Raw genomic sequence first — 72,089 nt, forward strand, 5'->3', positions numbered from 1 at the left:
CACATACATAAAACACAAGTGTGTTTGTTCATACACACACACACACAACACCTATATGTTGCACACACTATATATTATATATATATAATTGCATATGATTAACCACATAAGACTCAAAACTAATAGATGGTCTCAGTTTCCTGATAATGCTATAGTTTATGGTGGGATTCTGTTGTGATGGATTAGGTGGAAACATTGTTGAAGATTTTAGCATGTTCTGCCATACTTGCTAGTTTATCTCCAATGTTGGCTAAGGAGGATTGAGAAGACCTTTGACTTTATTTATCCATACATTTCAATGAAATCTGGAGGAAGTCAGCTTTGAGGACCCTTCTCTGCCCTTTCTTCCTGTGTCCATGCATGTGGAAATTGATCTCTGGATGCCAGTAGTATTTGAGCTGGACAGACATAAAGCAACACTATGGAGAAGGCCTCACCTAGTGATGACACAGCTTGAAAATCCTGATGCTTCAGGTTGGTGCCAGCTCACCAGCTCTCAGAGAGCAGTTCATGAATGTGAAAGGCAACCTGAGTTAGTAAGACCTGACTTTACGTTTTCCTGTCTGCAGATTGACCTGGCTCACTGCTGAGCTCTCCTCTGGTCCCAGTCCTCAAGGTTAAGTCAGGTACAACCAGGTGGCCTATATCCTTCCACTATCCTGGCTTTTTCCCTAGAATAATCTACCCCTGAAATACCAGCCTAAGAAATCTTCCTATTTAGGTACAAACTTTTGCTGGCTTTTGCATACTAGTGGTATAAAATAATCAGGAAAAATTGCTTGAACAAATAAAATTAATGATAGCTAGAGATAGTGTGGGAGAGCAATACTAGCTCATATGATTACCAACTAGAATTTCACCCATTAAGGATATGCAGTAAGTTTAACACCCACATGCTTTGGGGCAGCCTTTGCTATACACCAACTAAGTAAAGTTCTGTCTCATAACATGCATCAGCTACAAGCTATATCTTAGACTGCTTGTTTCAGTGTATTTAACTGTTCTAAACTATTTATTCATTAGCGTAGTTTAAGATTAAAAATTTCCTGAGCCAGAGATGAAGGGAGCACTAGCACCAGCAGCTAGCTGAGATCTCCAGTTGGTGAAATGATGTATTTTTGGTGCAAGGATATGAGAGAAGGGGGGGGGAAAAAAGGCAATTGTACATGTTGGTTCTGATTTAAGTCTTACTTAACATATGTAAGTATATTGACTTATACACACAGGAATACTCCCAGTTCACAGTGATGTAACCAAAACCAGAATCAGGCTTGATTAGTCTGACAGGCTTTGATGAATAGAAAGAGCAAAAGTTGTCCTGCAGAAGGAGCAAGGTTAGCAGAAAGTCAGGTTTTGTGTTCTTGTTTGCATCTGCCTGGAGTGGGTACTACTACCTTTAGCTGAAACATATGGGGAAGTCTGAATTCATACAACTGACAGTGTAAAAATGCAAAGCAGATGAGACTTGGGCTTGTGCTAAATTTTGTGCTGCCATTGCTTCTCTAATGGAGCTGCCCTGTTTTACACTAACATGAGGAAGAACAAGTCCTGCTGCCAGCCTAGCAGCCCTTTCCTCTTTTTCTCTGAAAGAACTGCTACCCTTTGAAGAATATCTTTGCATAATTTTCCATAGTTAAAAAGCTGAAACTAAAGAAAATGTACACATTATTTTTAGAAACAAGCTCTCAACCAAATTATGTTCCTGGTGCTATCAGAAGATACTTATTTAAGTACAGAAGGATATCATAGTTTACACAGCTGAAGAGACATGTTAGTATTCAAATACATCTGAGATAAAATGGTAGCCTGAATTTCTAAGATAAACCCATAGACTTACTGCAGTGAAGTTATGGAACAAAAACATTGGATTGTGTCAGAGGTGCTCTGGTGCCCTAAAACTGGAGCACTAAAAATACTTGTTTTTTTAATGCCACTGAAAATGTGTAATATCTCAGAAAATGTATGATAATTAAAGTAATTTATTTCAATAATAATAGTTTAATATTTATTACACCTGTTGGCTATTCAGGGATAAAAAATCAACAGGAAACATTTTTTCCATTCTTTCTTTTAGCTTTTCTTTCATTTTCTTGATTATAATTAATTCAACTTTCTCTTTTTACTGTTCTCATACATTTATTTCTCCAGTTGGAAAATAGCCTGTTTTTTCCAGCTTCCCACCTTCTTTTCCTTTTATTCCCTTTCCTCCTGCCCCTTCCACCCTTTTAAAAGATTTTTATTTTTATAGGAACATAAATAATAATACTACTTGCCATTTATATTGCAGTTTGCACATTCAAGGTACTGCACTGACATTACAAATTGAGTAAGGACTTTCAAGAACCTTCTGATTCAGCACTATTTATCACAGAGGAAATGGAGAATTAAAGCCCCTTTCCTATCACCTCAGTTGCAGGGCAGTAAAGCCCTTCCCAGAATGGTCCCACCTTATCCCTGTCTGATAAATTGCTGTCAGAAATCAGAGCTGTACTTCACAACACTGGAGAGCTCCTGTTGCCAGTGATATATAGATGAATTTGTAGTTCTACACAGTCCTGTTAAACTTTCCTCCTATATGAAAGCTGTATTCATAAAGAAGAAGGAGGTCAAATACAGGATGCTATATTTTGTTAAGCAGACAATATAGAACAGAGAATATAAAATAAGAAAGTACTAGCAAAATTTATAGGAAGGTATTGCAAATTTATGGGGGTGAGGGATAAAAGGCTGTTTCCATTTCTTTTTTCTCCAGTTATTCTAGTTGCATAAAGACATTTTTTAGTCTATGTGTCTCTGCACTCTCCAAAATAATATTGAAAGAAGATAATTTTTAAAAAAAGCACCAAGAGTGTTAGAAAAACTGGGCTGCCCTGCTATTCCTGTTTATTTCCTCCTTTAAAACCTGTTTAGAGCCTCTACAGATTATATATGGCACAGGTCTGTCCATTTGTTCATATTAAATCCCACCCCCAAAATGGTGTGATCTCTTCCTTCCACTGGAAGTAATACATCACTTTACTTGTGTCACCTTTACATTACATTTAAATTTTACGTAGGTGCTTTCAAAGTAGGAAGAATTTTTAATACCTAATCCCAGAACAACTGGCAGCAAATGACTCATTTTATTTCAGTACTACATCTTCTGCAGCTTCACACTCATTATCACCTAGGCATGAGCTTGTTAGAAAAGAAATCCCTGAAGATTTCTGCCACATCTTACCATCAGCAATGTTGCTCCAATGGCCAAACAGAAAACCATGGGTCCAGTGAGGTCTGTCTCATCCATAATGCTGGCATCCGCAGGCTTCATTGGATTTAGAACTGTTAATGTTTTCTGCCATATATGCTCAAAATTGATTCCAAGTTCTGCAACAGGAAATTTCAGGATTTTGTTAATTGCTCACAAGAAAACAACACTTTTACAAAAAACCCGTTAGATAACACAAAACTACAAACAAATGCTTCAGTAAAGATAATATTGTAGGATGATATACTCTATAGTAGGAACATAATGTCTCTGCTATATACTCAATATATTTGAGAGTCAGCTTCCATTCTAAATTGAAATATTAATTCATAAAATCAAATTTTAGGCAGAGAAGCAAAAAATGGTCTCAGCATTTTTGAGCTAATGTAGCTAATGTTTGTTTTTCCTATATTTAAAACACACATCTCTAATGCCGCACTAAGTTAGATGATGAAAAGCACATTAATTAACAATAACTGCAGAATTTAAGATACTCTACAACACTGAGGACAGAGATATATGCTTTAATTCTGGAAAATCTGACAAGAAATGTGTCTTTATCCTGAACTGCCAAAAGCATTTTGAAATTACATTTGTCCCTTCACGGCAAGTTTGTACTACTTTATACAGTGCCTTATAAGCTTGGGGTTTTCTGGTGTTTTTGTTTTTGCTTGTTTGTTTGTTTGTTTGTTTGTTTTGGGGGGGGGATATTTACATTTTAAAAATAATTAGTGAGACCCATGGAAATAGAACAAAATTCTGTCCCATTAAAGGTGATGGGAATCCTGCCATTAAATTTGCTGGGGCAAAACTTCATCTTATAACTTCTGGAGGAACACTTCAGCTTGCATGAGTAATCATCTTCCCTGACATTCTCCAATAGGGGAAAAGTTAGGTTCAGATTTGCTGCCAGAATGACTGAGAATGACAATGTGTTAGATCTGTTTGGAAAGCCAAGTCTTTATCTTGTTCCACCTTTTCCATCATCTTGAGCTCAGCCAAAACGTTGTATATATAAAGCTATTCTGCATTAAAATGTGTATTTTTGGTCCAATTTACGTGGTGCACAGATAGGAATATCTCTGAAGCCTTGTGGAGCACAAGCAGTTGTATTACATCCTTCTCCCAGGGTGAACCACACAGGGAGTTAAATGGTTGGAGGTCTTAGAGGTAGAGATCTAGCAGTTATCTATATCAAACAGAATGATCTTGCTGGCTTTAAGGCAGTACTAGTCCCTTCTGAGTAGCAAAACTCCAGCTGCCTTCCAGTATGCCAAACTAGCAGGATGAATATGCTGGTTTTACATTATACTGAAATATTTACAGAAATATTTTAGGGTCCACACCCCCCCTCCCCCAAATCTAGCACAAGTGTTTTGCTAGCGACAAAAGCAGCCGCTGACATTAGAATCGTCAATCATCATAAAGAATGGCATTGCTCATATAGCTAAATGATCAACTAATTGAAACTGAAAGCAGCTTTTCCAATTCCTTTCCCACTGAAACAAACGTCTTAGCACCTTCAAATTGCTAAATCTGTTCCTAGATATGCAAAAAAAAAAAATATATGATTATCCACCTTTATTAATTATAGATTTTTCAGTATGCATGCAGGATAAACACAAGCATGGGAAACAATTTTGGAAATGTGAATGCAAACCTATCGTTCTGCTGTCATCTAGCGGTGGTACCGCACGCCTGCCCAGCGCCCCAAGGCGCGATGAGCCCATGGCGAGCTCCGGGGGGAAAACGCAGGTTTGGGGGCCAGGAGCTTTGGCTGCAGCTCACACGGCCAAGCTTGCCCAGCTCTGCTGCAGTTTCTCCAGTGAGTTCCGCAAGCTGGCAAAGAAAAGTCGGAGGCACCCCTAGGAATCACGCGTGTCTGTGGGATTAGTTTTACCTTCTAGCAAAGGAGTTTCCTCGTCAAATCCGTCGACATACCCGAGCTGAGCAGCAGCGTCGGGACCGCAGGCAGGCTGCAGAATGTGCCCCGTGTAGCTCTGAGGGGACGGCTGCACGTCTGACGGGACTAAAGCTGCAGGATGCTTTTCTGTCGGGCTCCTGGGACAAGAGGCAAAGCACAGCCAAACTCATAATTACAACGAGAAACATCTTAGAGCTGCTCACCACGTGCCGCCCGCACTTGGCCTGTTTTCGGTTTGGGGAAGGTGGAGATTTTCTGGGTACAATCCCCGCTGTGGGTTGTGTAGTGCTGAGCTGCCTTTGCCCTCCGCCACTGCAGCTCCCTCCTTGCCAGCCCACCAGAGCCCCGCAGCCCGCACCCGCTTCCACATTCAGCCACTTGTGACTTCTTTTTTTTTTTTTTTTTTTTTTTTTTTTTTTTTTTCCCCAGCAACCTGGTAAAAGCTCGTCAGATATGTCCATACTCCTAATGAAAGAAACACACATTTAGAGGTTTGGTTTTTTTCCTTGAATCTCAGAAGTATCCTAAAGAATTTCCTGCAATATTCATCCTAAGTTTCATATTAATAACATGAAGCTCAGTAAGTCCCGTCATGTGAACAACCTGTAACACATATAACTAGTAAAAGTAGCACAAAATCCAATCATTTAAAAAGAAAAATTCACTTCTAGGCATTGTGCCTTTCTGAAAGTCTAGATGATGTCTTGCACTTCTTTCCTGCTCCTTCAAGCCCCAAGGTCAGCCCCAGAAGCAGCATCTGTTGAAGAGGGAAGCTGAAACAACACCTGTACTTACTTTCTGCTTTCACAAAGGTTTTTGTCTGAGCCATAGCTGTTGCAAACTTCTTCCTGGTCCTCTATGGTATAATTAGACTGGTAAAAGTCGAAGTGAAACTGCTCAAAATTTGACATTCTGGTTGAAAAAATGATTGTAAATATCAATATATAGCCATTACAACAAGCAAAATCTACGTTTTGAATTGTCCCAAACTTAAATAGCAAACTGTAAGCCACAAATTTAAGAGAATCTTTTTGTAGAAGCTCATGATAATTTGGAAGTGACAAAATAAGACCATTTACTTTCTTTAGCTGTAACTAGAGCAGTTAATTGCCTGTTACTGTCAATTACAATATATTAATTTTAAAGTGGTATATAAGACTTCCTTTCTTGTTACTGTTACAATAAAATTGCAATTTTGAAAGAGATACATATCTATAAAGTAAACTATTGTTTTAAATAGATCATCTTCCTACTTTCAACAAAAAACATTGTAACCATATCTCAAAGTTTAGAAATTAAGGTTTTAGGAAGTATTTTGGATTTCAAAAACAATTGCTATTTACAGCTATTTATGTTTTGCAATATTGCATATGACTCTCATAAAACAATAGAAAAAAATCCAGATTTGTTCACAGAATCTGTGATTTCTGTTCAAGGACACAGCTGGCACATCAGTGGTAGCAGAGAAACATTCTCACTGTCTAGCAACGTATGACAGGTAAAAGACAGCATACAGGGTGATTGAATTGGATTGATGATTGGGTGATTCCTTGGTGAAAGAAAACATGTTAAAGCTTCTCTTTCCTTTCTGCTGCATTTGTTTCACCTCTTGGTTAGCACTTAGGCAGTTAAACCCTTAAAACCCACTGAGAAGTTACATAACCTGGCTGATAACCATAGCCACATCAAATTTACTTAGGTTTTCATGTGAGATATTAATCTCTCCTAACATTGCCCATTTTTTTCACTTTCGTCCTAATTTCCAACTTTCCAAATGCCACTGGCAAAACATGCTTTGGACCTCACAGTTATTCTTAGAGTTATCTCAATATTTATCAAGCACACTCTGCTTATGGGAAAGATCTTTGCAAATCTCCTTGTAAGATAGAAGTGATAAAGATTAGTATTTCATCAGGGACCTTGAAATGCTGCATATTAGAGTTTCTGATTTTTTCCATTATCAGACTAATCTTTGGGGACTTATTTCCTTGTTTTACCTAGAGTTCAGAGTAGAAATTACTCTTATATTATTTTCTTAACTGCTGATCAATTGCGCAGGTTTTCCAAATTTAGAGGAGAAATAATTTTTACATTTTAAATATGAATTAATAACAATTAATTTTACCAAGCAATTTGCTGTGGCTTTATTTGGAATTGCACACCACTTAGGCATTCATTCAATGAAGATTTCATATGGAGCATGTTTGAAGAAACTTTAGTTGGTAGCTCTACCTCAATAGTTCAGTTCCAGTGACTTTGCTGTCACTATATAGAATGAAATAATAGCTTAACCAGGTATGGTTAACTCTGTATAACAGAGTTCAGAAAATATAAATTTATTTTCCAAAATAATTCAGAGTTAAGGTTACTTACTTTTAAAGGCATTTGATGAAAACTCCAGTCTGTTGAATTTACATGCTGGAGGACACCTAAAATATCCTCTTGCTTCAACAGGGATGAGCTTAGTGCTATTTATAAGACTCTAAATTTGATATATGAACAGATGCACATGAAGGAAAAAAACCCTCACAACCTGTCAATATGAGGGCTAGCATTTAACAAGAGCTAACAACAATGGCAGAGAAGGGTAGGAACCTTTGAGGGAAAAACGAACAAATATTGTTCCATATATTACAACTCGATCTGGATTCCTCCTTAAGTTTGTGAAGAACATGGTGGAACCCTCATTAGCTGAGCTGCTAAGACACTAAAAAGTTTTAGCAATGTGTAATATCACCTGCTAAATTGGTGAGGGCGTGTTCCCAGCACCCAGAGCTCTAGAAGAGCTGTGGGATGCTCCCTGGGAACCCCGCAGCAGAGGGAGGGAGGGAGGCTGGGGTCCCTGCTGGGCCAAGTCCCTCTGCTGGCTCTGCAGGCACATCCCTCTGCTCCATTGCTCCTCCAGGAGCTCTCCTCCGTTCGCAAAACTGTCTCTTGAAGTGCAATATCCACCATGCCAAGATCGGGGCAAGGAACCTCTGTTCCATTGTAGGAACTTTTCCACTAGGAAACGGCAGAACAGTATGGATTTTAAAATAGATTTTAAACTTCAAAGATGACTTTTCAATTTACACCTGCTTTTGTTTGACATACTTAACTAGCCACAACAAAAGCTGCTTTTTTCACTTCTTTATTTATTGGATAGTTTCCCGGTAAGCACTTGGGCTGTTAAATTTAAGGAATGGGACATTAAATTATATGTATTATCAGGCAATAAATCTATGTCTCAGGTGCATATTCGATCCTGTGATGTTGAAGGCCAAATAATTCCATTTCATTAGCAGAACCATGATGCACTGTTAGCACATGACTTACAATGCTATAGAAGAGTTATTACATAGGTGTATTTTAAAATAACTTAAAATGATGTTTACCAAGTTTTTGGCTCAGTATGTCCAAGAAACAGTTCAGAAGTAAGGAATGGTGAGAAGAAGAAAAATGTAACATTTGATTCTGCAAATTAAGGGTAATCTAACTACAGTATTTATCACTGCTATTGTTAAGTTTCCCTCATGTTCTGCTATTTCTAGAGTAACAGTTCATGCTGCTACATCCACAAGGTGAAGTTTCATTTTCAACTCTTAGCAAACTGCTAATCTCTATAATATCTAATCATCTCACTTTAGATAATATTGCTTGTTTATACTGAGTCAGTGGAGCAATGATACAGGATTAACTTCTGTCCCTCAGGAGCATAGTTCAAAAATTTCTTTTAGGAACAGAAAAATCCTGATTTGCTAGGGTTTTGCTGGTTTATTTAAGCTGTAAAACTGATTTGATTATTTTGCTACTTTCTGCTAGAAATACAAATATATATACATCTATACAAAAACTGGGAATAATTATCAGACAAAAAACTTCAGAGAAGGAATTTAAATGGAAAATAATTACAATGAATAGCTGTGGAACATGGTCAAATAATACTTTAAAAACTTTTTAATATACCACATTTAGACAAGAAAACTACCTGTAAATTAAAAAAAAAGAAAAAGTGGAATTTAAAATGGAACCACGTATATTTGTCTCCTTATATAAAACAATTATATACCTTATGATACGTATTACACATAAATTATACACTTACATTACGTTAATATCCCTGTGTATATATACATATAAATGGACACATAAAATACAAAAATGGAAAATAATATCTTTAGAAAATGAGAAGTAGATGATCAAAAAATAAAAAGAAGGCAAGTTTAGGTAGTTGATAGGAAAGCAACTCAGAGAAATAAAGACTTCCCAAGTGCATGAAAAGCAGACAAAATCATACTGCCATGCTTCTATCACATGTAAAAATAAAACTATCAATAAAACAAAAATACAGAAGCATTTAATTAGAAATGCTAAAATCACCATTTTAAAATTCTGCATCTAAAAGTTTTAGAAGAAATGATTAAAGGCTTCCTATTTTTTGAGTATCAAAACAACAGGGAAGTTTGGGAAGACCAAAACTAAGTAAACATGCTATCTTGTAAAAGGCTAAATAAGACGCCTTGAGTAATTATTGGCCTGTCCCCATGAGATTGATCCTAGCAAATTATGGGCCCAAATAATAACTAACTGCATTGATGAATCCAATCAACGTGGGCTTTTGGAAACTAGCTCATTTCAAAGTAATTTATTTCCTAACGAGATTTGTATCTGGGAAAGGTAACCACCGACGACCCATATTTATACAAGGCCTTTTACTTTATTTAGGTTCAATAGATATATAACCATCTCTGCTTAGTGTGACACCCATTATACTGATTAAATCGGTGCTATCTGATGTGTCTCAAACGTAATTGTGAAAGGGGAGGATTTCCACTGATGCTTTTCAGGAGAGAAGCTTTGCAAAGACCGTCTAGCTGACACTAGAGGTATGTCACAGGTACCTGATGTTCAGTCCATCACTGAGAGACCACACTAGACAAGGCTGTCGCAGATGCACTAACATAAAGGAAAAATAAAATATTGCATTTGAAGGCTTTAGAACAGAGTTTGAATATAACTTTACTTTCCTTGAATGGCAGGTACAGAGGATGCTAATAATCTATGGGGAAGACAGTTTGGATGAGGTCTAATCCTTGAAGATGAAAATGGGAATTGAAGCTGGGGCATACAAAAAAGATTAATAAAATTAATGAAAAATGTGAGAATTTCTACAAGAAATTCAAATTTTTTTCTTAAGGTAACTCCTAGGTTTTTGTTCACCTACTTTTTCCCATCTTTCCTGAAAAGGCAAATAGATAATAGATGAGTCAAAAAGGGAAATGTCATCAGTTTTTATAAGATTACATTTTCATTTCGAGGTTTTTTGGTTTTTTTTTAATGGGATGATACTTCAAGTTTTTTAAACTTTCAGGTGAGCATTTTTTGAAAAAAAAATTAAATGAGATTAAATGGGAAAAAATAGAAAAGACTATAGAACTCTGTCTTTAGACTCAGCTTTGTAACCCCACATTTATTACTCAAAGTAAACTGATGAGTATGGCGAATCCATTATAATAATTAGCCAATTATTCTATAGTTTTTTGAAATGTAAAAATTGATCTTATTAAGGATTAATTCAGCAAGCCTTAGGCATAATTACATTTACAGGCTCCATTAATAATTTTGTAAGTGGACATTATTAAAATGTGCTCCTAAAGAAGAAAGGAAAATTTAATTGCAAAGAAATAAACCATTAACTATGAAATAGGGGTTTTTATCAAATTAATTATATGCATTATAGAAAGTGGCTGCTAAGTGAATTTTATGTCTCAGACACATCTATTGCAAGAGATGAATTCTTTGCTGTAATCAGTCTTCAGAGGGTGGATAAGATGCAAACAAGTCTGCTAGACTTGAACAAACAAGTGAGAAGTTACAGGTATTCATACACGCATGAATAATTGTACCTATTGATATCCATTACAAATCAAACACACAATTCTCCTGCTAGTCATTATTAGGAAAAGACAGTGAGACAGAGGGCATCATTATATCTGTGTGCATCTGTGACTCACTGACAAGTCAAATATTGCAAGCAGTTCTAGCTGTGCTCCCTCATAAAGTATTTGGGAGGATGCTGAGAAAAGAGCAAGGGAGTTGTGTGTGGAACAGGCCCCATATAAAAACAACCAGGTCAGGTCCTCGGGCTGGAGAAGCAATGATTAATAGGGTTTTATGAAACTGTGTGACAGGGACTGATGGGTACGGAAAATATGTTGCCCCTTTCTTCTGTAAGACTAATAAAATTCACAAGGTGTTCAAAACTACGGAAAAAAAGGGTACATGGGTGACTGGTGGAAATCCATGCCAAAGGAAGTTATGTATGTTAAATATCTATATAGATCTGGAAAAGTCCATGAAAGTTAAAACAACCAAGAATTACTGAGTGCATAAAAACAGTATGTAGCTCAAGAAGCCAATGAACAAGAGTTAGTAGAAGACTAGAAAAATATTCATGGGAAGAATTCATGATCATCCTTGTGTATTCAATCATTTTCACTGTTAAACAGGCAGTTCCTGTTTTGACTTATATGACCATTCAAATCCTTTATGTTTGTGAAGCAGGAAAGCAACACAAAATATTACAGATTCAAACCTAAGAAAAGGGAAGAAACTCACTGCATAAGACCATAACATCCTTAATTCTACATGGGCTGGATTTGTTCACTTCCAGCAGTTACCAAAACACTGCTTTGTATGACTTCAGTGATACCTTTCCTTCCACTCAACTTTTACTTTTGATTGGAGTTCTTGTTCTCCTGCCTCTACTGTGAGTTATCTGCCTTCTAACTTTAGATTCATAGTATGTATCTTCTCCTTCCAGGCTTTTTTTCTGTCAGAAGCACAAAAAAAAAAAAACCAACAAAAAAAACCCAACCAACCAATGAAGAAAACCAGAAAAAAAACCCAAACAAAAAAATCCCCTTCAGATGAAGCATTTTTGATGTCTGAAGCACATATAATAGCTGGTTCTCAGGTTCTTTGGTGTCTGATAAGCATGAGTAATGTTTTCATATTTTGTTCAGTGTAGGTATTAACACAACCTCTTACCTCCTTGTAGTTGCCTATTTTAATGAAATTTGTAGAAACCTTATTAGCATTAAGAGCTCTCCCTCTATGTTCGATATATTCAAAATTGCCCAACAAATTCAAAATTGTTGTGGAGAGTGCCAAAACAGGTAGATAAGGAACATGGTGTAGCAATACTTTGTCCTTAAGTAATAAAGGTTTGTATGCAATTGAAAAGATAGCAATAAATAAATAAATAAATAAATAAATCCTAATTTATTTAGTTTGTATGTAATAGAAAAGATAGCAATAAACTTTATTTATTTTTCTTTTTTTTGTCATCTTATATTCTTTCTGTTGTGCCACTCTGATGCAAATTCTTTCAAATCTCCCTTTTCTTGTGGAGAATCAAAATATAGAGGCATATAAAGAACAGTATGTATTTACACTGCAAGAGAATTCCATTTGAAAAAAAAAATTACAATTAAGGATCTAGAATAGAAAACTTATTTCTTGAGGTACACTTGTTTGAAGTGCATCTAATTATATTGGTTTATCCCTGCATTAAATAATTTTTCAGGAATACTGAACCAATAGTCAATGTACAGAAAATTAAATTTAATTTTGTTATTGTTGTAGGGCTTTTGCTCAATTGAATGTGAAGGGTTTTATGCAGGTATCAATACTGGTACACAACTGAAAATGGAGTTTAGGCAATCTTATTAACTATTTAATTAAACAATCCCAATAAAGTTATTCAACATTTCAGAGATGCGACGCATGTCTGCTTCTCATGGATCTCTTGAAGTTACAAAACTGCAACACTGTATCCTACAAAAGCATAAGTATTATTCCAAAACTGAACTGGTAACAGGAGATATGGCAACATTTAAGAAAAAAATTTCTTCTCTGTGGAGGTTACAAAGCTCCTGAGGGCAACTGTAATTATTTCTTTAGAATAGTCAGATACAGACTGTGTAAGATATAAAGGTTTCTAAAGCGCAGCTACAGCACTTCTTGTCAATAACCTATGAATCACAAATCGCCCAAAGGGAATGTTAACTCCATAAAGTGAGTTTTACTGTTTTGGAAAAACACATAAATGAATTTGGCATACTTGAAGGGCTTCTCAGGCAAAATTTCAGCTTCTTGTCTGTGCCCAGAGTAATTATGTACATAGCACTATAACCCAGCTTGGAGCCAGATGGAGAGCAGAAAAAAGACGATGGTGATTTGGAAAATCTACAGTACACCTGTGGATATATTTGCTACTTTATATGATTTTACCTATGTAGTGGTCTCATAGGATAGAAATTTTAAGCTAAGAGAAATTCATTGATTAAAAGCCTTTGTTGCAGGTTTCTATTTTGCTCCGACAGAAGGGGAGGAAAGGGAAGATGAAATAAGTCCAAATCTTGGAAATAAACCTAAATCACCAGAGAAACATTTACTATTAATTAAACTGGGCATTCTGATGAGTTTCTATCTGGCTGAACATATTTTCACCTTGCCCAGACATCAGACAGATGCCACACATATCCCACAGGCTACTAATAGGAAGGAAGGGGATAGAGGCACAGGGGCTATTCCCTTGAGCAGCCAAATCTGTTGTTTTAGGTGGGACCTTCCTGGGCCCAGCCCAATTTGAATAGGAGAATGATATATGAGCCACATTGGTTTAGAAGCCAATTCCACACACTCTTGGAATGCTGGATGCCAAAATGGAGAGGCAGGAATCAGTGAACCCAGGATTCATCCCAGCCAAGGTCATCCAGGGTGCAGGCTTGTTATGACACAGAGTGTACACTCACTTGTAATCCAAGCGACGGATTAGTGCCACAGTCCACACTGTGATTAAAGACCTTATATAAAGACTTTGCTGCTTACAAATTTGCAAAGTCTTAAGTGTCTGGGATGAGACTCCCCATATGTTTTATTTTCAAGGTGAACTAAATTCAGTGGAAAAAAAAAATGCACAGTGTTTTCTGAAAATCATTTTAGAAATAACTAAAAACTATGGCTTATAAAATTAAAAGTATTTGATCAAGAATGAAAACGAATGAACAGTATAATTCAAATTATATTTGTATGTAGGATCTCATCCCTAATGTTTTCAGACTTCACAGTAGCATTTCCTTAGCCCAGGTTTTATGTATTCTTACTCTGTATCACAGTAGCCATTGTGAGACACAGCTACAGAAACAGGAAGAAATTTACTGGCTAAAAGCCAACAGCAGGCATTCCACCAACACTGAGCCAAAGAAATTTTTTTTCCTCTCAACATAGAAAAGATTGTCAGTGGAAGAAAAACAAAGGGTAAATACAATAACTACAGAGAAATATGAGAGTCAAAATTCCAAAAGGTGAATTGTTTCTGAAAATGATTATTAAAATGATTGGTCTCTACTGTTACCTTTATTTTGTTAAAGATAAATAAAGAGAAATAAATTTAATTAAAGATAAATAAGGAGGAAAAAAAAAACCAGCTCTGCTGAAATAACTAAGAAAAAAAAGTTGATAAGATTTACTAAACTGCTTGCTGCATTCCAGTTTACTCCTTTTAAAACTCCTTTCTGAAAGATAAAAAAGACTCTCATATATTGTACTATTAATCAATTCTTATTTATTGATACAGAATGAAGAAATACCCAGAAATACATACTGTAATTTTCAAATGGCAACATTAACTTATTGGGTTGGACAAGTTAAAGAATATAGATACTGCTAGCTCACAGGAAACTTACACAGGCCAAAAAGTTAAGCACAGTGGTTCACAAGGTGTGTATCCTTCTATTGTCATTGAAAATAAAAAGCAGGAATACAATTGTTATTCTCAAGATAATGTGTTTTGAAAATCAAATCCTCAAAGCTGTCCTTTTAGAATACCTTTAATAAGTATGTCCAATATGAAAAATCCTTTCTCTTCTGCTCAGAAATATTTTCTTTACTTGCAACTCTTTTCAGGCAATAACCATCAAAAAGGTTTTAATTGTCCCTTCTCTACAGCTGGATGGATCTAACTTTCTAACACAGTCAACTTAATGAGAGAGAAAAGCAATTAAAATTGGGATTAATGACCTTGGCTTGATTATGTCTGGAGGGAACTGAATCACAGCAAGCTATGTGGATTGTGTCCCTCCAAACATGGTTCACATTCCTAAATGAACTCTGTCGTCATCCTCAGGACTGTCCCGGTCATTGGGACCTCATTTTTAAAAAACTAAGTACTAAATTATCTTTTCTGTTTCCAAAACGAAGCTCTTAAGAAGAGATGTCAAGCCAATGGAATTAAAGAAGATATAACGAATGTCAAGAAAAATGATGAAAAGGATGGAGGCTGGAATTCTTCATGCTGTAAAAAAGGAAAGGAGAGGCATGATTGAGGGCAAGAGGAATGCACTAGAGGCCTTGGCCAAGCCTGTGTGTTCCCAGTAAGTAGCACCTCCTGCTTTGGCTGCTGAAGGAAAAGTACTGTTCTGGGCAAAGCATTCATCTCACCCAGAAAGGCCTTTCTTGTGTTCTTACTGTTTTCAGCTACAGTTGTAAGTTATCCTAAAGTATAAATTAAATCAATGGGAAGATAGAGGTGACTCAGGTCTGATGACTTTTGTAAGGTCTTTTTCTATTATACATATGAAAAAATTGAAGTGAGGCCATTTTTTATGGATAATGAAATTAGCCACATTAAGATGTATATACAATCTTTGATTTTTTTTTTTTTTTAACTTTAAGAAAGGCTGGTGCTCCCATCAATCTCCCTCCTCCTGCTACCTCTGTACAATACATTGCAAAATATGCATTGGGCTGCCAGAAGTGACCAGTGCTTCCTTGAGAGAAAAACCTAGCAGCTCCCAGTGCACTAAAGTGCTGAGAAGTATGATATGGTTGTGATGGCAGCTGGGATGGTGGCAAGTTGATGATGAAACATGACTTTTGCCCTGTTCAAGCCCATCAGGTATGGGTTCTGCATGAGCAACTACTTGCTAAGTACACAGGCCATGCAGTCACAGGTTGGCTAGCTTTCCTTTTTCTAGGAAGCTAGAAAGCTTTTAACATTTTCTTTATGTGTTTTGTCTATTTTGTAAATGTCTTTTAACATTTTGGAAAGTTTATTTTCTAAATATCTTGGGTTTATTGTTCCTATTCTCTGGAGTTCCTATATTTAGTCAGAAACTTCTTGAAGCTGGCTGCACCAAACAAAACACTGGTTTTAAGAAAATGTTATTTCTTTGCTAGGCTGTTATGGGGAAATACTGACTCCCTGAGACACCCATATGGAGGGAACAACTGCAGTTCCCACAAATATTCCCAGTTAGTGCAATCGTTTTATAACTACTGAATGCAAAGAAAGAGTTAACCTCAGGTAGAAGATGGGCAGGAGAATGGAATGGATCCAACCATAGAAGAGGAAAGACCCGAGGGTGGGGGAAAAGAGGGATATGAGATTATGCCATAGCATGCCACACAAGACATTTTGTTACAAAGTCAGGGAACACACAGAATGAGGACAGACAGCAGATATCTGCCTTGGGAGGAAGCCAAGTGGACTAGATAGTGCAGCAGACAGCAACTGACTTATTTACAGCACCAACAAAGGGCACACCTATTTTCTTGAAGAGCTTAGAAGCAGGATTTGCTCAGACTTCAAACAAATCGGGCCAAAAGTACTAGGTCTTAAAGAAAACAAAAAGATGACAAATGCTCAACAGAGGGCGGAGTTGTTCAGAAATTATCTTTTGAAGGTGGAGCTGGACCAGGGCCACTTCACAGGATTGCTGTTGATATAAACTCTAAATACACAAGCTCATGGAAACGGAGTAAATTCCCCACCTGTTTTCAAACCTGAGCTTTGGAATCACTGCTTTTGTTAATGTAGCTGCAGTTTCCTATACAAAGATTGTCAAAAAACCTTGCTGAAGTTGAAAGTAAGCCGCATTCTTTGTTTTTTAATTCTGTATTCATCAGGTCAAGTAGTCTGTGAAAAGGAAAAGACAACTTTCTAACTTGACATAACTTTCTCCATTATTTCAACCTTTTTTGTTTTTTAAGGGGCATTACAAATTAAATAATTAGCACTAATGTTTTTCTGACTATCAAAGTGAGTGATTAGTAGGTTTTCCTCTTCTTGCTGTTAGGTCTGTCCTTCTCTAAGGTGAACTGCCTCTCTTCCATGACACCTCAAGGACAAGTAATAATGCAAATGAGCTATCTTCTCCATAGACTCTCACCCTTATTCTTTTAGTGCCATGGGAGAAGAACTTGAGGAATAGGTAAAATGGATTGATCAACACATCACTGAGCAGACCTCTGGCATCCTGAAAATGCATCTCCAGGCCTTGTATATAACAAGGCATGCAGCATATTACAGTTTAGCTGCAAACTTTATTCTCACTGAAGCAGAGGTAATTAAAATCACCACATGTACAGAGGCACTTGCAATTTTATATCAAAGGCAAATTTGGGACACACATATCCCACACCCCTCCCCACTCCAGATTTAGTATGAAGTAAGACAAAAATGTGGAAATAATTATCACTTTGATGCTGCAGGTGCTGTGTGGCTCAAAACATCTACAACTAATAGGTACTCATTCTCATATACTGCTGGTACCTGAAAGATATTGCTGCTTCACTGACTTATCCTCTCTGTCTGACTGAAGCTGTATTTTCTAACAAAAGCCTTTATTTATCTTTTCATACATACAGCACTGTTTTGATTGTTTGCTTAACTAATTTTTGCTTTCTAATTATCACTGAATCACTTGATTCCCAGGCATCTATTGCGATAATATAGATGTAAAATAGGTTTCATACAAAGAACTGAATTTTAGCTCACACTGACCTAAGTTTGTTGAAAGTCCCCATGAAAAAGCAGAATCAGAACCACTAATCTGGGAAAATTCAGATCCACTGTAAGTAGTCTAAAAAGGTAGTACACTTCCTCCACCTTGGTAGGCAATAAGTAAAATATGTGAACCATGAAAAAGATAGAGAGCAATTTTTTAATGTTTATGAGCCCCATTCTTGGAAGTTTAAGCAGTACATTTATTAAATGGTTAAAAAACCACTTGTGATAGACCAAGGCACATTTTAATGTTCTACGAATCAGGTATTAATGCACAGAAAATCAATCTTTTATAGTAACGAGCCAATCTCTTGCCTTTCAAGCTCTGTTTACTCATGCCTGATTACAGAATGCCTCTTGCAATATTCCTATTAAATATTAAATCAGATAAATAATGGCTGTACTATAGAAAAAGTACAACATTAACTGAAACAGAACATATTTAACAAAGGGAAAGGTTCTATATTAAATAAGCAACAAAACTTTGGACATATAGTATCATATAGAAGGAAGAAAATACAAGGTAAATACAATATTCAATTAATTGTTTTGTCATTTACCTAGTTCAGACCTCCTAATCCAAAAAATGCCACACATGCCTGCTAGGATTTTTAACTGGATTTCTTTCACTCTATCTGCAGGTTATGTAACTGATGGCCTTACAACTTAAAATTTAAAAAAACAAGAAAAAAAACCCCAAGATGTAGAGACGATGTTTTCATGAGGCATTTTAAGATGTTCTTGAAAAGGACTTTACGGACCTTCATCTGCTTACACTATCAGAAGACAGAACTACAAAGTTAATCAAACTATATCTTCTTCAGCATGGCTCAATTACTAGTGGTCCACATGGTGAATCTGGGTTCATTATTTCTGTCAATACCACTTATGTTTTGCTGGAAGAAAAAGGAAATGGCTTTTGTGGAAACAAAAAGCATTCTTATACCTTTCTGGAAAGCATGGGGAAATGCACAAATGCCGAGTAGCATTCTACAACTGGGATTCTTTGGAGAATGGCTAAGGCTGGGTTGCCTTGACATGGAAATTCCATAAATATGATTTGTTTTTGAGAGAATAAGACAACTGTTAACATTTGAAACAAAGCAACTTGCAGGGTGCTATGCTTTTAGCACCTCTTGAAAACCAAAGAACAATAGTATGGGCCTAGGATACAGAGCTCCAACTGCAATCCAGAACACTGGCAATAACCAGGGCCCAAAGAGCCTCAGGGCACTCAGCAAAGACAGAGGCCACACCGATTCAACAAACCATTAATCTTAGAAGGGAAGAAGATCTATAAGAAAAAAAAATATACAAGAAATGAAGGAAGGTGTAAGGTGTCAATAGTTACTCTGTATAAGGAGATGAGAACTACAGATTCCTGGTAAGAGAGCTCTTTAGGGAATTTAAAGATGATCCGTTGCTGACTGCAATATTGTCAGGAAACAAAATCAATCCCTCAGGAGAAAAAAACCTCCAATCATATTTATGTATAAGGTGACTCAATTTTTAGAAGAAAAAAATAATATTTATTGTAGAGAACACTTCTTTTTTTGTCAAAATCCCATCCAGCAATCTTTATCTATGTATGTCACACAACAAGGAGGGTTAAATTTGTTACATTCTAATAGCAATACCAGGATACATTGTGCAGTTTGATTTTAAAATAGCTGTATCCAGATAATTTGCCTACAAAGCTTTTAATACTGCTGCCTGACAAGCTCTTTGAACCCTTAACATGGCTTTCCAGCAACTCCTGAAACACTGTCAGTTTAAGAACAGTCACACAGAGGAACTGTGTTTCAGTTTTCAAAGAGGGCAATTATAGACCTGCCACCTAGATGCCAATCATGGACAAAATAATGGAATGGATGCTACAGGACTATAATCAAGAATTAAAGAAGGATGACATAATTAATGACAGTCAACTTGGATTTGTGAAAAATATTCTGCATCAAGATAATTTGATTTCTTGTTTAAAATAAGGTTACAAGTTAATTTGACAGTGGTGGTAAATAACACTCTCAATATAAAATATGTAGATTTCTATTTTGGATGTAATCTTAATAACATGCTAATTTTTATTATAAAATTGCAACAAAGCTTTTAAACTGAACATCAAATAGATTGGTGTACTTGCTAGGTCTCAAAGGGTTGGTGAGAGGAAATGATCATCATGTACTTGTGTCTAATGGAAGTCTTGGAGAGCTTTTCCTTACTTATATATACATATATGCTTATATATTAAGCATTTTAACAATTCTGTTTATTATTTCTAGGAAAGTAATTTCTAATACAAAGATTGAGGATTATTTAGATATTGAGAAGCATAAATCACTGATACAAAGCAATCTGCATTTTATTGTAGGGTAGGCATTATCAAACCTGCCATTTGTGATGGGGCCGAATGTAGTTATCCATCTAGGTACAAAGAAAGTGTTTTCTCCTTCTATGGCAGCAGCATTAGCTTCAGAAATTTTGTGGCAACACAGTTACTCTTGAACACATAAATAATTCAATAATGAGAAAGGGAAAGGTAAGCTGCTAGCTTTTTCTCATTAAAAATCATTAATGCAGAACAATGCAAATGTGATAGGAAAATGGATTAACCAGGAAATAAAGGAAAACTATAAAAGAAATGTAATTCCTTCAATAAAAACCTTAGGGAACTTAGTCTGACTTACAAAGAAGACCTTTAGGCGGGGGCTACTAATCAGGTAAGAACTTATAGAAGAGGGAATCTTTTGGATGGTCTTTTCAGTCCTGGCAACAGGATGCTGAGTAATTCAGAATAGATATAATTCCAAATTTTTAATGATCTAAAACCAGGCGGCTGTTAGAGTAATCGTCCAATGTAAAGCATTCTGCATCACTAACAGCCTTCTAAATCAAGACTCTAGTTTTTATTAGTTATTGTATTGTAGTGCAAAGAAGAATTAAATCCAGAAAGTACTAGAAACTCCTATTAAATGCAGGTGAAACATGAAGGATTTTTTTTCCTTCTGTCTAGATACATATGATGCTTTTATGAACATTTTGAAATATTTGGAATGAACTTTGGATTTCAATTTACTCCATTAACTTCATGTTTTTCTGTTCAGAATGCTATAATATATTCCTTATGAGGTATCCTCTAAGATTCAGAACATTCTCAATAAAACCAGCTGGATAATAGAAGGGTGAAAATACATTTTAAAATGCTACATTTCTATGAAAACACCATTTCATTAGAAAGAAAAAAAAATCAATTTTTCTCAACACAGAGTTTGTTAATGTAATGTAATCATAGCACAGTTTGGGTTGGAAGGGACCTTTAAAGGTCATCTACTCCAACCCTCCTACAATGAGCAGTGACTCCTTCAACTAGACTTGGTTTCTAAGAGCCTTGTTGAACCTGATGTTGAATGTTTCCAAGGATGGAAAATCTACCATCTCTCTGGCTGATCTGGTCCAGTGTTTCACCACCCTCACTGTTAAAAACTTCTAACCCACATTAGCACTCTTTGAATTTAACATTATTACTCTGATAAAAAGAAGTTTGTCTTCCATCTTTGTTTAAGACCTGTCAGAGACTGAAATATTATTGTTTATGACTTAAACGTTTTCATGAAAGACTTTTGGCTAATATAGCAGAACTGTGTTACAAAAGCTGCATAGATGACCACCACACCCTGAACGGGGCTCTGAGAGGCCCTACACCATTTTTGCTGATGAAGAAAAGATAAAATAATAACTCAGGATGGGAACATTCACAAAGCACAAGCTTAACACCTTCAGGGAGGAGATGACAACCCCAGGGCTATCAGCTGCCAAGCTTGCAGACCCTCACACCAAAGGGTGGGAGAAGAGAGGCTTTGGGTGTGTGAGAAGCTTCTGGTGAGAGGCAGTGAATGTCCATCCTCCGATGTGTGGACCAGCCCAGCTAGGGGGCCTTCACCGGGGAAAAACTTATCCACAGCAGAGGGGGTGACATGGACCATCAAATGGCCCCCCAAAGGGGTCCCCAGACCCTGCACCAGTGCACCAAAGATGATGCAATAGACCCTCAGTGTTGCAAGGGACAGTGTAAAACTGGCCTCCTGCAAAGGGGGCGCCTGGGTGCTCCCACCTGGCCCAAAGTGTGCACTAATCCCAGGAATTCCATACTCATCGGTGTGTGGCAATGTGTGGCAGCGTGGCATGGTGTGGCAGCGTGGCATGGTGTGGTGTAGCCATGGTGTGGGACCCTCAGCACCACCAACAGCAGATGGAAGGAAGCAATGAGACATCGCTGGGACCCTCGGATGGATGATATGCTTCCACCTAACCCCTGTTATTCTCCCCCTGTCCCCCATTCCCCAAGCACACCTCTTTTTCTATTTCTTTCTTTCTTCTCACTTTCTTTCTCTTTGCCTTTTGTGCTATTAAATAAAATGTCTACATACTTTGGCACCAACATCTAACCTTGTTTGGTTTTAATTTCATTTTTGGGTACATTTTTAACCTTCTAAGTGCTTTCTGGTTTATACACAGAGATTTAGCTTTCTTTGTTTTTCTGGGTTTAAATTGGATTGTAACAAGACCCCATTCAAGTACTGAAAGACCACACTGAGGTGTCCCCTAAGCCTCCTTTTCTCCAGGCTGAACAACCCCAGCTCACTCAGCCTTTCCTCACAGGAGAAGTGCTCCAACCCTCTGATCATTTTCATGGCCATTCTTTGGACCCCTCTTCAGCAGCTCCATGTCCTTCCTGTGCTGGGACCCCAGAGCTGGATGCAGCCCTGCAGTGGGGTCTCACCAGAGCAGAGCAGAGGGACAGAATCCCCTCCCTCCCTGCTGCCCACGGTGCTCTGGGTGCAGCCCAGCACACGTTTGGCTTTCAGGGCTGTGAGTGCTCATGGCTGGGTCATGTCCAGCCTCTCACCCATCAGCACCCCTGAATCCTTCTCGGCAGGGCTGCTCTCAAACTGCTCATCCTCAATCTCGTATCAGCAGGGATGAACCTGTTAAATATGTTCAAATTGTTTTGTAAACATAAATCAAGCTAATAGGAACCCATCCAATATTCATTAAGCCTTCTAAGAAAATTTAAAATAGGCAACTTTCCATTCCATGCAAAGCTCTGTATACCAAGAATATAATACAGGGATAAGAAGGGGAAGAAACTTTCTTAATCGCTATTTATTAAAACTACATTAAAATTACGAGCTCAAGGAAATAAACAGAATATAATTCTAAAATATTGCCTTTTTGGTAAGTAGAATATAGAAGACAAATGTCTTAAATGAAAAAAGTTTCCAATATAAAGAGAAATAGCAATTATTCTGTTATGTATTTCACTATATACTGTTCTTCCTGTGTGGGCTGTGGCCTAGAAACATGCAGTTTGTCATTATTGATAGAAACAATGAAGATGCACTATTTTCTTTTTATTAGACAGACATCAGTGATGTCAGATGCTTTCTTTCACAAACTAAAACACTGCAATTTCACTCAGTTTCTGCTGTGACTTTTGAAGATTAGACAGGAAGATGCTAACTACCTTTTCTGCTTTATTTTTTTAAGGCAAGAAGTATGTATGTGTCTCCTACTTTTGTCAGCTTGGCTACAACAGAAATATTTGGCCATCGGCACAATGAAGTGCCAAGAAATAAAGGATTAAACTGCATTTTCAAGCACAATTGGAGAATAACTTAATATATTGCAGAAACCTGACCAGTCAGTGTCAAGGAACAGCTCCAAAATGGCAAGGTGTCCTGAGAGGCAAAATATTAACTCCATTACACTGCTGCCCCATCATTACTTTGGTTAAGAAAGGTGTAGAGCAGAGACAAGGGCAAGTGTGGATATTGCACAGGATACTTTTTGATGTTAAAAAAAGGAAGAAAAGAAGAAAAGAAAGGAAGAAAAGGAAGGAAGAAAGGAAAAAAGGAAAAGGATTTGCTAGACTTTTTCCTCCCAAGAACAACAAGGGCCTGTCGAACTCAAAAACCCTGAGGAAAACTGGGTGACTACTCCAGTTAAAACACAGGCAGACCAGGTTAGTTAATTAAGGTGTCTGTTCAGGCACCTCACTGCCACATAGACATTTATTTAGAATACAAATGTTAGTGATTTGTGTGTCACCACTGTGTTTAGTTTGAGATTTCAGGTTTTTTTCAGGGTAAACTTTGTCCTTTTAATTCAGATCATTACTGTGCAATATCAAGTCTTTGAATTTGGCTTAGGATAATGTATTTTACAGATGAGGAAATTTCTGCCAACGTTGTCTTTTAGGTAGTGATTCCCTTTTAGCATCTGCTGGCAGCAGTGCTTCCCAGTGACAAGAAAGACTTTTGTCACAGCTATTTCATCTGCACAGTAAGTACTTGTGGAGAATAGAAATCTGTTCTGTTAGAGAAATCCTCACCAATGAAATAAAGAAATAATCCTTTTTTTTTCTTGTACATCTATTGAATGTTGCTTTGTTATTTCTGCATTTCCACAATCTCACAGCGCTACCAAAGATTGCTGCCAAATGAGGTGCACTGATGATTGAGTAGAAAGTGGTGCAGCGTCTGCTGTGTTTCACAGATACCACTGATTATGGATCTGCTTGTCCTTCTGCATGCATATATATATATTACAATATGAAATCCTAGTTTCATTTTATCAGCTCATACTTCGCTATCAGGGAAATGCTTCTTTACCTTTTATATTATTCATTGTACTAGGGTGTGCTATTTCACCCTGTGTGACTGTCACAGAAGTTTAGCAGATGACTCTGATCTGCGACTGGGTAAATGCTTAATTTGCAGTCTTTTCACTTTATGGGAAAACACAATTCCTGTTAAAACTCAGGCTATGAAACCATGTCAATTAGGGAGCACATTTGTTTCTACTGAACACAACTGCTAGGAAATAACATGTAACACTGACTGGTTTGCATTTATGGCAATCACATAAATTTTGTCTTCAACTTAAATGAGTATTGATATATTTAACAACTGAATTCAAGTGTAGTTGAAACAAGATACTTGGGAATTAAACAAGAAATTCATGCTTGTATTTTGTTTTCACATTTTCAGTCATGAATCTGTAAATAACTGAATTTACCATTTATATATCTGGCTTCAGTATTAGTAAATGCAGTTAGTGACAAGTACATTTAATTTATCCTCATTACAACAAATGGCTTTTGAAGTTCAGGAAATGTGTTCATCCATCCATATTTTGACATGTAAATGATCACTTGAAAAATAATGTTTCTTGCTTCTGGCTTGCTGTCCCATAAATACTTTAATATTTATTATTCTGCTGAACTGTACATATTTCCATAATATTTCAGTGAATGTGTTTCATTGCATATAGAGCTCAAAATTAAGATCAAAAATCTTAATACTTGATTCATATATTAATCTGAGCTGAAAAGTGAAAAAAGATGACTGTAATTTTTAATGTGCTCTATCCTGGCTTATGATGGACCTCCAATGTGAAATTCTAGTTAATATATTTTGTTCATATGATTAGGACTCATGCTTGAAATGCAGTTTTATTCCAGTTTATCTCCATTTTTCTCAGAACTCTAAAATACATGGACCGCAAATAGCATTACATTAAGGACTGCTGTCTCTCTGCATGGACCAGCAGTTACTACACAGGTGTAGACATGGAGTGCAAGTACAGCCTATTTAATTTGAATTATACTTTTTCAGTTAGTTTTGAGACTATGTGATTTTGCATGTCCCTACACATCCTGGTGGTGTAAATTTGTGGTTTAGCTACCCCTGCTGCTGTTCTTCTGGAGTTGCTGAAATCTGCCATCTATACAAATTGTTCAGTGCAAGAGGGTGCTCTCTCTTTAATACAGTATGTAAAGCATATTAGTTTAATTTCTGCTAATAGAGCACTTTCATAAATTTCTTGATATTCACGTACCTTAGAGCAGTGAAAGCCATTATCCCTTTAGAAATGACAGGATTGCTATGTATATGTGTTCTCTGCTATTGTACACAGGTAAGTCAATACCTACAGCGGATCAGATTTAATCTGTGTGTTGCAGGGACAATGTGCTTCTCCAAATACAGCTGCTATACTCATACGCCTGCTCTGGATCACTGCTTTGGTTTCTCGGTTCCTGTTGCATTCATTCACCATTCAAGGACGTGCTTCTCCTTCCCTATACATTTTCATGAAATTGGCAAAGGATTGTGTTTGAGCATTACTACCCAAATTCCATGGGATCAGCCCAGCAGGGAACTATGTTAGCAAATTCATTACTGCACAATCCCAAGTCATTTTACACAGAACTCATGCTGTCTGCACTACCTATCACTTTTATGCAGCTTTTTGAGACCAAATCCTTCTAACTTAAAAAGGAGTATGAAATTCATACTGATATCCCGAAATTAAACCTCCTTTAAATGACTTTGCCCTCAAAATTTACAGTCTTGCATTATTTGGCATATATCTAGGTTTTGAATTTGATTAAATATTTGCAGCTTCCTTAGCTAAGTGGTCAGCTGGCATTTCTGAAATATTTTACATAGCTACAGCTGAAATCTTAATTAAATTGAACAGAAGAGAAAGGAGGAGCCAATATATGTAAACAAAGCAGTGATCCTTGCCTGCATGTCTTCCTACGTCTTTGAAACTTTAATGCAAAAATCTCAAGGAAAAACAGAGGAACACTAAAAAACGTTAACCTAGCAAAGATACAAGCTACGAAAAATATCTGGCAAATCCGCAAAGGCTGCGATGGAGAGGAAAACGTATCTGAGAATACGACAACATTGGTCTGCTTCCAGAATGGAACAGAGCTCAGCCTTGGCGGCCGCAGCCGTGCAGTAACCCCGTCTGTCAAAGGGCGGCGCGGCAGCAGCGCCCCCGCTCCCAGCGCCGCCCCGGCCCCGCTTCCGCCCCGCCCGCCCCTTCCGGGGCGCCGTGCGGGCCTGAGGGCTGAGCGGGGCCGGGCCGGGCCGAGCCGAGCCGAGCCGAGCCGAGCCGAGCCGAGCTGAGCTGAGCTAAGCTAAGCTGCTGCCAGCGCCATGGCCCTCGCCGGCCGGGCGGCGCTGCGCTGGGGGACACGGCTGCCGAGCCCCTGTCCTGCCGCTGTCCCGCTCTGCAGCCCGGCCTGGCTGCCCGCGGCCAGGTGCGAGCGGCCCTGCAGCTCCCGCGGCAAGGTGAGTGGAGCGGAGTGAGGGAGTGAGTGAGGGAGTGAGTGAGGGAGTGAGGGAGTGAGTGAGGAGTGAGTGAGTGCACGTGTCCCGCTGCCCGAGGCCGGCCTGGGCCCCGCGGTCTCTGCAGGCAGCCCAGGCTGGCGGCCGGGTGTGAGAGGGACACGCTACTCCTTGGGAGGATTGCCTTGCGAAGGTGTAGGGCTTGACATGTTTCAGTGATCTCAGTTCTAGGGGGAGGTTAACAAAGCTAGGGGAGAGGCATGTACTGCTGGTAGGGGACACAGAGAATGCAGAATTCACGGGCCTGAAGGATATTTGACAAAACTCCCAGGATAAGGAAGGAACTAACAAAGCCAACTCGGCAAGTGTGCTGAGATGGGCTCTGCAGAAAGGTGATTCTGGCAGGCGGAGATCACAATCACAGACCCAAGAACTCACCGACTCAAGAGAAAGAGACCGTGTTGGCTAACTAGCATAAGAAGCAAGGGAATCTTTTAACCAATAGAATATCAATTAATAAGACAACTATGTAACTTCTGGGCAGTGAGCATTAATGCCTTTGTTTGCTAAAATGTATAAATACTATGAACTCTTGATAGAGTGCTGGTTTTGTGGGTTTTCCAGCCAGTGCCCCTTTCTGCTCAGGACAATAAAAAAATAAATCAAGTACATTGACTTTGTGTGTGGATTGGCCTCTTGCACACTGTGTGAAAGCATCTGTGTTGGTACAACACTCTTCCTGGCGTAGGAGTTTGCTGCTGCCCGGACCTTGTGTCCCTGTGACAAAAGCAGATCCTGCTTTTCCAAGCTGAGACACCTATGAGGGATTGGCAGAAAATGCTGATGAATGCTGTATAATGATGCTAGCAAAGAACACCAGGCTCACTAGTTCCCTGCTGGCCCAGAGCTGTGTCCAGAGCCCGAATTAGAGAGATCTGTGTGTTGTTAACACTGGTGGCCAGAGTTTTTCAGCAGTGTTGCCAGTTGCTCTAAGGGGTCTCCAGGTTCCTGAAGCTCAAAGCAAGGAAGCCACTTTCATTCAAAGTGTATTATTACTAGGAATGAGCATGAATAACAAAAACAAAAGTTAGTGTTGGACCTTTCTATGTCAGGCTAGTTTTCTGCATTTTAAAAAAAAATTTGCCAAGTGTTAACTATAGATTCTTTTCTACAGTCTGCTTGCTGCTTATGCTAAGATCACTGCCACCTGAGTCTCTTAGGTAATGGCTCTGTATTCATATCATACTGGTGAAGAATTATGTCCTTAACAGCCTCCTGAATTCAGTTTTCTTAATCCTTAAGCTTAGTAGTTTCACAAACGTGAAACTGTAAAAGTTTTCCAGCTCCCTGTTTCTATAAGAACATAGTACGTTTCAGACACTTTCCAGCATACTTCATGATTTTTTAAAGAAAAAAAAAAGTACCTCTGTGTGACTAAAGTGAAATACTGGGATTTTAAACAATGGTGACAATGTAAGTTTTTGTATCTCTGTTCAACTTGTGCTTGTTGAAGAGAAAAAATAATTAAAATAATTAATTTATTATTTTAAAGAGGTAATATTGTATGTAGAGACTGTAACGATGATTTATGGAAAGAAATTCCTGTTTTTCAGGAAAAATTAGATATGTCGACATATCCTGTTGAAAGCATTAGAAACTTCAGTATTATAGCTCATGTAGATCATGGCAAGAGTACACTAGCAGACAGATTGCTGGAAATTACAGGTAAGCATTCTCATTTTATACTACCTTTTCATGACATGGAGGGTTGCATGTTAAGTTTCTGTACCTTTGATTATTGCTAGAATTTCTAATATTTTTGCTCTTCTAGTATTGCTTGTGCTTGTAGGCTCTCAGTTGTGTAGTGTTACAGATACATGGACTTTGTGGTTGAGATCTGCCTACATGTAGGCGTAAGGGTGCGTAATTCATTTAAAGAAGTACATATTTTGGGAAGAGACTGAAAAGTTTACTTCCTTGTTCAGGATGTCACTCTTGTCATTCCAATTTATGATGTTTACTGCCAGTGGTTGAGGTGGACAGAAGGGGTGGGACTGTCATGATCTGGGAGTTTTGGACTCTCATTTTAGGATGAATGAAACAAAACCAGGGAGGGAAGCTTTCGATCAGTTGCTTTTTATGATTACTTCCCATGTTTCACTGTGAGCACTTTTGTTTGATGCCTGTGATAGAATGGGGCTTTGAATTCAGGTCTGTCACTCTATATTAATGCTTATCTTGCACTTGAGATTGGTCTTAGAACTGTGGGCCACTCCTCTCCAGTGATAGGAGGTGAAGTTTCCTTAAATATCGAAATTACTTGCAACTGAATGGAATGTTTGCTGGTTCTTAATCTCTTAGATGATGTTTTCTATCCTGCTTATTCAGGATAGTATTTTGTGTAACTTTATTGTGTAGACTTTATTTGACAAATGTAAAGAGTTGATGCACAGTTTTGTTTTTGATTGACAAATGTTAGTTTGGCTTAATTGTATGGAAAAGCTTCATTTGCTCTTGGTTAATGGCATTTTCAAGATTTATGTAGTAATAATTAGGTAATAAAGCTTTTTTTTTTTTCCCCTTATTTTTAGGAACAATTTCTAAAACTGACCGTAACAAACAAGTGCTGGATAAACTTCAAGTGGAACGTGAAAGAGGAATTACAGTAAAAGCCCAATCTGCATCTCTCTTTTACAATCATGAAGGAATAAACTACCTCTTAAATCTTATTGACACGCCTGTAAGTTAAATATAAACAATGTTGAAATCACACAAATCTAAATGTCTGTATAGTTAAAAGTAGGAGGTTTATGACTTCTTGTATTTATTCAGTTCCTCTTTTATAAGAATGTGAATGTATATACAGATGAAAACAACATAGTACAGAAATCTTTGCAAAGATACCTGAAATTATAAGAATTTGTTTTCTCCATAGGGCCACGTAGATTTCAGCTATGAAGTATCGCGGTCATTGTCTGCCTGTCAAGGGGTCATACTTGTAGTGGATGCAAATGAGGTGTAGTACTTAATTCTTGTTTTCTGTTTAGTATTTCAGGAGTTCCTTAAGCTAGAGGGAAAACAGGTTGTGGGTTTTTTTAGTTTTTCTTGCAGTGTTTTTGCCCCTGGTCTATCTCCATGAACATATTATGTTGCAGAAAAAGGGTAATGGGATTTTAAGGCAGTTGCATATAGTCAGTCACCTTTTATTTATCCATCTCCTAAACAAAAAAGTTGATAGAATAGCAAAGTAATCTTAAATTGTATAGTATGCCTAAAAGTACTCCCCAAAAACCACACCAGAACTGAGGAGGTTTCTGTGTTAAACTTCACAATGTTATTTTCTAGGGTATTCAGGCCCAGACAGTGGCGAACTTCTATCTTGCCTTTGAAGCACAGCTTTCAATAATTCCTGTTATAAATAAGGTAATAAACTTTTTAGTGTTTTCCATTAAATACATGGGTTGTTTAAATGTGTATAGTGCTGATCAGAAATGTAACCTTGAAGAGAAGTTTATAATAAGGAAAGTTATTTATTATAATATGTATGGGATTTAGATATAACTTTGCTGGAATGTAATCGGAATTTGCTGTCTGTAAAATTTTAAAGTAACTACTGTGAGATTTTTAATTTCATTAAATACATTTAGGTATTTAAAAAATGTAACACTTAAGGACATGCTTTTTTGTGGACTTCGCAGTGCTGAGTTTATGGTTGGAATTAGTGATGTTAAATATTGAGGAAATGACAGGAGTAGGAGCTCAGTATTTAAAAAGCAGAGTCAATTTTAAATGTAATTCTGTTATTTTCTGTACAATTTTGAGGGCTATGTTATTGGAATCACAAGATTAATTCCTACTCAGCTTATGTTAATTGCTTTTTGCAGATTTATATTGTACTTAATATTTGTTCCTATAAACAGTATAGGTAGCACGTGATGATTTCAAAGATATTTACCAGCTCTTAAAGGAAGGTATTTTCCTAAAGACAGACAGTATTTACTCATAAGCTCTATGTTGTACTTTTGAAAGCTATGTTACTGAAGGATGTGGGAGATGTGATTGCTTGTATATTTAGCTGTTTATTGTTTTGCAGATTGACTTGAAAAATGCAGACCCTGAAAGAGTTGAAAAACAGATTGAGAAGCTTTTTGATATCTCTAGAGATGAATGTATAAGGGTAAGAGTTTTATAACATGGCTAATAATATATCTACTTTGTAACTAATGAATGACATGATTTAAGTGCTCTCTGCCTGTTTTTGTCTGACATAAGTATTTCTTTAAAGCTTGTTTCCTGTAAGAGTGGAGAAAATTAACTCAGCTAAAAATTCTAGTATTTTTTGAGGAATGGAATCTGAGATTTTAAATAATTTCTCACTGCCAGTCCATAAATAGTTTTTGTTTCTATAATGACAATAATTGCCATTCACAAGAGAAAAAAACAATATAATTTACAGTCAAAGAAACATTTCATAGGAATTGCATTCTAGAGTGTCCTTTTGAGTGCTCTATGGGTAGTACTATCTGTGGCCACCAAAACTGTCTTAACATAACAATAATTCTATCTATCATAACAGTAATGACCATTCACAAAAGAAAAAAAACAGCATAATTTACAGTCCAAGAAACATTTCTCAGTTCTAGAGTGTCCTTTTGAGTACTTTTATGGGTAGTACCACCCATAGAATGGGTGGCCACCAAAACTAAGTAAACATGACACTGTTTAATTAATAAGTGTAAGACTTGTCTTATAAAATTGTTGGATTTGTTTTAGATTTCTGCTAAACAAGGAACAAACGTTGAAAAAGTTCTTCAAAAGGTCATTGAGAAGATCCCACCGTAAGTCTGTATTTAATTATGTACATAATTAACCTTGTAAGGTAATTACAAAGTCATTTATATGCATATATATGGTATTGGCAGTAGTTTTACACTTAATACACATCTGATTTAGAGAAAGTACTTCATAGGGAGATGTAAGAGAAACAGAAGGAAAATAGTGACTTGCACTTAAACAGGAGAGGTGATTTGGTCACTAGCGAGACTGAAAAGCAGAGGAACATTTTCTTCACCTCTATCTTTACCAGCACTGTTGGGCTTTAGGCCCGGGAAGCAAACGTGCAGGTTGATGCACAGACCCACTGTTAGCACAGAAGGAGTTGGTATGTGAACTATTACAGGAGCCTGACCCCTACACATGCATGAGCCCTGATAGTACCCACCTGAGGATTGTAGGAGAGCTGGGTGTGTTTTTGCAAAGCTCTTCGTAATTTTTGAGAAGTCATGGAGATCAGGGGACAGACCAGAAGACTGAAGAATGCTAATGTCCAATTTAGAAGGAGATCTTAAAGGAGGATCCAGGAATTTATAGGCTCATCAGTCTTACCGTAGTCCCTGGAAATGGTATGGAACAAATCCTCCTTCCTCTGTCACAAGTCAGAGGAAGTTAAGTGATTGGGAAAAGCGAGCAGGGATTTGCCAAGGGCGTATCATGCTTGACAAACCTGATCACCTTCTACAGCAGAGTAACCTGTGTGGTGTGAGTGGTGGACACTGGCTATCTGGCTTTCTCTCTGCCTGGATCTTTAGGTTTTTGAAAAGGTTTCTCACAGATTCCTGGAGAAACCACTGTGTTAGTCTGGAGTGGTCATGTTGTGGGTGGGGAAGCGTCTGACAGGCTGCACCCAGAGAGTGGTGGTAAATAAATAGCTCCTTTTCAGACTGGCCACAAGTATGGTCTGCCAGGGATCAGTATCGGGCTCAATGCTGTTTCATATTATCATAAGTTATGTGGAAGTTGGGATGTGTACCTTAGTGAACTTTGCCAGCGATACCAAACTGAGAGGGGAAGTAGACAATTCACAAAAGGGGAACCATTTTGCAGGAAGACCTAGATAGGCTGGAAGAGTGGGCTAACAAGAACCTTACAAAATTCAACAGAGGCAAAAGTTGTGCACCTGGGAATACATAATTCATGAGTGCAGCTCAGGCTGGAGTCTATCAGCTGGGGAGCAGCTCTGTGAAAATAGACCCGGAGATCTTTGTGGACAACAAAGTTAACATGAGTGAGCAGTGTGCTGCTGCAGCCAAGAAAGACAACAGCATACTGAGTTGCCTCAACAAGGACATCACCAGCAGAGATGAACTCATTATCTATCCCACTCTGCTCAGAGGTGGTTGGTCCACACCTGGAATACAGTGTTAAATTTTGGTCCCTACTATACCAAAAATGTGGATAGACTGAAGAGTGGCCACAGAAGGGCTACAGAGATGATGATAAGACTGGGGAGCCTGCCCTTTGAGAAAACTGGACATGTTTGGCCTTGAGAAAAGAAGGCTTAAGGCAGACCTTTTGCCATGTTCTGATATTTCAACAGTAGCTACAACAAGCCATTGGAATAGTCTCTCCAGGAAAGTGGTGGATTCCCCAAAGTTGGACACTGGTTTCTTTGAGCAGAGTGGTGCTGGGCCATATTGTGAAGCCTGTGTTTTTTGCCAAGGAAAGTTGGATCAGGTGATCCTTGAAATCCTTTCCAACCTGGTATGATTCTATGAAATTGTTTGGTGTGGGTGTGCTTGCTTATTCAATACTGAATGAAAACACACTGCATAATATATTGCTTTATTTTTTTTTGGTGACAGACCCCAATGTAATACTGCTGATCCACTGAAAGCCTTAGTATTTGACTCTACCTTTGACCACTACCGAGGTGTCATAGCTAACATTGCGCTCTTTGGTGGGGAGATTGCAAAAGGACAGAAAATTGTGTCTGCTCACACAAAGAAAAGATACGAAGTTAATGAAGTTGGAATTCTGACTCCAAATGAACAGCCAGCACATAAGCTGTAAGTAAAAACTTCTTACAGTGAAACATCGTATATTGGGGTAAGCTACAATATCCTGCATTTCTGTTTGATTTTTGCTTTGAGAGGTAAAAACTGGGAGATGTCTAGGTTTTTGTTCTTGATCTTTGGTGGTGGGCTTTTTTATAAAAACTACTTGCAATTTAATGTTCTGTGTCATTTTTTATTTTGGGCATGCTGAGACTGAAGGTTTTAGGGAGTGCTTTTTGGGCATTGCTGTGGGAGGAATCCATTATCTTCTGTAGTACATGGAACATATGGACAGCTAGGTGTTTAAAGGATAGTACTCGATATTCTTACTCAGCTGTCCAATTTATTTCTAGGAACTGCCTTGTTTGAGAGTGGAAGGGAGTGGGGCATCAACTTAGTTATTGCTGCAGCATGTTTTGAGGGTGAAAAACTTAAAATCCATGAGTGCAACAGCTTCCAGAAACTGGCTTCTCAATGGCAGCAGTGGGAAGAAAAGCAGGTACTTAGAAGTAGTGAAGTTTTACCAGTTTGCATCCAAATACATGTTAATTACTTTACTGGGGGCATTCTCAGATTACATTACTGTGTCTGGTGGTTTGAACACTGTCACAAACCCAGCCAGCCCCTTGCTCACTCCCCCAACTCTAGCAGGAAGAGAATTGAGGAGGTACATGTAGATTAAGATAAAGACAGTTAAATAAATGAAGGAGCAAAAAAAAAAAGAAAACAAGTGATGCAAAGACATTATTCACCACCTCCCGCAAGCAGACTGATGTCCTGCTAATTTACAAGTAAATGCTACCTTGGAAAGACTACTTCATTTTTATTGCTAAGCATGATGTTCTGTGGTATGGAATGCCCTTTTGGCCATTTTGGGTCTGGTGTCCTGGCTGTGTCACTTCCCAGTCTCTTGCCCACCCCCAGTGTGTTTGCTTGCAGGGGCACAGCTGGAAACCAAGAGGGCCTGTTCAGCAATACCTAAACATTGGTATGTTATCAACACTTGCTTTAGTCACAGTTCCAAAACAGCTTCATACAGGGCTGCTTTGAAGAAAGTTAGCCCATCCCAGCCAAAACCAGTACACTGTGTTTTACTCAATACTTACCATGTATTCCTCTCCTATTAGCATAATGTGTTGATGGAGAGTGTTTGTCTAGTTTCATCCTACTGGTATATGAAATTTGCTGTGCTGGCAGCTGGGAACTGTTCTGATTTCTTCATCTTAGGAGCTTCTCAAGGGTCTAGCTCCAGCTTTTAAACTGGGAGTAGCACAGTATTTAAAATCCAGGCTCATAAATGTACTGTTCAGCTGTAATGGAAACAGAACTAGTTGAGACTGTTCACAACTCGGAGGTGAAACAACTTAAATCTCACTTCTGGGCTTTGGATATGGGCTTTTAAGGGGGGTGATTTATTTGAATTTCTGGCTGGGCTAAATCAAGTAGGAAAATAGTAGAAATGCTGCTAATGCCAACAATCATGTCCATATAATAACGATTTTATTTAGCTATGCAGGACAGGTGGGGTACCTGATTGCTGGAATGAAAGAAGTAACGGAAGCCCAAATAGGAGACACACTGTTTTTGTATAAACAGCCAGTGGAGCCTTTGCCTGGCTTTAAGTCAGCGAAGCCAATGGTTTTTGCAGGTGAGGAGTAAGTCAATATAAAGTGGAGCTACTTTTTTCCAGGGACAAGAGTAAGAGCTGTTAGAGCTTTTAAAAGAAGACATATATATTAAGAGTTGGGAGGATTAGAATTGTAGCTGAGGTGCATCACTTACATAGATTTGTGGGTTTTCCCTGTGATTTAACAGGATTAGTAATACAAACATATATTTTTGCCTGTGATTATTGTTTCTAATGCCAGGAAGCTCTTAATAGCTGGAAAAGAAGGGTTGAGATAAAAAAAAAAAAAGAGGGAATTCTTTGTCTTGATAATCAGGTTTCTGTAATTATTGTTTTAGTTTTTCATCTTTTAAAACTTAGCAGCTGTTCCAGTTTTGTTAAACTGAAAGAGCTAATTCTCAGAATGATCCTGTAAAATATCTGACTTTTTGAGCTTGAATAGTTCCACTGAGCTGTTGCCACTAGCTTCAGTAACTACTACAAATGCTACAGAAGAAAACAAAAAATTAGAGAAAAGTTCTGTAAATGATTTTCTAGACTTGTGAAGCAGTATGTAAAACTCACTTGAACTGTCTCATGGAGACTATGCAGTCTCTCAGTGAGTGTCAAAAAGTGTAATCTTTTAAATAATGTTTTTGTGTGCATGTGTGTGATGCTTCTTGATGTAGATGACATTTTTTGAACATACAAGGATGTGAAAAATGAAACAGTAGAATCTATTTCAGTAGTAGTAGTTAGACAAACAGCTGTTTTTATTAATTTCAAAAGAATAGAGAAACATTTGCAACTTCAAAATTACGCTTTTTATTTTTCACTCACTCTTAGCTTTGAGGGACCATCTCAGAGAAGTATATACATTTACACTGCAAAACAGTGGTTATACTCGACTCCTCCACAAATGTGGAGGATTAGATGAGTACCATGATGGTTTAGATGTTAATACGGAGGTAATCTAAAATATTTTTATGTTTTGACTAATTTTTTTTTGAGGAATAAAAAATCCTTATGTTGTTTTTCACATTTAAAAACAGATGGAGCAGAAAGTAACTATTCCTGATTTTATTACTCAACTGTAAGTGGCATATTTAAAATCCAGGTACACAGCAGCTAAAGCTCTTTGTCACATCACTTCTATTTAATATATTTTGACAGGAATGTATCCAATAGATCAAACAGAATATAATAATCTCAAAAGTGCTTTGGAAAGGCTGACATTGAATGACTCCAGTGTAACTGTTCACCGTGACAGTAGCCTTGCCTTAGGAGCTGGCTGGAGGTGAGGTTTTTGTGCTGCTTTCATTTTTGAAACTGTTCATGAGTTGAGAATACATGTTTAAGCAACTGATGGTAGAATTAAACTTAATTCAAAATTAGGAGCTGTAATTCAAATTAATCATAAAGATCAAAAGTATTTGATTTTCATACATTCTCTGTTTGAACAGAGAATGAAAATTTTTGTGATTAATAGTTTTTGTTCTCCAAGACTTACATTATTCAACTGTAGGGTTATTTGGTCTCTTAGAGGTTGTTTGCTTTGCCTGATATTGCCATACTAGCAGTGTAAGCGTGCTGGAGGGTGAAAAAGACCACTGTGAAATTCCAGGGGATACACAAATACTTTTACCAACAGGGTATTTATTTTCCAGATTGGGTTTCCTTGGTCTTCTACATATGGAAGTCTTTAATCAACGTTTGGAGCAAGAGTATAACATGTCTGTTATTTTGACTGCACCTACGGTTCCATATAAAGCTGTTCTTTCCTCAGCAAAGTTGATAAAGGTATGGTAAATTCATTTAAACCTTATGTAAATAGTAGTTTAAAAGTCTCCTATAATAAACATCTAGAGTCTTTTTTTAAATGTAGGTTAGTACTGTATTTTATAGTCAGCATTAGAAATGCCAGTATATTGCTTGAATAGATTTTTAGTTTTTTTAAGGATGTTAACTGCTCTTTCCCTTTTCATTTCAAGCACTCTCTTTATGTGTCTTATACTTTTCATTGCAAGTAGGAGTATAGGACACATACCTTGCTGTATTTTAAATGCTTACTGAGTGGACTGCATTAAAAGCAGGTGAAAAAATCTTCCAGGCTTTATCTGTCAGAAAACATGAACGTTTCTAGGAATAGCTTGTAATGAGACTGTAGATTGGCAGGGGTTGGTGAAGGAAAATGAGATTTTTTTCATCACAGTTAAACAGGCATCTGTTAACTTCATTAAACTGGGTGCAAATAGAATTACTGTGTTTGAGTTTTAGAGACAAAAAGAGGTGGACTCAGAACATCTGGTGACAGAGGGGGCTCCAAGTTGACTGGCTGATTATTCTATAAATTACTAAAAACTTGTTTAAGAAAGGTTGATGTCCTTGCAAGGTGTGAGACATAGACCTTTTATCTCTCTGGTTGTTTTGGATTCATACTGGGGCAGTACAGCAGCTATGAATGAATTAGTCAGCACCTTTGGTGTGTGATTCTGGACTGTTGATGGGGAATTCTTTTCAAACAATGCTGGAAGTTGGGTCCCTGTGAGTGGAAATGATGTAATGACTTGCTTTGGAGGAGAGGGAAGTTGCATTTACACAATAAGCAGCATAACCTTCCCTTAACCTCAGGTTAACATCAGTCCTTACCGGGATGTTGGACTGGGAAAAGTAGGTAATGCAAGCACTTACACAGGAATCAAAGACTTCATTTCTAAATCCACTTCAGCACATGAGGGAGCCTGAACCCCAAGTTGTACTTAGAAAACAGAGTTCCCACCACTGAACTCTAGTGTTCAGAGCAGGTCTTCTGTTGAAGCTGTGTAATAGTAACTGAGAGGATCAGGATGAAATAAGAAGGAAGATCCTCAATTTACAGAGGAGAGAAACGCTGGAAAGACGGATAGAAAGGCTCCTTGGATTTCTATATTGCCCAAGTAAAAAGCCAATTTCTGTGTAATGATATTTAAGGATATGCTGATAAGGGACTTCTATATGTGTTATAAAAGTCTCTTTTGAAATCATCCTTGTTTTAAACTTGGGTAGCATAATACACCAATGTTTTCAGGCAGTTGAAACATTCTTTTAGCGTTTTTCTCAATGCTATATTTGTCTTCTTTGCTGTTTATTTTACTTACTTCTAAAGTTACAGTATCTGGTTTATTTGCTTGTTTTCAGGAGTATGGAAAAGACCAGATTACTATTATCAACCCTGCTCAGTTTCCTGATAAACTTTCAGTATCGGAATATTTGGAGCCAGTTGTTCTTGGTACTATTGTAACACCTCATGAATATATTGGGAAAATAATTACCTTATGTCAGGTTGGTGTATAGTTTTGGTTTTGTGTTTTGCAATTTTAAGCTCTTCACCTCATACTTAAAGTGAAGACACTAGATAGTTTGATAATAGATATTAGTACTTAATACTAATAAAAACTCTGCAGCATGGGAATAAAATGTATTGGTTCTTTTTAGAGGTATATTCATGGAAATAGAACTCCTGCCAACACTTCTGACTGTGTGTCCATGTATTTTTTTCAGCACTTCGCTGAAAGTAAATTTAGGATAGTGAAGACACTTGCCCAACTGTATTTGGAATACTTTGAATTGAAAATGTTTTAACTGCCATGCATATTATATTACTTCTTCACAATATTTTTCTAAGCTTATAGCTTTGCAAAATGCATAATACAAAACAGTACAGTACTTGTATGTCAGTACAGTGAAGAATAAAATCTGTTAAAAAGAATTTCTAAAATAACTTTAAGGACACATTCCTGGGAGGAAACTGGGAGGAAAGAAGATGAGCCTGCAGTCCTACTGTGGCAGCAGTAAGCAGAAGCTGTTAAGGATTTCAGAAATTCAGCTTTTAGAGATGAAAGGCTTGAGTTGTATGTCTAGCTAAGTTACAACCACTTCATTTGTTACAGTGCTGCAATTTGTCCTGAGACATCAGAAAAGTACCAATAAGAAAGTTACTTTGGGGCTTAAATGCAGGAATTCTCTTGTGTAGCTTGATTGCTGTTCATTTTAATTTGCCTTGTATATTTTTTTGTAGAAAATTTCAAGGGAAACTGAAACAAATTTTATTTGTCTAGGATCGTCGGGCAGTCCAGAAAGATATGCTGTACATTGATGAAAACAGGGTTATGCTAAAATACCTCTTTCCATTGAATGAAATTGTGGTGGATTTTTATGATGCTCTTAAGTCTCTGTCTTCTGGCTATGCAAGGTAACTACTTCCTCTGTTCCCCCTTCTCCTTCCCCCACCCTGGACCCTGAAGAGGAGTGGCATGGTGAAAAAAGGCCTGAGGAAGAGCTGTGGAAGGGCGTGAGTGAAGAATACTCCTTTATGATGGTGCTGCAAATCTGGTCCCTCTTCACCTTGAATGGATTAGATTGACTGTGAAATGGATGGGAATAAGCCTGAAAATCATGAAAAGTGTGCCACTACCTAATAATCATTGTCTTTGGCAATGTGTGTAATTTTCAAGGGCACCCTCTGGTGTGGCACTTACTCATATGGCACTGGCTCATATGAGTAAGACCTAAATGGTTTGTCCTTGTCTAAAGTGATGCTGTGCAATTTTTTTTCAATGGAATCACTGAAACTGTACTACTTTCTGTATGAACTGTCTTGGCAGAAAAAGGAAAATAACCACACTGATTATTTAAAGCTAGCAAAAACAATGTGGTATTTAAAACAAACAGTACTTTACATACATGCTTTATTATGTGAAAAGAGAAAATCGTGTATTTTGAGACAAAATTTTCTTTTGTGGGAGGCTGCTATGAATTCTGAGTCTAGTACAGTGCTCAGATGTTTGTGCAGTGGAAGGGAAGATGTTCCATGGTTATGAGCTTGTGCCCCAGGACACTCAGTAGCTGTCACAAACCTGGTATGTTGAGGTGTCATTAATGAGATATATTACACAATAGGAACCTAATTGCATTACTTATTTTATAAACAAAAATTAGTTTTATTGAAGGACTGAATTTGCTTTGAGTTTGTTTTCTTTAATTATGTCTCATAAACACAAGTAAGACTTGTTTTGCCCAGGTTTATATATATATATATATGCAGTACAAGCCTAAGTAAAGTGGAAAGGCAAGACAGAAGAAACAGAGGGATGGAAATTTTTAATTTCCTCTCTGGATCCACCTCCCCCACTACATAAAACCTAACCTCTTTATTAAGAACCAAGCTCATCAGCAAAACTATGCTGGGTTTCCTTTGACTCAAGGGTGATTTCCAACAATGTTGCATTGTCTCCTTTATTTTTTTGTTTTCATTTCCTAATTGACTCCTTAATATAGCTTGTGTATATAGTGCTCTCGGTAATCATATTTCTGTTACATGGATTTATTCACACATCTGTGGTTTATTAAGCCAACTAGGATAGAAGTTCTTTGAAATAATCTCAAAGGATTTTCCCCCCTCTCTTCTGATATTGCAGATTTGATCCAGTTACAGTGATATTGATGATCCTCCACAGTTAATATTTACACACAAGATCCATCTGTCTGTCTGTCAGTCAGTCTATCTGGTCCATACATCACCTCGGCATCTCTTGCATTTTAAGAATTTTTTGTAAACTAACACACAGACAGCAAGGCCCACACATACCAAAGAAGAAATCTGGTTTGGAAACTAAGTGAAAAACTTAAGTTATCAGAGACAGTGATAAGAGGGGTCACATAAAAAGTTTGTCAAATGAGAGGATGAAGACAGTCCTAGGTTAGTGTTTGATTCCTCTGACATTCAGGCCATTGACTGTTCAAAAGCTGTGCTGAAGGGTTCTTTAACATTGCATTAAGCATGTAGATTTCTAATTGCTCATTAGATTGGAAAGACATCCTCGAAGTCAAGATGACACCTTTCTGCATTGGTGGGGACATTACATGCAGTACATTTCTAGTCTGAAGATGGACTGAGAGACTATTAAAAACTACTCCCATTTTATTAAAAAGTTCAGGTGTTTTATTAAGAAATGTATCTATAGAATTTCTGGAACAAAGAATGCAAAATACAATTTGTACAGTATCATGGCTAATTTTTAAAATTGCTTTTATTTTTTTAGTTTTGATTATGAAGATGCAGGTTACCAATCAGCAGACCTAATCAAAATGGATATTCTTGTGAATGGAAATCCAGTTGAAGAACTGGCAACTATCATACACAAGTAGGTTGACTAGATTCCTTATTCAAAAGAAATAAGACTTTCTATTATTAGTCAGTGAAAACATTGTCTGCTAATAGGACTTAATGATCTTAGGGTCTTTTCTGACCTAAATGATTATATGATTCTGAATGACTCTAGGTATATGTGTTACCCTTAATATGACAAATGTGTATGAGCATTGAAGATTTTTCCATATGACCACCTTCATTACCGCTGAAAAAGAGAACCATTTTGTACTATGAAAATTAGGAAATATGTACCATAATTAATAGCAATTTTTTACTTCCCTTTATCAGTTTAAGTACTGGATATCATATTTTTGTGGAAAGAGCAAAGAGAAATAAAGGCAAAATGCTAATCTTCTGAAGGGCTGGAAAACTACAGACCAATCTAGGACATGCCAGATGAATAATTTATGGTGCTTAATACTGACAAAAAACTGTTTTGTTCTCCCAGTAATTCCTGTTCTATAGAAGTTGGTTGTTACCTTGTTTCCAGACAGAGTACCAGCAGAATGTAAATATTTACTGGGTGCAATTACCTCAGATTTTTTTTTGGTAAAATTATTCCATTTCTAAGAGTATCTCAGGCATTAGAGGTGAGAATAAAGCCTTTCCTCTTTCCAGCCTGTCCCCTATCTTGTCAGAAAGTTTTTACAAGGCTCCCTTCTGTAACTTCAGCATCCCTTTCCAGTGATGCCTAGGTAAACTTTGTGGGTTGTTTGGTGTTCCTTCTTACAGCACTCATTTGTAGTTGCTAAATACTTGTATTTTTTCATGTTTTTTTTACAAAGCTTCAGTACTGAAATTCATGGAATTCTGTAACAGCAGAAGGCTGACATAGGAAGATAAATCCCTTGCCTTGTTCAGAAGGATCATGGGGCTGAAGGGGAGTAACTGTCTTGCATACAATTGGTAGTTAATGCATTTTTCATAAGCATGCAGTGTTTAGCTATCTACCTGCATCTCCTACTCTGAAAAGATGCAAAATGGAGTGGGCCGCCTTGCACGAGTTAGTTATTGCTTTAACATGTATTTTTTGATCGATTTAGCCCATGCCCTGAACTATTTAACTCACTAAAACTGGCAGCCTTTCTTTTGGCTTTAGATTTCAGTTAGGGTTGTTTTTTGTTTTTTTTTTTTTTAAACTTGTAGTTGCATTCATTCTGCTCTTGTTGTAGGTATTCTCAGTATTCCCACTGTGAAAACTGCATCTGTAAGAATTACACTGAATTACTTTTATAAAGAAAGCATTACAGAGATTACAGTAAGATCAGTATTAATAGTCATCATTTGTTCCTACTGTACAAGTAAATATATGTACCTCTTCAAAATGTAACACTCGATGAACATGACTAAAGTACTTCATATTTAAACTGTTTGCTCTATACAGGTAGCAAAAGGAGTCACTTTGTCACTACCTGAAAATGTGCATGTTGGTAAAAAATATCTGTTAAATTTGGGTATTTTTATAGAGAATATGGAGAACAGACCTATTCCTTTCTAATGGCTTATGAAAGTAACTGTTGGTAGCTTCTTTAGACCTTTTGTTATTTTCTTTTTCCAAAACCTGAAGCATATGCAGATGCTGAATATGGTTGCATAATTTTTATTAGCAGATGAGTATGTTAGTTTATTTTTTTCTTGTGATGTAAAACCAGACTTGGAAAGCATTCTTTAATATGCATACTTTGACCGCTTGGGCCTACGATCAATGAAAATTCTCCTTGACCTAGTTTAAAATTTCACTTGAAACTGTGGCAGTATACAAAATGTCTTCAGTGGCATGAATAGTCAGGGTGTTTTTTATAAATACTTTATATGATGTTGTATACTGAGGTAAATACAGTCTTATCACTTGGTAGTATGAAAGAGATGACATACAGAGACCACTTATTAGATGTAAGATTTGATCTGATCAGATTATCTTCCGAGTTAAGAAGAGGAAAGCCTCTACTAAAATACTTCAGGTCAGTTTGATCTATGGATATATTTTTAGTGTTGCTGACCTTTTATTTCAGGGATAAAGCACATGCTGCTGGCAAACTCCTGTGTGAACGTTTAAAAGAGACTATTCCTAGACAGTTGTTTGAAATAGCCATCCAGGCTGCCATTGGCAAGAAAATCATTGCAAGAGAAACGTAAGTAAAGCCCTTCTATTCCCCTTCTTTTTTTTCTGTCCATATTTTAAGATATGTAAAATACAGAGTTGTAAAGTCTTACCAAGTTTTATACATCACAGGACTTTGATTTTGCTGTAAAGTTGTATTTTTTCTTGCATATGCTACTTGAAGAATGAAACTGCATATGAGCAGTGACTATTGACTAAACATTTTGAATTCAATTTACAAATTTATTTTTTTTTTTAATTTTAGATTGCTTGTCATCAGAACTGCACTTAGTGGATAAAGTGTAACTTGAAACACCCATGTGTCCACTTCCTCTTCGGCAGTGGAAAGTTTCTTACTACTGAAAAAAATTAGCTAGTTGTGCAGTATTTTGCTGTGAGAGTCAGCAAAAAAAGAACTGATTAGTGCTGTTCCCAAGGAAATATGTTGCAGCTGAACACAAAAACATTTTACTAGCACATGCTTCTTTAAAGCAAACCATTTCCATGATGTTGTGTTTCTCATCACACTTTTCTGTTACTGTGTAAATAGGATTTAAATCGTGGTAAAATAATTAAAAGTCACAATTCAGGCAGAGGTGCTGTAAGAATTAGTTTACATCCATGTGTATATACAGGTATAACACTTCCTGTGAGTCATAGCAGAAATTCCAGATAAAAAGATTGTGATTTTTTTTTTTTTAATGTACATATTATACACCCCAAGGGATGTTTCTAGGAATGAAAACTGAATTACATCTTCTGTTTAAAACTTCATCTTTTATATACAAAACCTGAAAATGTTATGATGCCAAAGTACCTCACAAAACTAGTAGAAAAACAACATTTTGACAACTCAAGTACTTAGTTTACATGCAGATATTCTAATATGTTAAGGTGTTATGTATTATTGTATTTTGCAGGCTGAAAGCTTACAGAAAAAATGTGGTGGCAAAATGCGTAGGTATTTTTTTCTCTTTTCTTCATGTTTCTGACATTTGTAAATCTTGGAGTCATGCTAAGATGATAGGCCCATCTCTTCTTAGAAACGCAGCAAAGACAAGTTCTGCTTGTGTTCCTAAGTGTCTGTGGAATTTTAACAGATACTTCTATGCTTTTATTTTAAAATCAAACTTATAACCTCTTGCTGCAGCTTGAAGAATGGATCAGATAAAGTAAAGGCTTTTTCAGTCACGCACTTTGAGTGTGTCTGTTCACTCCCATCTTCTCATCATTTTCTAATAGTTGTCAACACAAAACTATTAAATGTGTGTGTCTGTACACAGGCATATAGGTTTCATGTTTCCTTTGTGTTTCCTAAATTGGTTTTCAGGTTATAGAAGGAAATATAAATGTGCTTCTTTAGAGACTTGATTGTGATTAGACTTCTACTTATGTTTGCAGTTACACATTTTAATAAAGCTTTAAATGCATAATAGTTGACAATAGAAAAGACTCAAAGCTATTGGAAAACTGTGATACCTCTTACTTAACTTGGATTTAACTCTCTCAAGTGAACATGTTGGAAAATATTCAACAAGTGTTCCTTTCTTACAACTGCAATAGAACTCTTCTGCTAGGCACAGCTGTGGGATGGTGTCTGTTCAACACTGTACAAGGGTTCAGTTCATTTTTCTAGATGTAAGCACCTAATACTAGTCAAGATGTCTCAGTGTATCTGAGCTGGCTGGCACCCTGCTGCTGTTCCAAGGGGATTTGGATCTAATGTGTTGCCTAGTGTCAGCCAGACTTACAGGAATGTATGTATTCAGGTGACAGAGTTCAATACTCCGTTGTGCAAATTAATGTGCTTATTTGCTTCCTTGTTCTTTTTAACTAGTGGCCTTTAGGCCAAACTGTTTGAAGTATAAAATAATCTTTTTGTCAAAATATAACCAGTCTTTCTGACCATTTTTAAACCCTTGAGTTTTGTGTTGCTGAAATGTACTGTAGCTTCAGTTGTAGTTTAGGCTTAGTAAATGTTTATTTTTTTTTCACAGTATGGTGGAGACATTACAAGAAGAATGAAGCTTTTAAAGAGGCAAGCAGAAGGCAAGAGGTTGATGAGAAAAATTGGCAATGTTGAGGTTCCAAGAGATGCCTTTATACGTGTTCTGAAGAGAGAGAGTGACAAATAGAGATCAGTGACATCTGATCATTCTGATCATGTCATCTTTTTACAGACAGTAGCCAAGTAAGCTAATAAATGGTTTATCACTGTGACAGGGAGCATACTTGACTTGAAATTGTATGAATTTAGTATGTGTGGGAAGATGCACTGAAAGGACTTAAAAATGTACATATATTTGTAGATTATTATGTAATTAAAGTTACTTGACTGCATCTAAAAGCTCACATTGTATTGTTTTTCAATTTATTTCACTGTTTTCATACTTTTAGCACTTAAAATTAACACAGTTTTAGGGGTTTTTTTGCATTGCAAGTCTCTATGAGAGGAACTATATGACAAAGGTTATAAAAATAAAGGTATGTATATATGGTTTGGTTTTTTTTCCTTTTAAAATTTGAACTGTTGGCACAAAAGTATCAATCTGTTTCCTGTTTTACTTTCTCTAAAGTTGGCTGTTGTCAGGAAATTGTGATGCTGGGAAATCACATCAGATGAAAAAAATCAAAACTTTTTTAACTTACCACACTGTTTATTTTAAACCAGTTGAAGTATGTAAGTTCACCATTAGTTGAGCATAGCTATGCCCTCTCCAGGGAAATAGTTAAGTTTTAATACATTAAAACACAGGATCTGTTACTGTTCCACTAGCAAGACAAAATCAGGCCTTAAAAATTTATTTAACATGGAGGTTTGGTTACAGCACATCTTGGTGTAGCTGGTGAAGTTTTATTTTTATTGTTTGTCAGTGCATCCTCAGTTAAATGCTGCTGTGTAGTGTGCATAAGATGTTACTTTTGGAAATGTACGCAAAGCAGTTATAAACATAAGTTATTTACCCTACTGTATGCTGTATTTACCAGTGCTTGCTCATCTCCAAAAGCTTTTAAGCTGCATTTACTTTTTTATCTTCAGACTAGTTTCACTCTTCACAGATCTTAATTTCTTTTTATTAAACGAATTTTAGAGAACAAATTGCTAGTTATACCTACTAAACTACTCAATCACCAGGAGAGTCTGCCCTTAATTTTAGACTTGTACCTACACTTCAATCATAAGCTAGTTTTGTTTCAGCCTGCATACAGGGAGGAATTGGGAAAATCTTTGGAGGGGTGGAATTGAACAAGATATGTTCATAACATATTCCCTTTCAACCTGTATTAATTTCAGAGCACAGAAAAAGGGGAGGGGGAATTCTGATACTTTAAGGGTTTGTTGTGGCTTTTTTCAATTTGGTTGTGGGGGGTTTTTTTGTTTTGTTTTTTTTTTTTATTCTTGTTGTTGTTTTAATTTGAAGCTGTTTTAGATGCACTGAAAACAAAGATCTGGATGTGAATAAAGTATCTGTACATGAAATAAAGGTACCTAAGCTGCTGCTACTGACCCTGAAGGAAGGATGCTGTGGATAAAGGCTCTCCAACATATTTATTATTCCTCCCCTCTAAAAGCTACCATTTAAGGAACTACACATGCAGGGACACATGCTAGGAGCAAAGGAGCTAAAATAAGTTTCTCCCCACTCTTTGAACTAGACCTATAAGAAAGCACTGGTTCTGTCCTGAGGAATAAGGCAGAAGCTAAAGGCAAACTAGAGATAATCCAAACAGTAAATCATATCCTTGCTGAATGACACATCAAGTGTATGTTACCTAATTAAATGAGTTACATAGACGCATAAAGCTGCCTGGAGAATCTGTTTTAATCTTACTATAGTCACCTGAGGCAGAAAAAAATATAAATTGTAGTCTTAATTCTGAGAGGACTTGTACATATATCAGTTTTGAGAGCAAGAACTTTAAATGAACTGGTTAGTACTTCTGTGGTACATGAAGCAATAGTTTTTGACACAAAAGTACCTGATTCTATGTAGTTAGCTTTTTTCTTTTCCCCCTTTCCTTTGAAAATGCCTTAAAATGAGAAAAAGAATAAAATAGTAACCTTTATGTGCTAGGCTTAAGTTAGAATTTACTCTTAAGATTTCTGAACTTGAAAATACTTGCTTTGCCGTTACTTCAGAGTAACAGGTGAAATTTTATGCAGCTTAAAGTGTTGACTTGCTACATTCTATAGCAATCATAATTTAAAAAAATAGTATAACAAGAGAAACAAACTGGAGAAAAACAACAAAGAGAGGCATTCAAGTTCTTTAAAGAGACAGAAATGGTCCCAGACCCACTCAAGGACAGACAGGCTCTGTTGTACCAGTATTTAAAGTGGCCTGTGTTTCACAGAAATTCAAGTAGTTAAAAAGGGAGAAAAGACACTAATTTATGTGATCTCACATGTACTTGAGAAAACAAAGGGCCTTATTGGGTAGGGTTGCCAAACAAGGTACATGACTGAAAAATGTCATGGAATAAAGAACAAGAATATTGTTTTAATAGAATTCTCCATTTTGCCACATGAAGAATGATGATCATCAAGTTAAAAACACAATTCAATTCCTTGGATACTAACCTAAAGTCATTACTACTTTTAGTTTCATGCTTTTTGTAATATAATTGTTTATAAACTTAGCTGTAATGGCTAATGGCAAACCTAACACTGCATTTTGAATCATACATTACCTGTAACAGCATTCTCCTGAAAGGCAGTGTTTTCAACTTCTTTCCCCACAATGTTGCATTATGCTTCAAAAATACAGGTGCATAAACTGAGCCTCAAAGCTGAATGCCTGTTTTAAATGTGTGAATGTTCATTGTACTGTTGAGAATCAAAACACCAGGCCTGGCTTATACATTGCTATAGACAGATTCTTCCATGCTTTTATAATTTCACAGAATCAGAGAACAGTCCACATTAGAAAGGACCCTGTAAAATCATTTACGAGAAAGGTGAGCCTAGATGAGTCTCTGCCCAATCCCTGGGGGAATAATGTGATCTTATAATAAAGACTACATGCCTGTCATTTAGGTGAAAAGTAAAATTGTTGAAGTTACACTTCGTTGCACTTTCTGCAGTGAGTATTTTATACAAGCGCCTTCCCAGAAAAAGTCTTCATCAGTAAATTCTTATCTTTCTCCTTTGGTGCCTAATCACTCCCTGAAATTCTGAAGCATTTACTCATGACAACTTATATTAGAAATGAAACAATTTTGAAATTAAGAGATTTATATTTAAGTTTTTACTTATATTTAAAGTAGGAAATAACATTCCTTGTAACAGCTCAATGTTCATAATGTTATAATGAAAAAGTGATTAACAGTTGGCTTTAAATGACCAGTTGCAGACATTATAGTCCTGTACATTAACCTCTTTTCAGGCATTTAACTATAACATCAGTTACATAATTGAGCAGGTACCTCCAGGAAGAAACGCTGAGATTTTTTCCATATGTATAAAGCTTGATTACCAAAAATACAAAAATCCTAAAGGAATTTGAAGTACATGAGAGGAAAAAGTGCTATTGTATACGTTTAATATTTTTATCCATGGAGCAAGTGGTAACTTCGAAGAATTTGGTGCATTTTTAGGCACTGTTTTTGTATCTTCATTTGCCCGAAATATACAGCAGGACTTGAGATGCCCAAAAACTGTTTAAGACAAATTTAAGGCAACCAAGTGCAAAAGCTCAGTGTACATTTGATATATGTAAACAGAACATTTCATAGTAGAAATTGTATAACTATTACAAGTCCGTAATATTAACAAACGCCAAAACCATTCTGCCTAGAGACACAAATGCAAAATGTAGTTACACTAACCAAGCCAAAAATTAAGAGTTCTGGGAAATGAAGTGTCATAATCTCTAACATGAGGCAGATGCAATACATTGCTGTGCTAGAGTTAGTGCTCTGCTTTTCCCCTCTCTCCATAACATGCAGTGTCTCCCAAGTGTCTTCTGTTCATTGAGTGATGTAACAGCCAACAGCAGAGCTCCAAATGTTAAAACAAAATGCATAACACACCAAACAGATGGAATGTGAGTGTAAAGATATTGGACCTTTTTAAAAATACAGTACCTAGGATGTCCCATTTTAAACAGTTTTCAGCTTATTGCATAGCAGTGAATTCATCTGCTACCTAAAACTTGCTGCTGACCCACATGGAGTTCCTCTTCAGTCTTCTTTCAGTTTTCTTTCATACTGTACAGTGGGTCCACAAGCTTATTGTGCACATGCATTAAACCTTGAGGGGAAAGCAACAATGCCAGCTTTACATTAGTTATACTTTGTTAACATGTCCTTCTATCTACATTTTTATTTGGAATTTGCTTCTAAGTACACATTTTAAATAATTCATTGAAGGGAACAACAATGGCTATTTAAATAGTTCAGAGTCAGAGACAGCAGATATATTCCTGTATCACTTGCACACTAACGACATACTCAGTATCAGCTGAGCAGGGACCACACAGTTCTCTGATAACACACCCAAAAAAAGCACATCTGGAATACTTCCAAATGAACTGAATACATCTTTTTTTGTGTGTATTAAAAGCTGTGTAACAACAACATAATTCCCTCACACCACAATTTGCCATAAAAATCAGATGCACACTTTGTGAGACTTTTACAGCTTGAGTTTTTTTGCAATGTTCTAGCATTGTGGCAATACTGTCTTTGAAATAAAAAACATGCACTTATGGTTCTAGGCAGGCAAAATCAAATTAAATAATCCAGACTCTCAGTGCAGACTCAATTTCAGCAGTTCAACTGTCTTCTGTTCTAGCTGGGCTTTTTCTTGTCATATACAAGTCCTCATAGCTATGATTAAGGGAGGTTATTTTTTATTTTTCCTCTCCAACTACTTTAATTCTGGGAAATGCTGAAGTGCAATTAATAAAAAAAAAAAAAGATGCTTCCTTCTTAACTTTGCTATAACTTGGTAAAAATGTTCCGTACAGCTAGGTTTGGATCACTGGCAGGTTTTTAACCTCATTTCACCTTGAGGATTAATAACAGTAATGATCAGTGTTCACAATCGGCAAAGTAAAAGTCCATTTTAGTACTGAACTAAAAGATTTAGCTTCTAAAATTAAAATATGCAACACTACAAGTAATTTTCTTGGAAACCATGAGATAATTCTCACAGTACTGCATATTTTAACAATAATCTATGACAAAGAATATTCAAATACCTTTGCTACATGATGCAGTTGGTGGCAACCTTATGTCACTACAGCAACATGAAATTTGTGTTAATTATACATCTAAGGTCATGACTATAGGTGTCCATAAAAAAGGCATCTTATGCAGCATCTACTACTAATCACTACGTGATTATTTAATATAAAATACAAATGTTAGATCAAGTAAAATATTTTTGATTTAACAGTGACAAAAACTTAAGTATACATTTGACATAAAAGTCATTTGTCTAGAAAGAGTAACACCTGCAGAGACTATGCAAAGTAGAAACGTTTTTTGAGCTTTAAAACATTTCATTTCCTACCAATATTTTCCTCTTCTAAAAAGGGGAAAAAGAATTACCAACTTCCTAGATGCATGAAAATGGTTACAAAGTATTGCTTTTGTCATACTTAATGAAGACTATTTAAATCCTGTTAGTGATACTGTTACAGGAAAAACAATGAGAAACAAAAGATTTTTTTTAAAGGAATACACCAGACTTGGTAGATGCCAAAACAATTATTTCAAAAGGAAGTCCCACTGTATATTCAAGTATGCTTTGAATAAACAGATTTCTGCACAGTTTTAAGAGGAGCACGCATAAACATGGAAAAAATTATCCTGAACTAACTTATCTGCAGACAAATGAGTAAATTCAAAATTGATTTTCTGTTTCATTCTTCAAGAAAGTTATATTCCCTTTTACAGTAAGGCCATAAGCACACTTGATAATTTTAGCCTATTATAGGTTTTCAGAAAGTTAGAAAAAATGGAATAGGTTAATCTGTTTACCAGCCAGTGTGGTACTTGATTATAAAACAAAAAAAAAAAATGCAGTTTCAATTTGCAAGTTGTAAGTGGAGAAAAATCTCCATAAATCACTACCATAAATAGCAGTATTAAGAACTACTGAGCTGCCCTAAGAAGTCTGACCTGAAGATTTAGAAATAATTCCAAATTTGACCCACACTGATTTCTCCTTCATTTTATAAGGGGGGGGGGGGGGGGGGAATCTTACTAATTTGAAAGTAGGTAAAATTAAGTAAGTTTAGAGTAAACCATCTTTTTAAAAGTTCTATTGCTGTGTATTAAAGGGTAATTAAATACGGTGATACAGTAGCACACATTCATAAATTGTAGCCCTTGATATTTTTTAAAGCAATGTTCAGTGTCACTTATACCTAGTGATTCTACATTAGGTGTGTATTTCCCAAGCAAAGCCTCTGCTTATACAAAATACAGGATCATGTTTAAAACTTATCCAAGCAGCCAGAGAAGTTTATAGTTGAAAATAACAGTAAGTACTATCTAGCACAAATACATAGCAGAGAATAACATACTGAAAAATCCAAAATTAACAAGCTGGCCACAAGAGGTGTCAGGATAAAAAATCACAGAAATGTCTGAATTGCAATCTAATACATATACGAGCACTGGTGATATAATGCTCTAAAAAAAGAATTTAATAAATTACAGTCTTGATCTCTGATACCTCAGCTACTACAGGTACCCTTGCTAATGAGAAAGACAACTGGGTCACACAACTGCTGTGCTAATACAGTCAGGAGAAAATCACTTTTCTCAGCTTCTACTGTCTCAGTGAAACAGATTTCAGTCTAGGAAGTCTCAAGTACTATCAAATATCCTGACTTACTTTAAGTTTGCCCCAATATAACAACTACAAATATGAAAAACATACACAGTAAAAGGGTGCAATGTTTTCAAAGGTATTATAGATTGTTATGCTAATAGCACTTGAAAAATGTCCTCAGGTTGCTTCAAAGTCTGTATCACAGTTTACTGGACATCACATCACAGCACATAGCAAAAACAGCGTGGAAATGTATCAGGATTAATAAATGTATTAAGATTTTTTTTTAAGCTAAACTTTCCAGTATACTTAAGACCTGTATTCTGGAACACCAGATTGCTGCTGTTTGAAGTTAAAGATTACTAAACTATTATTTCAAACTGGAAGCAAAAGGAAATACTCTTCCCAAGTAGATTTTTCTGGAATGTAGGTAGCACAAGTTATGCCTCCTGGCAATTCTCCAAACACAAGAAATAAGTTAATATTTTGACTATATAACATTATACATTAGTGACTGCAAAGTGTTGGAAGGCTCAGATTTAAATCAATATAATTTCAAAGCTGTCAGTTTTGCGTAAACACGTGACCCCTGATTCAGTGCTCACCTTTAAAGTACTTCACAGTTTTAACCCTTAGTTCTAAAGTAGCATCTTCATCACACACAAAGATAGTGCGAGGGTGTTGCTGGAAAGCAGAAACTGTCCACATATGATTGACTCCTTCTTCAATTGCTTTGTACAGTGCAAAAGCCTTGTGTGCACCTGTTATAAGAATCATCACCTGCAAAACAAAGGTCTCTTTACTTTCAATCCCAGTATCAATACCAGCTAATCTTGAACATACACATGCAACTAGAACTAAATGAATTCTTACTTCTCTAGCATCCATCACTGTACCCACACCAACTGTTAGCGCCATAGTTGGTACTTTAGATAAGTCTCCATCAAAGTATTTAGCATTTGCCAAAATGGTGTCCATTGCTAAAGTCTTTAATCTTGTTCTTGAAGACAAACTTGATCCGGGTTCATTGAATGCAATGTGGCCATCTGGACCAATGCCTTTTCAAAGTTAAAAAAAATAAATCATTCCAGACCTGAGAGTCAACACATATCCTAAAACATTGTAAATAAAGGGCTCATCCATTCCTTTTGGTTCCCCATTTTCAATAAAAACTTACTTAAGTCATTAGAAACTTGGACACCAACCATTCTGTTTTGGAATTTATACTGATTCTTTGTTAGTCACAGAACTTTCTTACACAGTAATTGAAAAATATGGGTTTTAGTCAAGTTATGAAAATAGTGATTAAGGAAATGGTGAGCATGCTTGAATTGTAACTAACTATAAAGCATTTCCTCATACCTCCAACAAACAGATCAATCCCCCCTGCTTCTTCAATTTTCTTTTCAAATGCATCACATTCCGCCTGTAAGTCTGGTGCATTCCCATCAAGGATATGAGCATTATTCGGATCTATGTCAATATGCTTAAAGAAGTTATTCCACATATAGGAGTGATAGCTCTCTGGATGATTTCTGGGAAGCCCTGAAATCATTTAGAGTGAAATTACCATATGAAAAGATTTAACCAAACAGCCTTAATTCTAGTCTATATGTAACTGATGCAAGGCATGCAAGGCAAACCAGAGTCAAATAAAGCAAGATTTGAAACTACATCGAAAAGTTTCCTGTTGGCACATACAAGGTAGCTGATTTACATTCCCCCCACATACATCTTATCCCAGAGTGTAAAGTCTTCAACAGAAATGCAGTCCCAATATTACATGACAATATAATTTCTACAGAAGCACTGTGAAACACTGAATTTAGCCCAGTGTTTATTTTTGCATTTTTGTAGATAAAGGAATAGAGAAAAATGCTTAGACACCAGTCTAATATAGGAGTACAAACATACTAGACTAACCTAGTACTTTGACAAAATATTTAATAGGTTTTACAAGGAGGAAAAAAATACCATATGTTCTCAAATAACACCACATCTTACCTACATATTCATCCATGTTGAATGTCTTTACATATTTGAAAGAGAGATCTCCATTTTTGTGATATTCTATCAGCTTTTTGTAGCATCCCAAAGGTGTACTCCCTGTTAAATAAAGTTTTTCTACTGTTCTCTGTATCTGCACAACATTTTCAGTGTATTTAAATGTCTTCACAATCCAATTTTGCTACAATGCTTTTCAACATACAAGCAATCTGCTGTCCCCCATTTAGTATTTATCGGTTTCTCAAACTGTCACAACTTTTCACATTATATTTAAATATTTAATATATTAATATATTAAAGATTTTTATTTAAATATTAATGTTTACTTAAAATAAACATTTTATTTTAGTAATAAAATCCGTATTTTTGAAAAAGTTAGAATATTATAAAAAATAGTACTTATGTTCTTTTAAATACTGTATCTGCTAGCAGTGATACAAACATTGTTCTAGGCTTAGTTATTTACAAAGACTTTGAATAAAACTTGCCTGTTGGTAGACCAAGCGTGAAATATCTTCCTTGACTTGGCTTGAACTGGATAATACGATTACAGATGTATTTGGCTGCCCATTCACTAGCCTGATCATAATCTTCAAGAATTACTAGCCTCATTATGGCAGTGAGGAACTTGTATGATAAAACAAACTTAAACCTGGAGAAAATGTTGAAGTTTTAAAAATAAGCACCACGTGAGTAGTTTACATTATCTTAGATCTGAGACTACAGGAGACAAAAAAAAACCATCTTTCATACCATTAGCATACCATGCTCTTGTACTGCTAGTTCAAGCTGGACAATCAAGAGAAAAGCTACAGAATCCAAATGATAAGATTACAGTCAAAATATTTATTCAAATCCACAGACTAATTTAAAGCAATTAATAGGAAAAAAGCTAAAACAAGATGAGAACAAGCCATTTTGAACTTCAATATTTCTGTCAACTCTTACCACCAGAAAAGAGGAAATACTTAAATACCAAGATTAGTTCCTGTTTCTTATGACCAGCTGAATGTCTACAACTTAAAAAAGACCCAGAGTAATCCCATGTTTCTATAATCAAAATACCTAATTTACTAAATAATTAAAGCTCCTTTCACTCCCATTCTAGCTCCTTAACAATGCTTCAGTGAGTTTATTAATCTGCAAAAAAAAAGTTAAAGCATTAGAGATATTTGAAATGTTTAGAATTCACAGGAAAAAGAAACGATGTCACTTTTTTTTATTTTACCACATATATTTAAACAAAAATTTAAAAGGCTTTGAGTGCAATTGTATCAACTTTTAAGATGAGACAAGAAAACAAGCTTGGTTGCTAGAAGTACATGTATAAATATATATGAAAGCATCTCTTGCACTTAAGTAAAACTCATTTTCCCACGAATTTCTGTTTAACAGAGTCCCATAACCACTCCAGAAAGACTGATGCTCTTTCACCAGTTTGGGACGGGTTCCTCTTCCCAGATCTGGGTGTGCTCGGCATTAGCCAGAACGCAACACAGCTGCCAAAGCCTAGGGCCTCCTCTGTGACGGACCACACTACTTTTAGCTGACCCGAAATGAGCGGCTGGTTTCAAAACAAATATGAATTAAAGTACTTAACGCTACGTGTGTCCCACTCAAGAAGGAAGAAAGCGCTCATCACCGTGCGCTGCCCGTGCCGCTCCATCTCCCCGGACAGCTGAGCCGGGACAAGTCAAACTCACCTTTGCCGAGGCATACGCACACACCCAAAAGAGTTAACACATCCCCGACAGGAAAAGCAAGCCAGCAGGAACGGACTCGGCGGCTTTAGGGCCGTTTCATAAAATCCCAGCAATGTTACGCTGGGAATACGCGGATACTCTCCAAGAACGGGAACCCACGGAACGGCAGCAGAACCACCGCCAATTTTCGGCTAGGGACACTTTTTTTGTTTCGTTTGGCGACGGGGGGACAGGGGGGGTGATAAACCTACACCGGCAGAGGAAGAGACCTTGCAGCCGGAGCGCCGCCGGCACAGCAGCCCCGGGCCCCGCGGCCTCCCCTTCCCCGCCCGCGGGCACCCGCACGGCCGGCGGCGGCGCGCCCTGCCCGGCCCCGCTCACCCGGCACAGCCCGCGCCGGCCACCAGCGGCACCAGGACGAGGAGGAGGAAGATGAGGAAGAGCGGGAGGACGGGAACCGCCGCCCGTCCCGCAGCTCCCGCCCGCCGCCTCCAGCGGAAGCTGGCGCACGACCCGGAAGCGCCGGGCGAGGACGGGAAATGGTCTCGTTTTCCCGAGCCCGTTTCCGGGCGTGCGTCCTGGACAGGGCGGGAGCGGGAGCGGCTCGGGAGCTCCTGGCGCTCCGGCCTGGAGCACGGCTGAGCACGAGCGCTCCTCTTGGAGCCCCTCTGCTGCGGAGCGCTTTGAGGTCTTAATGGAAAAAGGTTCCGCTGTAGCTTGAATGTGTACATGATGCGGCTGCAAAAGAAGCCGTGCGTAGGAAAAAATTAGTGAGGTGAAGCATGAGCGTCGTGGTGAATCACAGGCTGGCCGTAACCCGGGAGTGCTCTTGTGGCCCGGGAGGCCGGTGGTGTCCCGGGGGTGCATCGGGAACAGCGTGGCCAGCCGGTCGGGAGCGGCGATCCTGCTCCTCTGCTCAGCCCTGGTGAGGCACATCTGGAGTGCTGTGTCAGGACAGGAAAGGCACGGAGCTACTGTGGAGGGTCCAGTGGAGACCACAAAGATGATGAGGGCTCTGGAGAATCTCTCTTGAGGAAGGACTGCAGGAGCTGGGCCTGTTCAATCTAGAAAAGAGAAATCTGGGAGGGGTCTCATCAATGCATGAGACCCCCTCATCTCAAAGGCAGCTGTCAGAAGATGGTGCCAGACAGTTTTTGGTGGTGCCCAGCGACAGGACAAGGAATAATGGCCATCCACTAAAACAAGAAGTTCTACCTTGGCAAGAAGAACTTCTTTACCTTGAGAGTGGCAGAGCACTGTGACAGGCTGCCCAGGAAGGTCATGAAATTTCCCTTCTCTGTTGATGAAAAACCTGCCTGGACACATTCCTGGGTCACCTGCTCCAGGTTACCCTTGCCTGGGCAGGGGGGTTGGATCAGATCTCCAGTAGTCCCTTCCAACCCTAACAATTCTTTTGCTTCAAAAGCAGTCAGGTAATTCTATGGCCTTAGCTAAGCTGTAATTAAACAGGTATGGGGCAGTAGATCTTGATATGTGGAAAGTGGTAATAGTCTGAAGTGGTGGTGCTTCAGAATGGAGTGGGGAAATAAGTAGGGCAGTGAGCAAGTGACATAATTCTGAATATATGTGTATGCACAAACTGTAGTCTTCACCAAGGCCTTACCATAGTAGAAGATCAAGATAAATCTATTTACTGGGCAGGAGCATAATTGAGGAAAAACATGCTTGAAGGGTAAAACAAGGGAAGCCAAAAAAGGGGGGCATGCATTTAAAAAGAAAAAAAAAAAACATAAGTCTGGGGTCCTACATTAGCATAATGTTTTGGTGGGTTTTTTTTAGTTTTTTTTTTTTTTTTTGGCAAGACTGAGTTTAGCTCATTTTGTTAGAGCATAATGCTAATAATGCCAAGGTTTTAGTGTGAGTTTGATCCCCATATAGGTAATTAATTTAAGATGAATCCTTACAAGACCCTTCCAAGTCAGTATATTCTGTGGTTCTATGAGCCTGTCTAACAACGTTTAGAAAGATTGAGAAATATTTTGCCAAGGGTGTGAAAAGTGTGTTTGCAAGCTTGTGAGGGAAAATATGTCTTTCTGAGGTCTCTGGGGCTTTTCAAGCAACCAATAAAAATACCTTTTGTTTCAAATTCAGCCTTTCATTTGAATTTAACTTTCTAATAAAAACAGTTTCAATTCATGCATGTTCTTCTGATAAAGTCTTTATCTCAGAAGTTTTACAAGGTCATAAAGAATAGTGTTTTGCACCATTTCTTGAATCATGCTCTAAGCCTCTGCTGCTATCATTCTTTTGGAGTATACTTGCAGTGGAAGTGATTTTCAGATTCTATTTAACAGCCTTAAGTTTCGCCTCTAGATTTCAAATCTGTTTTTTTTTTTCCTACCTCTGTGGACCACATGTAACACCTCAGTAGTAAACTATTTCTGCATACAGCAGACTAGTTAACACATTTCTTTGGTATTACTACACACGTAGGTACCTACAGGCCTGAAATCACAGCCCTCCTCCAAAAGCTCTGTTGGTTTCCACAACTTGAAAGTTCTTTTTTTTTAATCACTACAGAAAACCTTTTAAAATTCAGGTAATAGGCTCCCCCTTGTTTCATGTTCTCCAGGGGGTCTGAGAATATGTGATACACCGTTCTACACACTGGAACTTGTCCATTTTCCTGCTGCCTCTAAATTTGGAACGGCGACTTGGCTGTTGCCTTTTAGAAAGCTTTGCAATGCTATCAGCTGCTTCTATTAGATAGATAAATTCCCTGTCTTTGATAAACTTACTCAATTATTACTCTCATTGTTTGTATGCTAATACCTAGGGTATGATTTTCCAAGTCATTCTTCAGATTTTCCTTTTTAATTGGTGGCAGATGAAAAATGCTCTATATGCACTGTGTGTTGTAGCTAATGATTACTACTTAAGATGCTGCTAAAAAAATTAAATCTTAGTTTCTTATTACGTTTCATTGAGTAGTATAACTAGAGATTTCAAGGTCTGTTTTTTATTATATGTATCTGTTGCTTTTGGAAACAGTCTTTCTGCGATATTTTTTTATTTTCTAAGTGGCTCTTTATTTTAAGAATTAATTTACTCATGGTGATGTGATTTGTTTACATCTACTATGATCAGATTGCTTTTTTTTTTAACCTGTTTTTATATAACTATGAATTTAAACTGGATGTACTTCGATAGTACCCAGTCTACACTGAGTTTTACCTGAGGGAGACCACCTCAACTTCAGGTGAATCCAGACTTTTAACAAGGCAGCTGATTTAGTTAGCAAAACAAAGGGTCCTGCACTAAGCTAGGACCTGTGATGGAAAATTACTCAAATGGGTGTTGACATGTAGGAAAGACTCTAAGAACAAAACAGAACAAAAAGGTTGCAATGAAAATACTTACCAAGGCATTAAACTTAGAAATTGTAAAACAAGTAATTGCTGAAATGACTTTAAAAAAGTACTCACTGCCTTGCTGAATTAAACACATCTATTGAGTCTGGCTGAGGTGGGGTAGCTAGAAGCATGTCAATAGCACTCCAGTGTTTTGGCAGCTGCTGAGTAGCCCTTCACAGCATCAAGGCTCTCCAACATTCCCCCTGGCCAGGAGGCTGAGGTGGGCAAGATCTTGGGAGGGGATGTAGCCAGGACAGCTGACCCACTGACCAGAGGATATTCTGTAATGTAAGGTACATTACTGCTACATTACAACATTTAAGAGAAGGCTGGAGAGGGAAATGTGTGAGGAGGAAAGAGCCAGGTGTTTATTATTATGGAGCTTGTGTTCCAAAGCAGCTGGTACACACACTGAAGCCCTGCTTCCCAGGAAACAGCTGGACATCGCCTGCTGATGGGAAGTAGAGAAAAAAATCTTGTGTTTCCATTTGCTTCCATGCACAGCCTTTCTTCTTTAATCAAACTTCATTCATCTTCATCTGTGAGAATTTTGTCAATCTTATTTTCTCTCACACTGTCCTGCTGAGGGTGGGAGTAATAGAGTGGTTTGGTCAGCACCTGGTGTCCAGTCAGGGTCAACCCACCACAATTCTGCTGTGCAATACCTATGCAATCAAACATAAGGACACAAAATACCACCTGAGACCTTTTAGAGGGTGATAACTGTGGGGAGAAGGGGAAAAACTGCAGTGAAGACTTTTTCTTTCCTAATTTTCAGAACTCTAAAAGAATGTGCAGACAGTGGTTGTTACCCCTGGTAGTTCATTTAATGCTGCAGGGTTAATAGCCTGCTGTTTTCCTGCCATTAAAACAGACTGAATTTTGGTATCTTCATTTTGCTTCTGGACATAAGCCTGAGGGGACCAAATCTACTTGGCAGTTTTGCTTATTTCTCACAAAGACTGAGATAGTTTCACATGTGCATTATACCCCTGCACTTGTCACTTTCCCTGCTTAGCTCTCACCACATTTCTATCAGCTGGGGGGTACATGTGGCATGTGATGTCTTTTGTGTTCTGTTTTATGCAACCAGCCCAGGGGAACCATTTTCCAGTGAAATAGGAAACATGAGTTTCTGTAATGCCAGGATGGTGTCAGCAGAGACACAAATGAAGCATCTAGCTAATATTTAGCACCATCTTAATTTTCAAAGGCAAGGCTTTGAGTCAGTTTGTGAAGCTCTACATAGTAACAGGTAAGTACCCCCTGGTTTTGTTTTCTGTTTTTGTTCTTGCAATGTGTTGGTGCTTCCTACATGGTTTCTGGTGAAGTCTATACCAGAACAGTCACTCAGTACCAGCTGGTTCTGGTAAGAGTTGTTCGCTACAGAGTAAACAGTAAAGGTGATGAGAGGAGTTTATTGTATCATCATCCTGTTACCTTTTTGCAGGTGAACTCTTCTGAGAGTAGGAGTTCAGTGTGGGAGTTTGCTACTTGGTTCTACTTTATTTTGCCATGTACAGAGATCTGGTGCTGATCATTTTCCTGTGTGCCTGAAGTACCAGGATATTTCTCTGCAAGTCTCTCTGCCTTAACAAGCAGGCGGAGGTGTCTGCTACATTCCCTCCAGATCAGATCCCTCCTTTTTACTGAAGTGTCAGCTGCATCATAAGTATGGGTGCACCTATCCATGGTTGGCTGTGTCCCTGCAATGTGAACCACTCTTCATGTATGCTGGGGTGTTGAGAGAAGTTTCTGATAGTGCTCTCAGCTGCTGTTAAAGCCTGTTCATTTCAGAGTACACAGTTTAGACTGGGCAAAGAAATGTACAGGATGTGTTTAATACTCCATGCTACTCCAGACGTGCAGATGGGAAATAGGTTCCCTGTCTATGTAGCCAGGCTATTCTATGCCAGTCAGCTGAGTGCTTAGACATGTGTCTGGGTATATGTTGTTTATGATTATCAAGAAACTCTGTGAGTCCTTAATGCTCATGAAAATGTTCTCATTTGACTGTGTTTGTGCAGAGCTAAACCAGAATTTAAAGTTTAATGCTAGGCATTCGCAGACAGAAGTCATTGGTGTCAATAAGCTCTTTTTTAATAGTATTTGAAAAGAAAATAATGTTGCATCCCATTTAAGATTGTTGCTTTTTTGTGTGTGCTTTTTGCATTTATTTATAAAAGCTTGGAGAGATCAGTTATAAAATATATTCAACTAATGTAATTAACAAAAATGTAATTTGGACCTCTTACCAGTGTATTGAGTGAACGTATGCAATACCAGCCTTGGGCGTGTTTTTTTATTTTTAGCGTTTTTCCCCGCCCAGGTGCCGCTGTCGGAGCGGGCTGGCTGCCGGCGCTGCCCGGCGCGGGGCGGTGACGCGGCGCGGCCGCCAGGGGGCAGCAGTTCCTCGCTCCGGCCGCCGCCAAACCCCCAGGATCGCCTTCGGACTGCCTGCAATAAATGACTTAAGTTACTGTCTGCACCTATGTTAAAGGCTCCAGTACGGTGGGATTCATATATTGGGGTTTTTTTACAGCTAATTTATTTCGCAGGCATCGAAATTTATTTTTGGGAGCTCTGCTGGTGTCCTCTGCCGTGGGGGCCACGCTCTCTGCCTAGGCTGAGGCATGGCTCGGGCAGATCAGAAATTTATTTACACCCAGTTTGCAGAATGTACAGCGAACTGCTGATGGGTGTTTATCTGGACTCACTTGGTGTTTTCTGTGCTACCATTTTAACTAGAGACTTTTTCAGTCTGCTCACACTTGTCCGCAGCAGCCCACGATCAAATGGAGCTTAGAAAATGGTTATCACTGTGCAGCTGCTGCAGTGTGGGTCCTGCTTGGCTCACTTTCCTGAGAGGGAAGATAATGGTTCTTGCCCAACCTGGGGAGGTTACAAAAGAGCTGAGAAAACAAGGAAGGCTTGAGCAAATCTTCTCCCAGGAGAATTCCTTTTTTTGTAATTCCTACGAGCAATCCCTGTCAGCAGAGGGGGGCTGTTCTCTGCTGATTGTACTGTTTGAGGTTGTGCATGTACCTGTTCCAGAGACAGAACAGCTGATCTCCAGGTGACTCCCACTGCAAACCCTTCTTCTCTCTTAGTGCATAACTGACTGCTGTTTTGGTGGGATTTTTGTGCTTCTATGAGGAGACTTAGGGATGTCCTTAGGAATGCAGATGTGTTGCTGTTCCCATCCATTCTACCCCTGTCCTAGGACCAGTCAAAACTTCCCTCAGACTTTGGCACTGGAAAGCACTTCTCATTCTCATCAACTTTTTTAGTCTAATTTTGAACTCGGAGAGATAAATCGTAACAAAGTTAAATATTCCCGTTAGAAATGTATTTATATGTCTTAAAACTACCTTAGTTTTGACAGTTATGTGATAAAACATGGGATGAGAGCTTATTTGGACATGATAAAGCATCTAGAAAGTATATTTTATGGTACCAAACTAATGGTTTGGAATATATATGTGTGTGTGTGTGTGTGTGTGTGTGAGTGTGTGAGTGTAAAATAGTTTCTTATTTTATTTGACTTGTTAGATCTGTATCGCCACCTCTCAGGCCAAGAGGGCCTGAGATCAGCAGCAGAGGAGGTGAAAGACCTGAGACCAGATTTGTCCCTGGGTCTCTAACATTGTATCCTATATTTCTTTAACAAGGTCCATGTAGAGTCAGGCTTTCCAAATACATATTCCTTTTTGAAGATCTAAAAATACACAAAATGCAACCCATTTACTTCAAAACATATAAAATCTATTCATACTCTACAGGTGGGATAATACTGGCACAGAATTTAAAAAAATGTACACGGCTTAATTCACCTCAAGGTTAGTGCAGTTTGTGAAAGAAAATACATATTTGGTTGACATTACCTTTGGTTTTAAATGTTGTTTCTAGCAGACACTTGGGCAAGCTTGAAACAGTGCCAGGATCTGACTTAGGTAGGCAGAGCAGGCAGAAAGCATCCAGCACTCCAGCATCTCCTGCATTTTCCAGGAGTACAGAGGGACAAATCAAATAATCACAAAGTAGAAAAAGCTGGAAAGAACAGGCAAATATTTAGGATGGCTACCACTTGCTGAGCTTTCCTGACACTCGGAGTTGCACTTGCAGACAATTTGACAAAAGGAGTAATCTCTCTCCCTGTGGGTGTGGATGTAAAGCTGGCACAGGGATCCGACTCACCTGAGCAGGGAGTTAGGGTGTCACTGCTCTTTGATTAAGGCTTTGCTCACAAGGTTTTATGAGTTTGCCTCTCCATGCTCAGTGTGCCATCCTTAGACATCACACACTTTCCACCTTCCTCTCATACTCTTTCCCTGCCAAGGCTTTACAGTGCTTGATGTCCTTCTCTGGCAGGAAAGATGGGGCCTCTCCTAGTCTTGGTTTGAACAATGTAGACAGAAGCTAATGACAGTTTTCAGTGAATAATTTGCCTAGTTACATATGAAACTAGTCTTTTTCATAGGCAGTGTTTATGACAATGGCCCATTTCAGTTAATTTGTATGTTATCAGTGATATGAATGTTTTGTCTGTTAGTCGAAAATATGCACTTTGTGCTGAACTCTTCTCAGAAGTTTCAGATTGGTGGCTGGCTGTGTGTTGTGAGACAACAGCTGGTACGTGGGGACCTATTTTCTTCAGGCTACCCTAGCACTCCCTCAGGATGTTCAGGTAATGCAGAAAACAGGCTACGTATTACCTGCTGTGGCTTTCTTAGGGGAGAAGAGGTACTGTGAGAGACTACAGGATATACTCTGGGAGCTGGGATGACCAGTGGGTTTGTAAAGTGTTTGAAGAATTTGTAGACCCGGGACTGACTTGTGCTGCAATGTAAGTAATGCAGTAGAACTCACTCTGCTGTGTTGATCCTGCTCTTACCTTAGAGGTTTTTACCATGGAAGGACAGGGGATTCTGTTTGTGGCCATAAGATTGAATAGAAAACAAGGTGGGGCAGCCTCAGGACAGATCTTAACATGTGGCAGACAGGTCTGTACTTATTATTTGGATACACATATTCAGCATTTTTAAGATGTTTTCCTCTTTTGACCTCTGCAAAAATGGGAATTATAAGGGTGCACATTTGTGACTGATAATAGGAAAAACTTTCAGAAAAATTTCTTGGCATTTGCTTTAAAATTTAATAAATTTTTAAAAGTCTTCCAGTACAATTAATCTCTAATTTTTATTAGCCTTATTCCTAGAATGACTGTCTTCCTGCAATAGCAATGAGCCTATGTTTCTAAATGCTTGTTGTCACATCTCCACCTCTCTACTTTTCATACCTCCGGTAAGGTTAAAAAGCCTTAATAGGAAATTAAAAAGAAACAATGCTGTGATATGTTTGTGATTCCACGAGGGAAATGTAATTAGGGCTTGCTCTGAATATGAATGATGGTTGAAAATTGTGATTTTTAGGTGGTGATCTGATTTGTGGCTGGACCTGTTGGAACTTGCACATGGCACCTTGGGTAGCTTGCACTCTGAAATTCAGTCTCATGCCTGTGTTGTTACAACTGACATCTGTTTCAGTAACCTGCAGCCAATGTTCCCCATGAGTTCCTGTAATTGCTGTTGGCAGCTGACGCAGCCAGATTATGTCTAGGAGTAGGTGCTCCTGCTGATTTCAATTTAGGCGAGGCGTGAATCCACAAACAGGAAGCCACAAACGGTTGGAAGGAATCAGCTCATAACTGATTCACTGATGTGTGGTAGGGGTGTACTGAGAACAAATCACATGGATTTTTTTTTTTCCATACAGATGGCTGCTTGCTTAAAGAAGACTTTCTCTGTTCGTTCCAGAGATATGTCAAATGTTTTTTGACTAAGAATAAGGGACAGTTACCTCCATCCTTTTAGCTGCTTCCAATTCAAAAACAAGTAGCACCCACAATGCTAAATTTCTGTTCACATCATAGAACCTACTGGGCTAGATAGATCTTTGCTTTGATCCGTTGCAGCTGTTCTTATTCTTATAAAATATTCCACTATAAAATTAAAATATAATTATAAACATTACTATAAAATAAATATTATATTTTATTATATTGAATTAATGAGATGATATGAAGTTAAAATTAAATTAGGAAATTGAAATTTGGTTGCCTTAGAGTTTATCTGCAAATGGGGAACATTCCTGACACAGAAGAAGCCAGCTGAGAAGAGCATACTGTTGGTTAATGCCATGGAAAAGCAGTGTAAGCTGAAAATACAAAGAAAATCTGAGAAAACCTAGGAAAAAAGTAAAGATGGGCTTGTGGGAGAGAACCACTAGGGAGATAAGGAGAAGGGCATACAGAGAAAAAGTATGATTCTACTGCCTCCAAAACAGAGAACCCATCCTACATGGGTTGAGTGTCATTTCTGTGGTCCAAAAAAATTTTGTGTCAGTGTTTAAGTTAATTTTTGCAGGTTTTCAGTCATGCACATGCATTTAATTTGCAAAGCCTTTTTACCTCTACAAGTTAAACTGCGCTTCTTGAACTGCCCCATCTCATTTAATGAATTTCCCCAAAAAGTCCTTCTCTTTTTCCAGTTCACCCTTCTGTTTCCCCATCAAAGCCCAAAATGCAGTGACTTCCTTTCCTTCCCCAATTCCCATCTAAAATGCCTTATACCTCTGCCTCTCTCCAAATCCATAGGGCATCTGATCTGCATGGCTTTTGGGGCAGTGCATCTACACTTCATTGAGAGGCAATGGGTTGGGCAAGAGACCCTCCAAATCTGAAACTCCTCCCTTGAGTCCCAGCTGCTGGCACCCTGGTAAAGCAATGGATTTAGGGCAAGCAGCACCATAACAGTTACATATTTCACTGCATAGTTCTGAGGTTATTCTGCAAGGCACTGGCTTTCCTGCATATCTCCTAGGTTGGGAGACACCAAACTTTTGGCTGGGAAATTCCTCTGATGATCCTCCAGTGCATAGGATCCCAAAGATATGTTATGCTGTGCTATTTAAGCATGTAAGTTTAATTTGGACAGTAATTGTGAGGTATAATTCTGATTTAGAGGAAGGATTGTCAAATCACTTGTAATTTATATTGCCTACCCCACATTTTGAATTTATCTGTATTGTTTATATGGAAGCAAGTAGGGAGAAAAAAACAAACAAGGAAATGTTGCTTTTTAAAAATCTTTTTTTCTTTTTCCTTTCAGCCTAATTATTGTTATCTGGGAAAAATTTTCATTTTTCTTTGTAGTGAAGAGAGAAATTGCTTGTGCATCTTATTTTTCTGATTTCTTAGTTCTGGCACTTGATGACCTGAATTATGTTTCATGAAACATTCACTTTACTCACCAAATCATGGGATCATTAAGGTTAGAAAAGATCTCTTTGATCACCAAGTACAACCTTTAACTTGACAGTGGCAAGTCCACCACTAAATCATGACTCTAAGCACCACATCTATGTATTTTGCAACACTTTTAGGGATGGTGATTTCACCACTTTTCCAGGAAGCTTATTTCAATGCTTGGAAGCCCATTTCAATGCTTGGAAGCCCTTTCAATGAAGAAAGTTTTCCTGATACCTAATCTGAACCTGCCCTGGCACAACTTGAGTCTGTATTCTCATATATTTTTTACCTGGTAGTTACAGAAAGTGATAAGGTCTTCTCTGAGCCTCCTTTTCTCCAGGCTCAACAGCTCCCACTCCATCAGCAACTCCTTGTCAGACTTATGTTCCAGGATGTTCACCAGCTCCACTGCTCCTCCCTGATCACGCTTCAGCATCTCAATGTCCTTCTCGGAGTGAGGGGCCCAGAACTGAACACAGGCTTCAAGGTGTGACCTCACCAGTGTCTGGGGGCCACCACTGCCCTCATCCTCCTCATCCTGCTGGCCACACTAATTCTGATACAGGCCAGGTGCCATTGGCCTTTTTGGCCACTTGAGCACAGCAGACTTGTTAACACAAGCCAGCTATCCACCAGCATCTCCAGGTCTTTTCTGCTGAGCAGCTTTATGGCCACTCTTCCCCAAGTCAGTAGTGCTGCAGGGGCTTGTGACCCAAATGCAGGACCTGGCACTTCACCTTGTTGAACCTCATACAATTGGCTTCAGCCCGTCAGTCCAGCCTTTCCAGATCCTGCTGTAGACCCTTTCTACCTTCCAGCAGATCAACACTCCCACGGAATTTGGTGTCATCTTCAAATTGACTGAGTATGCCCTTGAGACCCCCATCTAGATCATCAGTAAAGATATTGAACAGGACTGGCCCCAACTGAGCCCTAGGGAACATCTCTCATGATTGGCTGCCAGCTGGATGTAGCTCCATTCACCTCCAGCTCTGGTCCAGCCACCCAGACAGTTTTTACCTGGTGAACAGTGCACCCATTGAAGCCATGAGCAGTTTCTCCAGGAGAATGCTGTGGGAAATGGTGTCAGAGGGTTTACTAAAGTCCAGGTAGACAGCATCTACAGCCTTTCCTCATCCACTGGGCATGCCACCTTGTCATAGATGGAGATCAGGTTGGTCAAGCAGAGCCTGCCTTTCATGAACTCATTCTGGCTGGACCTGATTCACTGGTTGTCCTGTATGTGCCATGTGATCTTCTATAGCCTCTTGCAGTAGTCAGCTGCTGTGTCCTGATACTTGCGCAGAAGGAACTTTTTGAAAATTCTCCTCAAAATCTTTCTCTTCTTTTCCCTCTTCTTATCTGTCTAACTCTTCAGCTAGTAAGGTGCAATACCATGTAATACCTATCAAATTAAAGTGAAACACCTCCATCATTTCTTTAGGAGTTTGAAGGCTTCAGGGAGCACATGTATTTGCATACAGGAGGAAAACATTCTTTGGCATCAGATGTACAATGTAGTACACTGTCAGGAGCTAGGATTAAAGGGTTTGCCCTACCATCTGTCAGACTGTCATTTTCAATAAATGCTGTGTCACTGTGATATTACTATGGCAGAGACACTGCCATAGTGATGTCACAGTGACACAGTATCTGTGTATTATCACAGTAAAAGTAGAATGCACACATCATCCTAGGAGAATATTTCTGAAGGAAAAAGAAAAAGTGAAGTGTGGCAATAAAAAAAAGAGTGGGGTTTCATTTTGGTTCTTTATTTTGTTTTTTCACAGCTGTTGGAGAGAAAAATGGCCAGAACTTGAGAATTTCTGTGTAAATCAAATACTGGACAATGAGGACAAAAGCTTTCTTTTTGACCTAGTTACATATCATACACAATATGTGACAGTCATTTGAGACCATAACAATCTGACAAAATTGTTCCAAGCTTTGGCCTTTTTTCTGTGTTTACTTGTGCTCCTAGCTGGGAAGGCCACAGCCCAGTGACAGCAGTCACGTAATCACACACCACTCTGCCTGCTGCTTTGCAGGTAGGAAGGCAGAAGCATTCCAGACACTGTTGCTAGAGGGTTATTTTTCATGGGAACTTACTCAGACTTCTAGAGGATATGGCCAGGTTCATGTTGTTGTTTTTGGCTGTTTGTTGGAGATGCAGCAGAAATTCTAAGATAAGACCTTTAATTCATAAAGTAATTCTTCTTTCATTGGAAAATGTCAAGAAAGAAATTATGGAGGCTGCTGTGGGTAGATTATCTCAAACTGTCAGGTGATCTGTGCAAGGCAGTTCAGGATTTTCACCAAGACTTGACCTGCTGTGCCCACACTTCTCTGTCTCCCTGGAACACACATGGTCTGGGATAATCTCTCAAATCATCCTATGGTCCTTTCTACAGCTGGGTAAAATTATAGTACCTTTATCAGAGATAATCCCTTTGTTTTTGGTCTCAAAAGTAGCTAGGTGGACTTTTCTGTGTGTTAATGCTTTTCTATGGTCAAGAGTCCCTCAGCAATGCAAAATGCAGACAGTAGATTGGCATTTAGGAGATAGAGCTTCTGAATGCTGACTTTCTGGTTCCAGCCAAAAAATGCACACCAAGACATTATAAAGCTGTGCTTTGAAGTTCCTGAGAACCAAGGCAAGAATTCCAGAGATTCACATGTTGTTCTTATGAATATAGGGGGTTTTGTTCTCCTAAAATGCTTTTAATACCTACAACTTTTTTTGTGCAATCTCAGTGCATGAAAACTGTGCATTTCTCTTTCAGAGTTTTTTGGGTTCTTTTCTTTTTTTTCTTTTTTTTTGGTTCACTGTTTTCTGCTGACTTACATAATTTGCAGCACGATAGGGATTTCTTCAGTGGCAACAGCAGCCTCACCATGAAATCAAGATCTTTTGATCATGTTTAAAGGAAGAGCTAATTTTTCTTCTGCCATTGTATCGGGCTGTCCTTTGTCTTCTGGTGTCATTGAAGTTAGGCAGTTGTAAGTACAGTTGCGTAATATATGAGATTAAACACTTGTATAGTCATTAATAAAATGACTGAATTGTTGACATTTCTGCTGCTGTCTCTGCCAATTACCTCATTTCTGTTCTAGGAACAAATTTGGACCACTTTGGGCTAAATGAGACATTCTGGTCTTTGTGCCAGAAGAATACAGCAGACTATAAAACACTGTAGATGTTACAGGTCAGCAGCAAGAGTAGAGATGCTTGCTGGTACCTCCAGAGGCAAAACATGGATCAAGTTTTCCCACTTATGTTTTGGGTCAGGAGGAAAAATTTCAGTATCTGTTATTTTACTATAACATACAAGTTAACAAATTCTGGGTGTCTAGTTTTTTTTCCAGGGAATCATTCAGGGCATAAATAGGCCATAAGTCTATAGGTAATCACCAAGTCATTAAAAAGCACTGATCTTAAAGAGAGCATTTAGTCCATTACTCAGCTTCAGTTGTAGCCATATCTTTCCAGGCTGTTTCTTGTCTAGACTGTTTTTTAAAACCTTCTCTGGTGGTTATTTCATAGTCTCCTCCAGTGCTCAATTATCCTTGCTATTGTTATGTCTGTTCTGATGTCTAACCTAAATTTCCAGCTTCTGTAATTTGATACAATTACATTTTCTCCTTATGCAGAGGTCATGGCATCAAGGATTCCTTTTGTCATTGCAGACGCCTTTCTTCTTTTTGAAGATCACTCTGATGTTTCCTCTCAGTTCTCCTATCCCTAGACAAAACAGCCCACAGTCTTTCAGTCTTGTTAGATCTTTTGTCTCCTTGCTTCTGTGTAAGAGAAGAAAACAGCTTGCTTTTCCCATTTTTCTGGCTAACTGCATGTTCAGAATATTAACCATATTTCACCTTTTCTGTTCAATAATCATTTGGTATGATTTTCTGAGTGGGTCACCCATCTAACAAAGACAGGATAGAGGCAGAAACTGCTCAAAAGTCAAAGAAAATAAAACATACAAGCTTTGGATGTAGGGTTTAGTTTAATATCTAAGAAGGAGTTGTGTGTGAAATGAAAGTAAATGCATGGGATATCTCAGAGGAAGGCAACTACAGCCTCAGCATTCAGGTTCTCTTCCCTATTCTGTGGGAATCATTCTGGTTCTTGCAACATTGCTGCAAGAGAGTTATGATTAAACTACAGAAAGTTACAGTCACAAAATTACTTGCAAATCTCTTATAAAGATTTGGAGAAGTATAGGGCTTTTGACCTTGTGATGAAAAACCACAATATTTTTTCTTCTTCTCCAACTGTTGAAGACTTAATAACTTTATGTTAGAAAGACAGCAAAGCCAGAGGGGGGAAAGGAAGGGAAAGAAGCTTTAGTGCCACTTCCTGACACAAAGAATTTTCTGTGACTGTCAAATAGAAAGGAAAGTTGTTTTTCCAAACTTTGTAACAGCAAGTGTCAGTGCAAGTGTGTTTAAGTTTGATCCTCCAAAGCATTTAAGAATCTCTAAATTTGGTGAAACCACAAAATAGAAGGAATGATTCAGGACAACTACAAAGCTAGGGAAAGTAATGGATGAAACTCAGATAAAATGAAATCACTCTTTCACACGATCACAAAAGGAAGCAGAACCCATTTCCAGGTCTTTCCACTTCACTAGCACTTAAGATGAAGATGATCATGATTGAGTACTGAAAAGATGGAACAAATGTTTTATTTCTACACAGATATATCAGAGTGCCTTTTCATTGACTGTGTTGTTCTGGAGGGCAGAGCTGAGGGTTCTGATTTTGCCATTTAGTTAAGTCCTTTGCTAAAAAACTGCATTGACTGCCAACTGAGTTTAAGATCTATCTAGAAATAAGCATATGATAGTACTTCTAGTTCATCGTTAGAAATGAATCATCCTTGAAAACTAAAAGTGTATTACCTGTACATACTGGAGAACTGGTCAGAGATTTGTTCTGAAATACAAAATTGGTAGACCACTGACTACTGCAATAAGAAGAAACTAATATGTGCCAGTTTTCCCTACAAATCTACCAATCCTTTTCTCACAGGTT

At 37.9% G+C, this 72,089-nt stretch overlaps 3 protein-coding genes across 9 annotated transcripts in view; 1 reads left to right on the forward strand and 2 right to left on the reverse strand.

The window, feature by feature from the left end:
• YIPF7 (Yip1 domain family member 7) overlaps positions 1-6,082 on the reverse strand; it is an 11,733-nt gene extending 5,651 nt beyond the window's left edge. The window contains exons 1-3 of the mRNA XM_062493487.1: positions 5,967-6,082; positions 5,148-5,308; positions 3,221-3,366 (exon numbers count right to left, since the gene is read on the reverse strand). Of these exons, the coding sequence (XP_062349471.1) occupies positions 3,221-3,366; positions 5,148-5,308; positions 5,967-6,082 (423 nt within the window). The remainder of the gene's footprint in view (positions 1-3,220; positions 3,367-5,147; positions 5,309-5,966) is intronic.
• A 20,910-nt stretch (positions 6,083-26,992) lies between these two features.
• Positions 26,993-46,368, forward strand: GUF1 (GTP binding elongation factor GUF1). 5 transcript variants are annotated; one of them, XM_062492740.1, is made up of 17 exons: positions 26,993-27,143; positions 28,754-28,865; positions 29,732-29,880; positions 30,076-30,156; positions 30,486-30,563; positions 31,234-31,317; positions 31,914-31,978; positions 33,782-33,985; positions 35,482-35,621; positions 36,753-36,876; positions 37,247-37,379; positions 38,757-38,900; positions 39,677-39,810; positions 41,660-41,761; positions 43,782-43,901; positions 44,791-44,827; positions 45,868-46,368. In XM_062492740.1, the coding sequence occupies exons 1-17, from the start codon at positions 27,009-27,011 to the stop codon at positions 46,003-46,005; spliced, it is 1,980 nt and encodes a 659-aa protein (XP_062348724.1). In that variant the 5' UTR covers positions 26,993-27,008; the 3' UTR covers positions 46,006-46,368. The 5 variants fall into 5 exon arrangements, 4 of the variants coding, with proteins under 4 accessions (XP_062348724.1, XP_062348725.1, XP_062348726.1 ...); XR_009933202.1 differs by lacking the exon at positions 45,868-46,368 and having other exon boundaries at positions 42,555-43,901; positions 44,791-44,816; XM_062492741.1 differs by lacking the exon at positions 44,791-44,827.
• Positions 46,369-49,155: 2,787 nt separating this feature from the next.
• On the reverse strand, positions 49,156-56,868 carry GNPDA2 (glucosamine-6-phosphate deaminase 2). Of its 3 annotated transcripts, none has more exons than XM_062492744.1 (6): positions 55,154-56,868; positions 54,663-54,764; positions 54,021-54,203; positions 53,532-53,716; positions 53,264-53,438; positions 49,156-50,123 (listed from the first exon to the last, which is right to left on the reverse strand). In XM_062492744.1, the coding sequence occupies exons 1-6, from the start codon at positions 55,275-55,277 to the stop codon at positions 50,065-50,067; spliced, it is 828 nt and encodes a 275-aa protein (XP_062348728.1). In that variant the 5' UTR covers positions 55,278-56,868; the 3' UTR covers positions 49,156-50,064. The 3 variants fall into 3 exon arrangements, with proteins under 3 accessions (XP_062348728.1, XP_062348729.1, XP_062348730.1); XM_062492745.1 differs by having other exon boundaries at positions 54,663-54,760; positions 55,150-56,868; XM_062492746.1 differs by lacking the exon at positions 54,663-54,764.
• Between the last annotated feature and the right edge of the window lie 15,221 nt (positions 56,869-72,089).

Source organism: Cinclus cinclus, chromosome 5 (assembly GCF_963662255.1).
Source record: "Cinclus cinclus chromosome 5, bCinCin1.1, whole genome shotgun sequence".
NCBI classification, from domain to species: domain Eukaryota; kingdom Metazoa; phylum Chordata; class Aves; order Passeriformes; family Cinclidae; genus Cinclus; species Cinclus cinclus.

Coding starts and splice junctions, on each gene's coding strand:
- GUF1 (XM_062492740.1), top strand. CDS start 27,009: ATGGCCCTCGCCGGCCGGGCGGCGCTGCGCTGGGGGACACGGCTGCCG. Junction 27,144..28,753: donor CCTGCAGCTCCCGCGGCAAG/GTGAGTGGAGCG, acceptor CCTGTTTTTCAG/GAAAAATTAGATATGTCGAC. Junction 43,902..44,790: donor AAAATCATTGCAAGAGAAAC/GTAAGTAAAGCC, acceptor TGTATTTTGCAG/GCTGAAAGCTTACAGAAAAA.
- GNPDA2 (XM_062492744.1), bottom strand. CDS start 55,277: ATGAGGCTAGTAATTCTTGAAGATTATGATCAGGCTAGTGAATGGGCA. Junction 53,439..53,531: donor CAGTGATGGATGCTAGAGAA/GTAAGAATTCAT, acceptor TTTGTTTTGCAG/GTGATGATTCTTATAACAGG. Junction 50,124..53,263: donor AACTGTGAAGTACTTTAAAG/GTGAGCACTGAA, acceptor TTTCCCCTCAAG/GTTTAATGCATGTGCACAAT.